The sequence below is a fragment of the Apium graveolens genome, chromosome 11 (assembly GCF_009905375.1).
Source record: "Apium graveolens cultivar Ventura chromosome 11, ASM990537v1, whole genome shotgun sequence".
Lineage (NCBI taxonomy): Eukaryota > Viridiplantae > Streptophyta > Magnoliopsida > Apiales > Apiaceae > Apium > Apium graveolens.
Genome location: NC_133657.1, coordinates 41,593,223 through 41,665,311, shown reverse-complemented (window position 1 = coordinate 41,665,311; position 72,089 = coordinate 41,593,223). Strand labels below are relative to the sequence as shown.

The window sequence follows — 72,089 nt, the reverse complement described above, 5'->3', positions numbered from 1 at the left end:
TAAATCAATTTTTTGATTTTTTTTATTATAGTTGACCAAATTTGGGTACTTGTTGTGTGATCATTTTCGGATGTTTCTATGATTATGAATAGCTTCCTTTTAATCTGTAGAATCAATTTATATATTTATTTTGATTGTTTAATCATTTAATAATAGAAGTCGTGTTTTGAAATTTTAATCAATTTTGTTTTTGATTTTACGAATTATGGATGAAACTATAGTTTATTTGGATGGCAAGGGCGAATTTTAACTATTTTTATCTTCGTTTCCATATATTAAGTGTTAGTTTTTGTTAAGGAATGGTTATGATCGGAATTTCACCGGATAATGGACCTTGGCCATCGGATTTAATGGCAGATTGGCCGGAAAGGAAGATTTCGGCTTCGTTGTGGTCTGCTGGGTTGGTAATCGACCTGGGGAATTGTTTTTGCATGGACTAGAATCAAAAACTGGTTGATTTGGAGTGTGTTCCAGAATCGGAGCTTCACCGGAGTTATTCCGGTCACTGGTTTCTGGGGAAGATTCCGGCGGTTCTTGGCCGACCCGGTTTCCTTCCCCAACCCGAAACCTGACCCGGTTTGAACCCAACAGAAACCCGGGTTCGATCCGCCTAAACCCTATTCCCTTGTCAAAATCTTGTTTTTGGAATTTTTCTGTTTTAAAATTTATTCAAAATGCTTTTTCTTATTTTCAAATATCATTTCTTTTAATTTTAAAAATCATTTACTTATTAATTTAAATTCTAAAAATTATTTACTTAATTATTTTAAATTCCAAAAAATTATTTTCTTTTATTATTTTCAAAAATCTGAAAATTTTATTCATTTAAATTGATTAATTATTTTGATAATTAATCAGTTTATTTAGATAATTTGTATTTATTGTATTTTAATTACAAAAATTATGGAAAAATCATTTTTAATTCTGATTTTCCTAAATAATGATTTAAAAATTATTTTGAGCTTTTAAAAATTATATTTTAGTATTTATAAATCAATCAATGTTATTATTAATTGATTTATTCCCATTTAATTCTTATCGTATTGGTAATAAATAAACCGTTCGTCCGTTTAATACGAAACGAATGCGTATAGACTCAGAAAAATATTCCGCTTTCATTAAAAATACTTTTGAGACCCAAATCCTTTTGTTTCAAAAGGTCTCTTATTTTACGAATTATTCTAAGTCGATTATTGATCGATAAATCATATTTTTGACCCGATCTCAATTTTAAATATACCGAGTCGAACCTTTCGATGAACCGAGTCATGTATGATATGAATTATGTGATATGTGGGTTACGTGTTTATGTGCTATGTGAATTATGTGCATATGTGGGTCAATTTTCCTGTGTTTAGCTGATATAATTATGTGCAGGCTATCATATGGGTAGACAATAGGGTTTTGACGCGCAGTTCATCGAGTAATTATCGTTTAGACGATTAAAGTGATATCTTTTAATTATAGATGTGGATCATTCGAGACAATCAGAACCAGACGTTGGATAAAGAGTGTGATAAAATGGTATTGGATGTCTGGCTTCTAGCAATCGCAGGAGCAGTATATCAGTAAAGTGTTGAAAAGAAGGACGGTAATATTTTGAGACAGAATGCCAGAATAGATGTGTTATTGCGAGTGTGAGTAACAGCTAAATCCCAAAGGCAAGTATCCCTATCATCACTTATTGTTCAAGTGATATTTATTTTGAAGCTTATTATGCAAGTATTGCTTTCCATATTCTCAGTTCGGAATAAACAAATGTTTTACATATCGCTGAATTAAATAATTATGTTTATGCAAATACTCATCTGCTATTCTATGTTCAGAATAGTCAAGTGATTTTACTTATCCAATTATCGGATTTATAAATATTTTGGATTTTGAGAAAAGTGATTTGGTTGCGAATATTCCTACCCAAGAATTGGGGGAATAAAATTATTTCGGGTGTCGATTATTATGACCCCATTTCAATAAAAGGTTTTAAGATTGGATCATAATTGCATAAGTGACCGGGATGGACGGTCCAGCAGAGGGCTATTTCTAAGTGCCATATGGAATATTATGACACAATTTTTGCCACTGGCAGGTATATTGCCTTTTGTTTGAGTACTCGTGTTTTTTGGGGTCACATTTCTACGAATCATGACCTTGTGCTATCACACGGGCTGATCAGCATGTGATAGTACGTCCGTCGGAGGATGATCCCAATCTAAATTATCATATCATTTTTTATATTCATAGAATAAATGATTTATTAACTGTTTTGTTTTGGATTAACGGTGAAATGCAGTTTTGATTCAGATTCTGATTTATGCTGATACTTACGTTGTTGTGAAATATCAAAGGTGGTATTAGTATAGATGATTGATGTTGACTTCAGTATGGGATGTTGTGAGCATCAAAGTTCGTATTAATATCTAATTTGATATGACAACAAAATAAATATTGATATCAAGAGTTCGATTTTGAGTAAAGTTTATGATTCAATCCATAATCATTGTTTCTTGTTATTGTGGTTTACGATATTTCCATAAACACTATTTTACGAGTTTTATTCTCGTCAAGATTCAAAGTATTGCTGAAGCATTTCGCTCAAAAGTATCAAAATGGTTTTGAATACCATTAAGGAATCAATTATGGGATTCCTCAACTAAAATTTTATGATTCAGCAATTATGATTTTTAAATGTTCTGCGCTGATGCTGATGTCGCTTTTATATCAAAATGACCCTATAATCGCTATAATGATCTTGCTGAGCATTTCTTTTGCTCATACTTGCCTGTTTTTAAATTTAACCTCTAGTGAGGACTAGCTTGCTGTTTAGCCGCGTAATTCGAGGAAGCAAAGAAGAAGCTTTTGGAAGATGGTTGGTCCAGGGTTTGCGGACTAGTGTAAGTTTTATTGTATAAAGTTGTTTATATTATATTATATTATAATTGTATATTTTATTTGGGCCTAGTATACTTCATTTCGAAGTTATACTAGTGGGTTTAGTTTTGAGTTGGAATTTATTGAAAAGAGTTTTAAACGAAAGTGAAAAATTATTTATGGAATTTGGATATCTTGTTGCTAAAACTGTAACCTTGAAAGATCTTGGATTAGTTTGGGGTCATAAATGATAAATATCTTCCGCTGGCATTTGTTTATTGATTAAACAGGTTAATTTGGATTGAGGTTTCATAGTGACGACCAAATCCTCTAACCCCGGATTTGGGGGCGTTACAGAATTCAATTGACACCAAGTGGGTATTCGGAAACAAGATGGATGGAAATGGCATAGTTATAAGGAACAAAGCTAGATTGGTTGCTAAGGGCTATCGTCAACAAGAGGGAATTGATTTTGATGAAACCTTTGCTCCTGTTGCAAGATTAGAAGCCATCAGAATTTTTCTAGCCTATGCAGCCCATGCCAATTTCAAGGTCTATCAAATGGATGTCAAAAGTGCCTTTCTGAATGGGGATTTAGAGGAGGAAGTCTATGTAAGTCAGCCTCCTGGTTTTGAAGATCCAAATCTACGTGATTATGTATATTATCTTCTGAAAGCACTTTATGGATTGAAGCAAGCACCTAGAGCCTGGTATGACACTTTGTCAAAGTTTCTTTTAGAGAATCACTTTATTAGAGGTACTGTAGACAAAACTTTATTCTTTAGAAATATTAATTGCTCTAATATACTTGTTCAAATTTATGTAGATGGTATTATTTTTGGCTCTACAGATGAAAAAATTTGCAAAAAGTTTGCCAAATTGATGCAAAGTAAGTATGAAATGAGCATGATAGGAGAACTGTAACACCCCTAGATCCGGGGTCGGGGATCCGGGTCGTCACGGTCTTTCTTTCCACAATATCACTTCACTTAATTAATAAATAACCTTATGTTGTGACCCCACACTAACACACACCACAACCCGTTATAGTCTCAGAGATGAAATTTAAATAAGTACAAGTCTTTGAATCCATAATTTAAAAGTTATTACAACCCAAAATGATTACTTGATAAATTTACAGTTAATTGCCATTATCTGCCACAAGTTATAATTATACATAATTGATTCTCAAAAGTAGATGGTCTGATCTACAATAGATCTACCTCTGCAGCTATAGCAGCTACAACATCAACGGAAAGACGCAGGACGCTTCCCACGCGCTTGCGCTGGGTCTGCTGGAGTCTGGCCATCTTTCCTAACTGTTGTTGTGTGATGAAGAAATAAAGCAAGGGTGAGCAGCAAGCCCACCAAAATAATATGTATAATGATTTACAATATATGAGCCTACTCATAATACTCATGAAAGTCTTGGTCAAAAGAAATGAACCAAGTTTGATATCTTAATGCGATGAAGTCGCAAAATATTCAGTATATATACATATATACTTTTCAAAATATTGGAAGTCCTCTTCCATGCATAATATACACAAAGTCCCAGTGTATAACTGTATAAAAAAAATATCGTTGCAAGGTGATCTCATATATCTAACCTTGTCTCAACGTTTTTCTGAAAATCTTTGTCATTCATAAGACAATTATTAATTAGATATAAGGTTAAAAGATGAAGTTACAAGATACCCCAATATACTTATATCTTTCCCAAATACTACTTGAACTACCACCGTTCAAGTTATAAATTAGCTTCAAAAGTTCATCACATAGATGAGACTATAAGACAAGATTTGAATAGATTAAATCTTTAAAATATTATCAAAATAAAATGAAGTTACGAGATACTTCATTTGATGTAAACATCATTTTGAAAACTTGACCCTGCCAACACTCAACAATCGCCCAACCGTAGCCTTTCCATTGAAGTGCTCTGGGTAGTGTTGCAAAAATTATCCAATTGGATGATGAACTCATTACGGGAGTTTGTCGCGCCAGGAAGACCACTTACGATGATCAGTCGTAGTAGTACAACCCCACCATTTTCTACATGTAGAGGAGAACCTGTCGGATTTACTTGTCAACCGAACACTGAACTCCTAAGGAATGGACCGCCTTAGCGGAACTTCCAGGCCATTTGGGCCAATATAATAAGGCTGGGCCGGCGCTACTCGGCCACTTACGCCACTCCTAGTTCAGATGAAATCCATGACTCTAAAACGTAAAGCTTGTCCCCACTTTCCCCAAGTAGAAACTTGTTGATACGGCTCCACCAAGAAGTCGTATCTATTTGGAAAGGAGAACTCACCGATATTTCCCAGGCGATGCCTGTTAATGGATTAACTTGTTCCAAGAATTTTACTTCCCGAGTGTTGGGTAAGTAATCAATTCATTTATCAAAACAGCAACCTTGTTGCGAATATAAAACACACCACAGAGCCGGATCCCTCAGGTTTTGAGCGAGTATTTAAATCCCCTTCGAAAGGAGGATCTTAAAAAAATGAGTTTTGGGATCCGCTCTAACTTTTAAAAAAACCATTTTGAAGACTCGCAAAACATTTTTAAGAATGTTTGGAGTGAAGCTGATTTAATGAAGTAAATCAGTCCCCAGAATATTTAGAAAATGTCTGAATATTATTATTTAAATAATATTCCCATAAAAAATAATCTTTATAAAATAATTGAAGTAGAAGTATTAAAACTTATACTTGAAATGAATAGCAAATAATCAAAGATATACTTATACGAAAGTAATATCTTTATTTGAATAATCAAAAATAAGTTTGATTATCGACACCTTATTCTTTAATAAAATAAAGAATATATCTCAGCAAATAATCGGAGTCATAGATCCTCAAATGAATATTCAAATAATATTCAATAAATAAAATAAGCTGAGTCATAATACCTCGAATAATATTCGTAATAACATTCAATAATAAAATAAAGTTAAAGTTATCGAATAAACCTTATTCGATTAATAGTTTTAAAAACTATATCCATATATATATATATATATAAATATATATATATATATATATATATATATATATACTCGGGAACATCGACTCCCGGTTTAGAAATATGTTCACCTTTTATCCCCTATACTAAGGGTATACGCAACTACTTGCTTATTTCTAGCATAGGTATTATGCAACTATAAGCATTGAAATCAACAGATAGATAACCAGATTACGAAACAGACATGCATATATACCATATTAGCATGCTCCAATATATCGCAAAATTTGCTAATAACAATCATGCAATATCACAAGATAATGCATATACATATATTTACATCACAACAACAGTATAACGGGTAGAAAACTTGCCTGAGCGACTGGGGTTACGAATGGCTCGGGACGAGTCTGGTAACCTATAAACAACAAGTAAGTTGGAATTAAACCAAAGTCACTTGTAAATCTATACTTTAACTAACTTAGACTCTAACGCTTGTTTTGCGCTCACTGATTCGCTTAAGCCACTCGGGTACCCTCGGCTCCACCATTTTTAATAATTTAACCTTTACGAGTTTTAAAGCGATTCCTTCGCGAGTGTCTTACCAACTGCCTAACACACTTACCATAAATGTTTCATACATTAATTAACCCTTTTTGGTCTTTAATCTATGTTTCAAAGTAAGGCGAGGGGAAAAGTTTCGTTCGCGAAACGCCGTTACTTGAAACGGTCGTTTCTCCTAAACCGTGCATCGGAATCGAACGAACTACATATCAAAACGAAGCTTGTAACATGAGCTATCTAAACATGGCAGTGGTCATAAACTAGCAGGGGGTTCTCGGGTCCTAATGTTATGCACAAAAACAGTCTAAAGAAAATCGGACGTTACGACGGCTATGTTTACGCGTTTTCCCAATTTTAAACCATTCAATACCAACCACAAATCAACCCCAAATCAATCATACAACCAATATCCCTCCAAACCACATCATAACAGCCCCAACAAATCCACATTAACCATTTATACTTACTCCTCACATGAACTAAAAGCTTTACTTAGGTTCTTTAACTAATTACCAAGATTTACAACTCCAACAATGCAACAAAACCAACTAATCTCTACAAACTCAACCAAACTTCAACCATTCAAGCATCATGCTTCACATATGCTATATCAAACACATTCAATCCTAATTACTCAAAACTAAAGCTAGGGTTTGTAGTTTATACCTTCCTTGGAGAGTGGAGAATCAAGAGAATGGCTTGGAATCACCTTTAAAGCCCTTATCCAAGCTTAATCTAAACAAAACTTCAAGAACACAAATTTTAGTTCTTGAAAACACTATTCACCATCTTCTTTCATGATTTATATAAAAAGATTGGCTTGGAATTAGAAGCTTAAACTTATAGGAAGTATGTAACTATCCATGGGGAAGCTTAGATAATTACCTTGCTAAATAGTAAGTGGAGGAGCTTGGACTTTCATTTTTTAAGAAATGCACCCGAGAGCATGAAGAAGAAGAAGAGAGATTTTTGTGTTTTGTTTGGTGAAATGAAATGATTTGCTTGGTTGGTTGATTTTTGTTGTTTGCTTTAGTGAATTACCTAGTTGCCCTTGGTTTTGTGTGGTTAAAAAGTCACCACACCTCCTTCCTTCCCATGTCATGCTTGTGTCACCTTGCACATGTCATAATGCTCCCACTTGTCCACACCTTGTGGTTTGATGATGTCACAATCCCTGGCTTCTTGTACAAGCTTGTCTCTTGGTCACTTATTTGTTTTACGGTTCGCTTATCTTTCGTTCTCGTTTATCGTTTGAGGGATCATACCCGGGATCTTATTACTTAGGTTCCCTTAACCTTTCTCAATATATTATATTCCTTTTATGATCCTCTCTTATAATCCTTTAATTTAAATCCTTTTTATCCTGTTACCTTATACTCAATTCTCTCCGTATCTAGTGGATTTCCGGGAAAAATCAAAGTGTTCGGAATTGGATTCTGACGATCTTTACATACACTTATATACCACATAGAGTACTAATAATATCCCATAAGATCAATAACAGAACCCCTACATAGCGTGGCATGAAAAGTTTTCTCGTTCAGCAAAAACACTATTCATAAGGGTTTCAAAATTTTCCAAAAATTGGGGTTATTACAGTCTCCCCTCCTTAAAAGGATTCCGTCCCGGAATCAGATAGAAATGAATAGGGATACTTTCTTAGTATTGCACTTTCTAACTCTCAAGTCAATTTTCCCACATTGTGGTTCTACCATCAAACTCATACTAGTTTGATAACCCTTCTCCTAAGCACTTGTTCTTTTTCACTCTATAACCCTTCCTGGTTGCTCCATATAGGTTACGTCGGGTTGCATATTTATGCGCTCATATGCCCCTATTTATCTGGCATCTGAATTACACTTCCTTAACATTGATACGTGAAACACGTTACGACCTGCTACATGTTCGGGGTTAGGGCTAGCTCATATGCTAACTTCCCAAACGTCTTAATATATCCAAGGGTCCAACAAATTGTAGACTTAGCTTTCCTTTCTTTCTGAACCTCATCAATCCTTTCCAAGGGATACCTATAACATTACTAGGTCCCCTATTTCATACTCTTTATTCTTTCGTGTCAAATCAACATACTTATCATGACCATCTTGGGCTACTACCAGCCGTCCTCTGATTAGATCTATCATATCCTTGGTCCTTTGGACTACTGCGGGTCCGAGCATCTTGCGCTCTACAACTTCATCCTAACATAAGGGAGATCGACATTGTCTTCCCTCAATGATCTCATAAGGCGACATCTCGATAATGACATATGATCTATTGTCGTAAGATAACTCAATCTGAATTAAGTGATCATTCCAAATTCTTTCAAGTCTATTGCACAGACTCTCATTATTGCTTTTAACATTAGAGCTTCTGCTTCTCAATACCCATTTTTTTCCAGTTCGTAATCGCTACTACCTTCCGTTCCTAATATTATACTGGTTATACTTTTGCTCGTTAGCGTTCTATAACCTTTTAATAACCACGTCAACCTTAGTATCACGAATGTGTTCCCATTCCGCATACTACCACCACTTTATTACTCCTTTTTCAGTTGCTTCTATTTTCCAAAATTTGATCAATCAAATAGAAGTAAAGGAATTTGTTGAGAGATCACTAAGATCATGAACACTTGTTATATCGCATAGTTAGTACAGAAGGTGGCCAGCCTTTAGTACTTGACAAGCAATTAAACAATAGCTGGTATCCTACTAGGCTTCTATCACACAGATAGATAGTCATTCGGCAATACCTCCCCTTTCTGGAAGGGTTGTTCTTCTCAGCTTACATGAAATGAAAAGAAGAGAAAAGAACGAACTGAAGAGAATTGTATATATGAAAAAAATATACTGCCACAAAATATCTGGCTTGGAATCTACCTCTGAACTATAGAGGTTTGTCATAGGAGAACAAAACATATATGTATTTATATCAACATCAAGTATTATAGCATCGTATTTCATGTGCCTAAATATTTTCGCTATCCCGTCCATCATTCTATGGACCCATGCCCTTCCTCGAGCTTATACACCATTACCTTTGAAACTCCCTTGACATCGAAAATCGAATCTGGGATCTCATTCTATACATCATCGTTACTAGAATTCTATGCTTGCACCGCAACCTTCCTCGTATAATAATACGACTCTCTATTGATAAGAAAGAATAATTATTCACTAGGTAGATACTCTACTTAATTAGTCTATCAATGATAACTTATTCACTACCACGACCCGATTAGTGGTACTCAATCTCAACACCCATTCCAATACAACTCTCACGGTTGTAATCAGCTCAATACTCGCAGAATCATTGCTGCCTTACTATGGTCCACCACTGACCTACTGTCATCATTCATTTTCCATGAAGTCTTAATAGCTAACCATACGGAGTCTATACATGTTGTATCAAATTCTCCTAAGGAGTTAACATAACCACCAATCACAATTCATGAAGAACACTCCAAACTCTGACTTACTTTCATGACATGAAGCAGATAAAATTGCAGAAGAGTTTCAATCAAAGCAACGATAGCAGGTTAATACCATTTTTAATCATATGCCTTAAATAGAAGACTTAACTCAAAGGTTCGTCTAGTCCTTTTGGAAACATGGTCCTGGCTTATCCCAAGATAGGACCTCCTAAGATAGATAGCCCGTTCATGGCGATTACACGAATTAAACCTTTGCCAACTACTATTACGGTTGGGTATTGCACAGTCATCAGAAGGAATGTCAATCTTCCAAACCATAATACAATCTGCATAGCTTTAACCATCATCATTGTATTCCTTTGGCACAAGCGCCTATAATTATCCTCTTACCTTTAAAGTGTCGGCCACCTCTTTGGCCTTTCCTGATAGTAAAATTTCCTTACAGTCAATGTCATTTTAACCACCTCCAAATAAATTTTTTCCACCTTATTTCAATCACAGCTTACGTGAAGATGTTTTCCTTAAAATCTGATGAGTAAAAAAAAATCACCATTTTTCCATAAGTTATTGCCTCAGTCTTTAGAGGTTAATCACTGTCATGACTGACTCTCAATCATAATTAGAACATCTTTTATCTTAAGTCCTAATTGCCCTGAACAATTTCGACCATTATTGGTTCGATCCATACCTTCTCGTGGTTTAACACGTGCCTCACTTGGCATCATTATAATTACGTCATATTTCCTTTATCAACATTTCCATTCTTGAGAATTTTGAATATTACCTTTCTCATTGCAAAACCTCTAAGGTTATCCTTGAATCGTTCCTCCTGTATTCCCTAGATATAGGGCATATCAAAATACCATTCACTATTACTAGAACCATTGTCTATATACTTCTGAAAAATTTCTCCACTGATCCTTAAAGGTCATCATTACCTTAATATTTTCCAATTCATACTGTCAAAACTCATACTATCCCTATTAAGGGTGAAATGCCAACCTGTATGCATTCCCCTAGGATTCATTTTAAGTTACCAATGTTCTATCCTTAATTCCACCTTTAAAAGGTACCTGCATCCTTCCATGGATAAATCAAGTCATATATCCTTGATAGATTATCTTATTCATCATTCCCACCTCGATAGTCTATACCTAACTTCATAATAGCATCATTATTCAAATTGAGGTCAATCCATATGGCCTCCAAAAGATAACAATGGTCATCTGCTTTTCTTTCCTGATTTGGTAATGATAACATGGATGTTCTGGAAGATATTGGTCATGTTCAACGTGAACTTCTTCTTAATAATTCCTTATTTACTTTTGTTGTTTATCTCAACAGTCATCTCAATGTTGGGATATCTTTCATATCTGGCGTCTCCCTTTCTGGGTATCATGCCACCGGTCTTACACTTTACCTTCTTGAAGGTCACTTCCTTCATCCAATTTTCTTAATTTCTTACTTTCTTGTCTCCTCAGTCTATCCGCGTCTCATTATTTATCCTTGGAATTATCTCAAGGTTTCCTCGAATCTTCCCAACTTACAGGGGATAAAATATATGTATCTCTTATACCTTCAACCATCAATTTAACTCATGGTGAATCACTCTCATCCGGACGATTACATACTTTTCTATTTCTATTTCTACGAGTCTTTAGGGTTTCCTCATACCCAACTCCCTTATCATTCCTCAACTCTCTTGCCTTTATATTCCTTTCTCTTATCGTTATTTCATGAACCAACACAACATAAGCATTGATTTCAAACATCCCGTCATTCTGGATTCGTGTCTTCAGAACGAATCTTGATAACTTTTACAACTTAGATTCATAATTCATCATACTCGTCTGCCTTTGTTCTGGCTCTTAAGCTTTTACACTATCTCCATAACCTTGGGAAGTACTTTCCTGAAAACAATTGACTGAACTTAAATCAGTTTATTATAATCTCTTGCTCCATGTCTTCCTTGGCCTTTCACCAGCGGGTGGTCTCTCTCTTAGGAGGGTAAGTGACAAAACAGTCTTTTGTGGTTCGTCAATCATTTAGAGTCTCAAATGATTCATCTATTTCCTTTAGCCAGGCTCTTGCCTCGACTGGGTCAGCTTGTTCCTTGGAACTCTGAGAGCTTAGCGACTTAAAGGTCATGAAAGAATTTCCCACCGCACTGTCTCCTCAGGGTGGTGGTTGGGGATAATAGTCTAAGTTCTTTTTAGACAGGTCCATGAATTGCCGTATAGGAGTACCGTCTCGGGTCTCCTTTCCTTACTCGACTTTCTATTTCCTTAGTATGAAATGTTTCATCCTACTCCCCATAATTGGGGTCATCTTTTAATTTAAAATCCTCATTTTCCACTCCATTATGTCATGGGTTCCTTCTATCTTGATGGCGACCTCCCTGACTATCACGTTCAGGGTTTGCTCTAAATCTTATTCCTCAAACTAGCTTTCATCTAAGATCTCATCCTTACGCTCTTGAACTTTCGGAACCCAAATTCTATAGGAATACCTCATTATTCCCTTATCATCTTTCTCGATATTAACCTCTTATCTATTTATTGGCTCTCTGCCTTCATTCATAACTTTTTCTGGCACAATATGATCTTTTCCAATAATTTGGGCTGTATTGCTATCTCAAACAGCTTTTCGGTACCGGCTCCGGTTACCTTCACTACTATTTCCATTTTCTCAAAATCTCTTATAAACTCTCCAAGAGACATTATCATCTTGAGTCTCTCCTTTTTACTAAGGGCATCAGCCACCATATTGGCTTACCCCGAATGATAAAGAATCTGCCAATCATAATTCTTGATTAGCTCTAACCGCCTCCTCTGGCGTATGTTGAGCTCTTTCTACGTAAGAATGTACTAGAGCACTTATGGCTTAGGTAATTCTCGCACTTCTCTCTATACAAGTAGTGCCTCCAATCTTTAGGGTAAAACTATTGCCACGAGCCTAAGCTCATGGGCGGTGATATCAAATTTCATATTACCTTAATTGTCTTGACGCAGACGCGATTATCTTGCTGTGCTAAGAAGCACCCTAATTCCTTATGCGAAGCGTCACTTACAAATCACAAAATCTCCTTTTTCCATCCGGCAATGCCAGCATAGGGGCCATCACCAACCTCTGCTTCAGTTCTTGAAAGCTGTTCTCGCATTTCTCTGTCCATTCGAACTTCTCAATCTTACGAGTAAGCCGCGTTAAAGGGGCTACTATCTTTACAACTTGAATGAACCTCCGGTAGTGACCGGCCAATCCTACCTCTGGTAGTCGACCAAACCATGGTCATCAATTCATCAGTGGTCCTTTATCCAATCCTGTCAGGATCCTCCATGGGGTCCTTCTCAACAACTATCCCTACTAGGACAACATCCTCAATATCAACATCATCCGGTCCTGCATTAGGACACTCTATCAGATCCACAATCTGATCTCCAATAACTAATAAAACATCATCGCGTTGATGTTCCTCAACTTCAGGGTTCGGAGTCCCGCTACCATATACTATAACGAACTACGCTCCTATCACGATATTTATAAGGGTTCCCATAAGGGTTTTAACCGTCAGTACAACGTTAGGTAGCCCGACTATGAACTTGGCAAGAGTTCTTATTATCTTAGTGAATCTTATTATCTTAACGTCCCATCATCTCTGAGGTTTATAACGCTTAGCTCTGATACCATTTCTGTAACACCCCTAGATCCGGGGTCGGGGATCCGGGTCGTCACGGTCTTTCTTTCCACAATATCACTTCACTTAATTAATAAATAACCTTATGCTGTGACCCCACACTAACACACACCACAACCCGTTATAGTCTTAGAGATGAAATTTAAATAAGTACAAGTCTTTGAATCCACAATTTAAAAGTTATTACAACCCAAAATGATTACTTGATAAATTTACAGTTAATTGCCATTATCTGCCACAAGTTATAATTATACATAATTGATTCTCAAAAGTAGATGGTCTGATCTACAATAGATCTACCTCTGCAGCTATAGCAGCTACAACATCAACGGGAAGACGCAGGACGCTTCCCACGCGCTTGCGCTGGGTCTGCTGGAGTCTGGCCATCTTTCCTAACTGTTGTTGTGTGATGAAGAAATAAAGCAAGGGTGAGCAGCAAGCCCACCAAAATAATATGTATAATGATTTACAATATATGAGCCTACTCATAATACTCATGAAAGTCTTGGTCAAAAGAAATGAACCAAGTTTGATATCTTAATGCGATGAAGTCGCAAAATATTCAGTATATATACATATATACTTTTCAAAATATTGGAAGTCCTCTTCCATGCATAATATACACAAAGTCCCAGTGTATAACTGTATAAAAAAAATATCGTTGCAAGGTGATCTCATATATCTAACCTTGTCTCAACGTTTTTCTGAAAATCTTTGTCATTCATAAGACAATTATTAATTAGATATAAGGTTAAAAGATGAAGTTACAAGATACCCCAATATACTTATATCTTTCCCAAATACTACTTGAACTACCACCGTTCAAGTTATAAATTAGCTTCAAAAGTTCATCACATAGATGAGACTATAAGACAAGATTTGAATAGATTAAATCTTTAAAATATTATCAAAATAAAATGAAGTTACGAGATACTTCATTTGATGTAAACATCATTTTGAAAACTTGACCCTGCCAACACTCAACAATCGCCCAACCGTAGCCTTTCCATTGAAGTGCTCTGGGTAGTGTTGCAAAAATTATCCAATTGGATGATGAACTCATTACGGGAGTTTGCCGCGCCAGGAAGACCACTTACGATGATCAGTCGTAGTAGTACAACCCCACCATTTTCTACATGTAGAGGAGAACCTGTCGGATTTACTTGTCAACCGAACACTGAACTCCTAAGGAATGGACCGCCTTAGCGGAACTTCCAGGCCATTTGGGCCAATATAATAAGGCTGGGCCGGCGCTACTCGGCCACTTACGCCACTCCTAGTTCAGATGAAATCCATGACTCTGAAACGTAAAGCTTGTCCCCACTTTCCCCAAGTAGAAACTTGTTGATACGGCTCCACCAAGAAGTCGTATCTATTTGGAAAGGAGAACTCACCGATATTTCTCAGGCGATGCCTGTTAATGGATTAACTTGTTCCAAGAATTTTACTTCCCGAGTGTTGGGTAAGTAATCAATTCATTTATCAAAACAGCAACCTTGTTGCGAATATAAAACACACCACAGAGCCGGATCCCTCAGGTTTTGAGCGAGTATTTAAATCCCCTTCGAAAGGAGGATCTTAAAAAAATGAGTTTTGGGATCCGCTCTAACTTTTAAAAAAACCATTTTGAAGACTCGCAAAACATTTTTAAGAATGTTTGGAGTGAAGCTGATTTAATGAAGTAAATCAGTCCCCAGAATATTTAGAAAATGTCTGAATATTATTATTTAAATAATATTCCCATAAAAAATAATCTTTATAAAATAATTGAAGTAGAAGTATTAAAACTTATACTTGAAATGAATAGCAAATAATCAAAGATATACTTATACGAAAGTAATATCTTTATTTGAATAATCAAAAATAAGTTTGATTATCGACACCTTATTCTTTAATAAAATAAAGAATATATCTCAGCAAATAATCGGAGTCATAGATCCTCAAATGAATATTCAAATAATATTCAATAAATAAAATAAGCTGAGTCATAATACCTCGAATAATATTCGTAATAACATTCAATAATAAAATAAAGTTAAAGTTATCGAATAAACCTTATTCGATTAATAGTTTTAAAAACTATATCCATATATATATATAAATAAATAAATATATATATATATATATATATATATATATACTCGGGAACATCGACTCCCGGTTTAGAAATATGTTCACCTTTTATCCCCTATACTAAGGGTATACGCAACTACTTGGTTATTTCTAGCATAGGTATTATGCAACTATAAGCATTGAAATCAACAGATAGATAACCAGATTACGAAACAGACATGCATATATACCATATTAGCATGCTCCAATATATCGCAAAATTTGCTAATAACAATCATGCAATATCACAAGATAATGCATATACATATATTTACATCACAACAACAGTATAACGGGTAGAAAACTTGCCTGAGCGACTGGGGTTACGAATGGCTCGGGACGAGTCTGGTAACCTATAAACAACAAGTAAGTTGGAATTAAACCAAAGTCACTTGTAAATCTATACTTTAACTAACTTAGACTCTAACGCTTGTTTTGCGCTCACTGATTCGCTTAAGCCACTCGGGTACCCTCGGCTCCACCATTTTTAATAATTTAACCTTTACGAGTTTTAAAGCGATTCCTTCGCGAGTGTCTTACCAACTGCCTAACACACTTACCATAAATGTTTCATACATTAATTAACCCTTTTTGGTCTTTAATCTATGTTTCAAAGTAAGGCGAGGGGAAAAGTTTCGTTCGCGAAACGCCGTTACTTGAAACGGTCGTTTCTCCTAAACCGTGCATCGGAATCGAACGAACTACATATCAAAACGAAGCTCGTAACATGAGCTATCTAAACATGGCAGTGGTCATAAACTAGCAGGGGGTTCTCGGGTCCTAATGTTATGCACAAAAACAGTCTAAAGAAAATCGGACGTTACGACGGCTATGTTTACGCGTTTTCCCAATTTTAAACCATTCAATACCAACCACAAATCAACCCCAAATCAATCATACAACCAATATCCCTCCAAACCACATCATAACAGCCCCAACAAATCCACATTAACCATTTATACTTACTCCTCACATGAACTAAAAGCTTTACTTAGGTTCTTTAACTAATTACCAAGATTTACAACTCCAACAATGCAACAAAACCAACTAATCTCTACAAACTCAACCAAACTTCAACCATTCAAGCATCATGCTTCACATATGCTATATCAAACACATTCAATCCTAATTACTCAAAACTAAAGCTAGGCTTTGTAGTTTATACCTTCCTTGGAGAGTGGAGAATCAAGAGAATGGCTTGGAATCACCTTTAAAGCCCTTATCCAAGCTTAATCTAAACAAAACTTCAAGAACACAAATTTTAGTTCTTGAAAACACTATTCACCATCTTCTTTCATGATTTATAGAAAAAGATTGGCTTGGAATTAGAAGCTTAAACTTATAGGAAGTATGTAACTATCCATGGGGAAGCTTAGATAATTACCTTGCTAAATAGTAAGTGGAGGAGCTTGGACTTTCATTTTTTAAGAAATGCACCCGAGAGCATGAAGAAGAAGAAGAGAGATTTTTGTGTTTTGTTTGGTGAAATAAAATGATTTGCTTGGTTGGTTGATTTTTGTTGTTTGCTTTAGTGAATTACCTAGTTGCCCTTGGTTTTGTGTGGTTAAAAAGTCACCACACCTCCTTCCTTCCCATGTCATGCTTGTGTCACCTTGCACATGTCATAATGCTCCCACTTGTCCACACCTTGTGGTTTGATGATGTCACAATCCCTGGCTTCTTGTACAAGCTTGTCTCTTGGTCACTTATTTGTTTTACGGTTCGCTTATCTTTCGTTCTCGTTTATCGTTTGAGGGATCATACTCGGGATCTTATTACTTAGGTTCCCTTAACCTTTCTCAATATATTATATTCCTTTTATGATCCTCTCTTATAATCCTTTAATTTAAATCCTTTTTATCCTGTTACCTTATACTCAATTCTCTCCGTATCTAGTGGATTTCCGGGAAAAATCAAAGTGTTCGGAATTGGATTCTGACGATCTTTACATACACTTATATACCACATAGAGTACTAATAATATCCCATAAGATCAATAACAGAACCCCTACATAGCGTGGCATGAAAAGTTTTCTCGTTCAGCAAAAACACTATTCATAAGGGTTTCAAAATTTTCCAAAAATTGGGGTTATTACAAGAACTAACTTACTTTCTTGATTTACAAGTTAAACAAGTTAGTGATGGAATATTCATTAGTCAAACTAAATACATTTATGATCTTTTGAAGAAGTTTGAACTTATGGATTGCACATCTGCAAAAACTCTCATGGCCACTGCAACTAAACTTGAATTAAACACTACTGAAAAGTCTGTGGATATTTAAAGTTATAGAGGCATGGTTGGCTCACTTCTATACTTAACAGCTAGTAGGCCAGATATAATGTTTGCTACATGTTTTTGTGCTAGATTTCAAGCTGATCCTAGAGAGTCTCACTTAATTGCTATTAAGAGAATTTTCAGATATCTCAAAGGTACACAAATTTGGCATTTGGTACCCTAGAGATTCTGGTTTTGATATAACTAGTTATTTTGATGCAGATTATGCAGGTTGTAGAATTGATAGAAAAATTACAACAGGAACGTGTCAATTTTTAGGAAACAAACTAGTGTCCTGGTTCAGTAAAAAGCAAAATTCAGTTTCTACTTCTATAGCAGAAGCTGAATATATTGTTGCTGGCAGTTGCTGTGCACAGAATTTGTGGATGAAAAACCAATTGCTAGACTATGGTCTGCAAGTGGAAAGAATTCCTATTTTCTGTGATAACACAATTACAATTGCCATTACTGAGAATCCAGTACAGCATTCAAGAACAAAGCACATAGACATCAAGTACCATTTCATTAGGGAACATGTAATGAATGGTACTGTAGAACTTCACTTTGTTTTAAGTGAAAAACAACTTGTAGACATATTTACCAAACCACTGGATGAATCAACCTTTTCAGGGTTAGTAAGTGAGTTAGGTATGCTTAATTATTCTTGAGTTATTTCAGATATTTTGCAAGTTGTGATGCAGCCAGAAATTTAATTGATTTTTCTACTTTGGATGAAATTTTGGCTAAGTCAAAATTTGTATCCCGACGGATGATCATTATCCCTCGAGTCTGATCATCTGTAGGAATAGAATATTTAAAAATCAATTATTTTTCTGGGTTATTTTAATAACCCGACAGATAAAATGACTTATCCTCATCCGTCGAGTTGTCCAAATCATAGCCGTTAATTCTCTGACCATCATTCATCGAGTTTACTTACAGTCTGTAAGTATATTTCGACGGATGATTGATAGAATTTTGACAGTTTATTTTAATTTAAACGGCTATTTTGGGCTCGTTTGATTGGTTCTTTATTACTTTTGTCAGTTTATTTTTGAGAAAGTATAAAAGCAAAATTCATTTTCATTACTTTTCTTTTATCATTCTCAATTCATGTGCTCTAACTTCTTTCGTCCTCAAAAGCAATTACTCTCTCTCTCTCTCTGTAACTTTTAATCTCTAATAATGGCACCAGTCGTCAAAATCATGTCTCAAACTGGATTTATTTATGAGAAGAATAACTTCACAGCTCTAGTGAACAAGGAGATTCAACAGTCTGGTAACTGTCACAAGATGATGGATTTTGTAAAAGGCTGTAAACTCAACTATGCTATGCTGGAGTCTCCCACTATCTACTCTGAGGTTGTAGAAGAGATATGGACAACTGCAGTGTACAACTCAACTGACAAGACCATCACTTTCACACTTAAAGGTAAGCAATTCTGTGTTAATAGTGATATTGTTAAGGCATGTTTCAGAATTCCTGATAATACATGTAATATCCGGGAAAATTATATGAATATTAGATGTTAAATGAATAAATATTATGTGTTTTATAAATTTAAAGTGATCATTGCCATGATATTAGATGTTATAGCTGTTATATGTGTTTTCGTGCGGGCCAGAAAATTTTCGATTGATTAATATGTGTTAAAATTGTAATTTTATGAATCGATCTACAATTTGGACTCGTATCTAAATACGTCTTTATCAAGGTACCTGTTTTATCTCGATGTATGTGCATTTGATTGTATTTTGCGTGTTTTTGGAATTTTTTGTTAATTTAGGAATCGTCTATGTGTTTCAAAAATAAACGGACCGGGACCCCACCGGGACGTCAAACTCTACAAAATATGTGTTTTTATTTTTATAAAATTATTCGTATTTCAAATATCCTTTATTTTTGCATTTTTTCATTTTTGCATTATTCGCAATTTTTGGGAAATTTTAGTATGAATTTTATAATTTACTGATTTTAAAATTATTCCCTGAAATTATTATTTTGAGGCTTAATTATTTTAATTAAATGATAAAAACACCCTTAATAAATTCTAGGGGGTATAATTTTCTGTAAATATAAATAGCTGCATAATTTTATTTTATTCATTTTTTTATTAAAAATTCAGAGAATTAAAAGAAAAATCAAGAATGAACTTTGGGGGTGAGATTCTTGAGCAAAGCTTCGATTCATGATTGTGACTGATTCCGGAAACCAAATTGAGAGTTCTAGTAACCGAATTGATCCTTGTTTCAAGACCTTTCTAGTGGTACCAATTTCACAAATCGAGGTGAAGTAGTGAGTAAAATCAATTTTCATGTTCTTGATGTTGAAATCGAATTTGGATTTTGAGTAATTGTTGATTTGTTTTGATGTTTATATATAGCTCTAATTTGATCTTTAGAATCGACTTATATGTTTAATTGGACTGTTAGATTCCCGGAATGAATAACCCGAATTTCGTTTTTATAGAATTTTTGAATTGAATTTTTAGAATGATTCTTGGATTGGAGATTGTGTTTGATGATGTGGATAGATTACAAATGTTTAGAGGTTTAATTTGAGCCATAGATCATCGAGTTTTGCATAGGAATGAATGAAATCGAACTTTGGCCGGACTTGGAGCTCGGTTCAGCGGCGTCCATGGTGTTGTGTGATAAGTGGATTTTATATCCACTTAATGCTTCATTACAAGCTTAAATTGGTGTTTTGGACTCAAGTTATTGGTATTTTGATGTGTTTTTGTGTTATTGCATTTCAGTTATCAGTTATATGAAGAAATGAGCTTTTAAAGGAAATATGATAAAAAGTGATCATACTTGGAAGCCAAGACCATTGTCAAGTTGTAGAGAATCTCAATAGCTTCGCGTGGGAAGTTGAATCGCCTAATTCTGACGAGTAGAACTCAAGTTATGGCCAAAACAAGATTCATTAGAAATTTTTCCAGACAGTAGCTGAGCGCCCGCTCAGCTGCAGAGCTGAGCGGCCGCCCAGGAGCTGAGCGCCCGCTCAGGAGAGCTAAGCGGCCGCTCAGGGCGCGGCTGGTCGCTGATTTCGCTGAAAAAGCCTTTTTTGAGTGGAATTTAACGATTTTAAGGGTCCAGTTCCACTAGGGGCGTATATACTTAAAAAAAAAGGGTTTTCATCATCCGGGAAGATTGGGATACCAAGGAAAAGACCTAGAAGCATAGAACAACTCCGAAAAAGAAGATCTTGTTTTCAACTTGTGATTCTTTGAATTAGTTATAACTTTGGATGCTCGTTTTCGTTCTTGTTGAACCTAGATCTCGTTTATTCGTACTTTAATCATTATTCAGTTTATTAAGACCTTGTTTTATACCATGCTTTCATTGGAACCCATGGTGATGATGATTTTGATTATGAACTAATCGTTATCGTGGGATTCTAGAGGATTTACTTATGGATTTCAATAAATTAATTGTTCCGATATCTTGGTGTGTGGTGATTGATTGATATCCTAGTATTGGTTGTGCTTATTCGTCTAATGTGCGTAGTTAACATATAAGATAGCGTGTTAATCTCTATTGAAGCGATAGTGAATATAGAGGTTTAGAACTTGCCATGCTAGCATAGGTTCATGTATTTGTTATGCATGATTCGTAGGTAATTCTAACCGTTTTACTTGCCCTATGTAATCAAGATAGATAACTTATGCTTAAACCATTATGTTGTCAAATTCTATAGACATATAGGGTCTCAATATAATTGGTGCATATTCAGCTTCTATCTCTTTTATGGATGTCTGGTAGAATGGTACTCGTGCAATGAAAGTTGGTGTTCATCAGTTTCATGTTATCTGATTAGTGTCATCACCATCACGTGTTATGGTTAAGAATAATAAGGCTATTGAATGAAGTAGTAATGAAGTTAGAATCCCATGTTTGTCATATATAGTAATTCAACCTCAATTTTCTTAGTTAATGTTATTTAGTATAATCTCTTAGTTTAGTAAAAACCCAATTTGTTATTTGTTTTAGCATTGAGCGATAACCATACATTGTTGCATAGGTGCATAATTGAACTTAACCTAAACCAGTCTCTGTGGGAACGAATCTGATTTATATCTTATAGTACTTATGAACGCGTATACTTGCGTGAATATTAGCGCGTGTTTTCTCCCTAACAAGTTTTTGGCGCCGCTGTCGGGGACTCGGTGTTAATTTTTAGTTTATGTGCTTGTCATCAGTGGTCATTAAAGTTCACTGACTCGGATTCTTTTACTTTCACGGTTTATTTGTTTGTGTTTCAGGTACTCATTACAATGGGAGATCCAGCAGCACGAACGAAAGCCTTAATGGATTTTTCTCAACCCAAGATCAATGACATTCAATCTAGCATTGTCCGGCCAGCTATCATAGCTAATACCTTTGATATCAAGCCTGGCATAATTTAATGGGTTCAGAATTTAATCCAGTTTGGGGATTCTTCAACGGAAGATCCCAATATGCACATTAGGGATTTCATTGAGATCTGCGACACCTTCAAGTTTAACGGTGTTTCTGAAGATGCTGTGAAGCTGAGACTGTTCCCATTCTCTCTGAGGGAAAAGGCTAAGAGCTGGTTACACTCTCTACCAGCTAGTTCAATTACTACTTGGGAAGATCTTGCTCAGAAGTTTCTTACTAAATTCTTCCCTATGGTGAAGACAGCTGCAATCAGGAATGCTCTTACTCAATTTGCGCAGCAATCAGGAGAATCTTTATATGAAGCTTGGGAGTGCTACAAGGAGATGCTTAGGAAGTGTCCTCATCATGGAATTCCTGATTGGATGATCATCACTTGTTTTTACAATGGGTTGGGAGCACAGTCCAGACCCATACTCGATACAGCAACAGGCGGAGCATTATGGGCAAAGACCTATAAGGAAGCTTATGATCTAATTGAACTGATGGCTACTAATGAATATCAGTATCCAACCCAGAGATGTCCACAGGGCAAGGTAGCAGGAGTTCTTGAAGTGGATACAGCTACGGCTATCACTGCTCAACTAAAGACGTTGTCTATGAAGATCGATTATCTGGCTAACTATGGTGTTAAGCAGATAATTAGTGTTTGTGAGCTATGTGCAGGTCCGCATGTGACGGAGCAATGTGCTATATCTATTGACTCAGCTCAGTTTGTGAGTAACTTTTAGAGATCGCAGCAACTAGTTCCAGACACTTATCATCCTGACAACTGGAATTATCCTAACTTCAGCTAGAGCAATAATCAGAATGTGATGCAACAGCCGTTCCAGCAGTGTGGAAATAAGCTATTCAACCCTCCTGGTTTTCAACAAGAAATTACACCAAAACAACAAACTCATGGTGCATATCTATCTTCGAATGAAAAATCTGAATTGGAGGAGTTGCGGCTTATGTGCAAAAACCAGGCTCTTATATGCCAAAAGCCAGGTTGTTTCTATCCAGAATCTAGAGAACCAAATAGGGCAAATTGCTAACGCCTTATTGAATCGACCACCAGGAACGCTTCCTAGTGATACAGAAACAAATCCAGGTAAGAGGGAAGTTGAAGAACAGGTGAACGCCATCACCTTAAGGTCTGGAAAGGTCGCAAGCCCCTAAGTTCAGCAAGACGAAGAGCCTGAAAAATTTCAAGTTTCAGAAAATGCAGTTGTGGCTGAAAAAGAAGTGCAGAAGGAAGAAGAGGTGGAACCATGGAAGATTACTGTGGAACACACTCCTCCTGAGGGTAATACAGGGGAGAAACAGATCTATCCTTCACCTTCTTTTCCTAAGAGGTTGCAGAAGAAAAAGCTGGATAAGCAGTTTGAGAAGTTTTTGGAGGTGTTCAAGAAACTTCATATCAACATACCTTTTGTTGAAGCTCTTGAACAGATACCTAGCTATGTGAGGTTTATGAAAGGTATTCTATCTCGGAAAGTGAAGCTCAATGACTTAGAGACCGTTGCTCTAACGGAGGAATGCAGTGCTGTGCTGCAACAAAAGTTACCTCCGAAGCATAAAGATCCTGGAAGCTTCACTATTCCTTGTACTATCGGAAACTTATTGTTCGACAAGTGTTTATGTGATTTAGGAGCTAGCATCAATTTGATGCCCTTATCTATCTTCAAGAAGCTTGGTCTGCCTGATCCGAAACCAACATACATGTCATTGCAACTAGCTGACCGTTCCATCGCTTATCCACGAGGTATAGTGGAGGATGTCTTGGTCAAGGTGGATAAACTCTTCTTCCTTACTGACTTTGTAATTCTTGATTTTGAGGAAGATAGGAAGATTCCCATTATCTTGGGAAGACCATTCTTGGCTACAGGTCGAACTATGATCGATGTGCAAAAAGGAGAGCTTTTGATGAAGGTTTATGATCAGAAGATCACTTTTAATGTGTTCAAGGAAATAAAGTTACCCACAGCTAAAGAGGAGTGCTTTAAAGTAGAGCAACTGCAGGTTTTGAATGCACCTCCGTGGAAGAGGAAGTTAGATATGCCATTGGATTCTCTTGGGTTAGCAGAGCTGAATATTTCTCAGGAGCGTTTTAAACCATTTATTCAAGAAGCTCCCACACTTGAGCTCAACCCTCTACCAGATCACTTGAGTTATGCATTCTTAGGTGCACCCCCTGATAAGGGGTTGAGATATATTTTTGATGATATAGAGAGTGGCCGAACGGATTCTCTCATGCCTATAGAGGGTTCTTTTCATTTGCCATAGGTAGTTGATAGGACTGGTATTGGTGATGAGCAGTACAGAGGAGTAATTAGGCGTATGGAGGCCATGCACGATATTCATCGTCGTTTTGCTGCAGATTTGGCACACGCTTTCGGTACTGTTGTTCTAGACACTGGTGGCAAGGTTAATTGGCCACCTGATCCTTCACCCGACGAGGGTGACTCTCCTGCTAACTAGGTATGCCTGAAATCCTTATAATTACCTTCAATGAGGACATTGAAAATTTTAAATTTGGGGGTGATAATGTAAGGATTAGTAGTGTGTGTGTCCATATAGATTCATATAGATTCATATTGCATGTTTAGTTGTAGTTCATTCATATTTTTGCATGATTGTTCATTTAGGACATATTTGTTTATTTTTATGTGATTTCATATAGTTGTATTTGCATGCATATTTAGCATGATCCCTTAATATGAACTATGATATTTGATAAGTTGATGTTGATTTCAGTGTGGTGATGACGAATAGAGGGATGTTTAAGCCTTAATGAATTGATTTGCATGCCAGAAACAACTATTTTCACAAATTCTAATAAGGTTGCTTTTGATCTAGATCATGATCATACTTGTTTATTGTTGAGATTTATTTGCTTGGTTATATTTAGAATTTGTGATATTCTCGTAATGACGTAAAAATACTGATTTTTTTTATCTGGAGAAAAACTTAGATTTCATTGCTAGTTATTGTAAGGCTAGGCGTCAAATGGCTAGTAGCCGGCTCATATTTTTATGAGTAGTCTAGGGTTGAATGAGATGGAGCGAAACGCACTCATTCAGAAATTGTTGAAAAAAGGAAAAAAAAGAAAAAAAAGAAAAAAAAAAAGTATGTGTTTATGCATAATTGATCAAGAGTGAGTTCTTCAATACTCGAGTTATTAAGTTCTAAGGGACTTTGTGCCAAGTGACCTAAGGGTTTTATAGTCTGGGATCCGCTAACCTAATGCTCGCTACATGGGTATTATTGAGTCTTTTGGGACCTCATTCATTGCACGGTCAAATAAGCATCTTTGATATGTGTTCAATAATAGTGTGAATCCTTGTATAACTCTAGTAGAAAGGAGGTGTTGTGAGTCATAATACGTTTATTATCTATTATGTTTATAAACTTTTGATTGTTTCGATGATAGATAAGTTATGGTTATTGATCTAGTATCGAAAGTATATCTGTTAAGCATCCACACACGCACGTTTCTGGTTTGTGAGTTGGTTTGTGGGATTTATTCGAGCTCTGTTTAAAGTCATTGCATTCTTAGAGGCATTGGCTTATTCATTTGCTTATGGTTATTCTGAGGGGATCGATTGCATTATCATTTAGTTGCATTCACGTAGTTGCATTCATGCATTAGGTTTGTTTTGTAGTTTTGAGTCTGTTTATGCTTGAGGACAAACATCGATTCAAGTTTGGGGGTGTGATAAGTGGATTTTATATCCACTTGGAATGCTTCATTACAAGCTTAAATTGGTGTTTTGGACTCAAGTTATTGGTATTTTGATGTGTTTTTGTGTTATTGCATTTCAGGTATCAGCTATATGAAGAAATGAGCTTTTAAAAGAAATATGATAAAACGTGATCATATTTGGAAGCCAAGGCCATTGTCAAGTTGTAGAGAATCTCAATAGCTTCGCGTGGGTAGTTGAATCGCCTAATTCTGACGAGTAGAACTCAAGTTATGGCCAAAACAAGATTCATCAGAAATTTTTCCAGACAATAGCTGAGTGCCCGCTCAGCAGAGCTGAGTGCCCGCTCAGCAGAGCTGAGCGGCCGCTCAGGGCATGGCTGGTCGCTGATTTCGCTGAAAAAGCCTCTTTTGAGTGGAATTTGACGATTTTGAGGGTCCAGGTCCACTAGGGGCGTATATATACTTAAAAAAAAGGTTTTCATCATCTGGGAAGATTGGGATACCAAGGAGACTAGAAGCACAGAACAACTCCGAAAAAGAAGATCTTGTTTTCAACTTGTGATTCTTTGAATTAGTTATAACTTTGGATGCTCCTTTTCATTCTTGTTAAACCTAGATCTCATTTATTCGTACTTTAATCATTATTCAGTTTATTAAGACCTTGTTTTATACCATGCTTTCATTGGAACCAATGGTGACAATGAGTTTGATTATGAACTAATCGTTATCGTGGGATTTTAGCGGATTTACTTATGGATTTCAATAAATAAATTGTTCTGATATCTTGGTGTGTGGTGATTGATTGATATCCTAGTATTGGTTGTGCTTATTCGTCTTATGTGCGTAGCTAACATATAAGATAGCGTGTTAATCTCTATTGAAGCGACAATGAATATAGAGGTTTAGAACCTGCCATGCTAGCATAGGTTCATGTATTTGTTATGCATGATTCGTAGGTAATTCTAACCGTTTTACTTGCCCTATGTAATCAAGATAGATAATTTATGTTTAAACCGTTATGTTGTCAAATTCTATAGATATAAAGGGTCTCAATATAATTGGTGCCTATTCAGCTTCTATCTCTTTTGTGAATGTCTAGTAGAATGGTACTCGTGCAACGAAAGTTGGCGTTTATCAGTTTCATATTATCTGATTAGTGTCATCACCATCACGTGCTAAGGTTAAGAATAATAAGGCTATTGAATGAAGTAGTAATGAAGTTAGAATCCCATGTTTGTCATATATAGTAATTCAACCTTAATTTTCTTAGTTAATGTTATTTAGTATAATCTCTTAGTTTAGTAAAAACTCAATTTGTTATTTGTCTTAACATTGAGCGATAACCATACATTGTTGCATTGGTGCATAATTGAACTTAACCTAAACCATTCTTTGTGGGAACGAATCTGATTTATATCTTATACTACTTGCGAACGCGTATACTTGCGTGAATATTAGCGCATGTTTTCACCCTAACAAGTTTTTGGCGCCGCTGCCGGGGACTCGGTGTTAATTTTTAGTATATGTGCTTGTCATCAGTGGTCGTTAAAGTTCACTGACTCGGATTCTTTTATTTTCACGGTTTATTTGTTTGTGTTTCAGGTACTCATTACAATGGGAGATCCAGCAGCACGAACGAAAGCCTTGATGGATTTTTCTCAACCCAAGATCAATGATATTTAATCTAGCATTGTTCGTCCAGCTATCACAGCTAATACCTTTGAGATCAAGCCTGACATAATTCAATGGGTGCAGAATTCAATCCAGTTTGGGGATTCTTCAACGGAAGATCCCAATATGCACATTGGGGATTTCATTGAGATCTGCGACACCTTCAAGTTCAACGATGTTTCTGAAGATGCTGTGAAGCTGAGACTATTCCCATTCTCTCTGAGGGAAAAGGCTAAGAGCTGGTTACACTCTCTACCAGATGGTTCGATTACTACTTAGGAAGATCTTGCTCAGAAGTTTCTTACTAAATTCTTCCCTATGGCGAAGACAGCTGCAATCAGGAATGCTCTTACTCAATTTATGCAGCAATCAGGAGAATATTTATATGAAGCTTGGGAGCGCTACAAGGAGATGCTTAGGAAGTGTCCTCATCATGGAATGCCTGATTGGATGATCATCACTTGTTTTTACAATGGGTTGGGAGCACAGTCTAGACCCATGCTCGATGCAGCAGCAGGCGGAGCATTATGGGCAAAGACCTATAAGGAAGCTTATGATCTAATTGAACTGATGGATGCTAATGAATATCAGTATCCAACCCAGAGATGTCCACAGGGCAAGGTAGCAGGAGTTCTTGAAGTGGATACAGCTACGGCTATCACTGCTCAACTAAAGGCGTTGTCTATGAAGATCGATTATCTGGCTAACTATGGTGTTAAGCAGATAATTAGTGTTTATGAGCTATGTGCAGGTTCGCATGACGGGGTAATGTGCTATATCTATTGACTCAGCTCAGTTTGTGAGCAACTTTCAGAGATCGCAGCAACCAGTTCCAGACACTTATCATCCTGACAACTGGAATTATCCTAACTTCAGCTGGAGCAACAATCAGAATGTGATGCAACAACCATTCCAGCAGTTTGGAAATAAGCTATTCAACCCTCCTGGTTTTCAGCAACAAACTACACCAAAACAACAAACTCATGGTGCATATCTATCTTCGAATGAAAAATCTGAATTGGAGGAGTTGCGGCTTATGTGCAAAAACCAGGCTCTTATATGCCAAAGCCATGTTGTTTCTATCCAGAATCTGGAGAACCAAATAGGGCAAATTGCTAACGCCTTATTGAATCGACCACCAGGAACGCTTCCTAGTGATACAAAAACAAATCCAAGAAAGAGGCAAGTTGAAGAACAGGTGAACGCCATCACCTTAAGGTCTGGAAAGGTCGCAAGCCCCCAAGTTCAGCAAGACGAAGAGCCTGAAAAATTTCAAGTTTCAGAAAATGCAGTTGTGGTTGAAGAAGAAGTGCAGAAGGAAGAAGAGGTGGAACCAAGGAAGACTACTGTGGAACACACTCCTCCTGAGGGTAATACAGGGGAGAAACATATCTATCCTCCACCTCCTTTTCCTAAGAGGTTGCAGAAGAAAAAGCTGAATAAGCAGTTTGAGAAGTTTTTGGAGGTGTTCAAGAAACTTCATATCAACATACCTTTTGCTGAAGCTCTTGAACAGATACCTAGCTATGTGAGGTTTATGAAAGGTATTCTATCTCGGAAAGTGAAGCTCAATGACTTAGAGACTGTTTCTCTAACGGAGAAATGCAGTGTTGTGCTGCAACAAAAGTTGCCTCCAAAGCTTAAAGATCCTGGAAGCTTCACTATTCCTTGCACTATCGGAAACTTGTCGTTCGACAAGTGTTTATGTGATTTAGGAGCTAGCATCAATCTGATTCCCTTATCTATCTTCAAGAAGCTTGGTCTGCCTGATCCGAAACCAACATACATGTCATTGCAACTAGCTGACCGTTCCATCGCTTATCCACGAGGTATAGTTGAGGATGTCTTGGTCAAGGTGGATAAACTCTTCTTCCCTGCTGACTTTGTAATTCTTGATTTTGAGGAAGATAAGAAGATTCCCATTATCTTGGGAAGACCATTCTTGGCTACAGGTCGAACTATGATCGATGTGCAAAAAGGAGAGCTTTCGATGAAGGTTTACGATCAAAAGATCACTTTTAATGTGTTCAAGGAAATAAAGTTACCCACAGCTAAAGAGGAGTGATTTAAAGTAGAGCAACTGCAGGTTTTGAATGCACCTCCGTGGAAGAGGAAGTTAGATATGCCATTGGATTCTCTTGGGTTAGCAGAGCTGAATATTTCTCAGGAGTGTTTTAAACCATTTATTCAAGAAGCTCCCACACTTGAGCTCAACCCTCTACCAGATCACTTGAGTTATGCATTCTTATGTGCACCCCCTAAAAAGGGGTTGAGATATATTTTTAATGATATAGTGAGTGGCCGAACGGATCCTCTCATGCCTATAGAGGGTTCTTTTCCTGTGCCACAGGCAGTTGATAGGACTGGTGTTGGTGATGAGCAGTACAGGCGAGTAATTAGGCGTATGAAGGCCATGCACGACATTCATCATCATTTTGCTACAGATTTGACACACGCTTTCGGTACTGTTGTTTAAGACACTGGTGGCAAGGTTGATTGGCCACCTGATCCTTCACCCGACGAGGGTGACTCTCCTGCTAACTAGGTATGCCTGAAATCCTTATAATTACCTTCAATGAGGACATTGAAAATTTTAATTTTGGGGTTGATAATGTAAGGATTAGTAGTGTGTGTGTCCATATAGATTCATATAGATTCATATTGCATGTTTAGTTGTAGTTCATTCATATTTTTGCATGATTGTTCATTTAGGACATATTTGTTTGTGTTAGATATATTTGATAATGTCATGACTAATATGATTTATGTTTAGTTTTCAGATCTTACTTAAACAGGACAAATCAGTACTTAACTGAAATCAGCACTTATACTGAAGTCAGAACTTAAGTTATCAGTACTTAAGGTTCAGGAGATTTTTATCAGAAGATAATATCAGGACTTAAAGGAAACGTTCAGATAAGGAAGGCGGATGATTGAAAGTAAAAGAAGATCAAGACAAACGTAAGAAGAGATATGCATGAAGAAGGAATTCTATGAAGAATAGAATACTTGGAAAAAAAGATATCTGATTGATATATTTTAGGAAGCAGAATTATATTCCATATCAATTAGCAATTATCTTGTAACTATGTAGTATATAAACACAGACATAGGGTTTACACTATAAGTGTTATCGTTATCGAGAATATTATTCATTGTAACCCTAGCAGCTCTCGTGATATTTGTTCATCACTGAGAGAGGACAGTTCCATAATGTAACAGAATTTATTGCTTTGAATAAAGTCTGTTTTCTGTTACTTGTGTTATTAGAATTAGATTTGATTGTGATATACACTGTATTCACCCCCTCTACAGTGTGTGTGACCTAACAAGTGGTATCAGAGCCTATCTGTTAACACACAAATAGTTTAAGATCCAAAAACAATCATGTCTGAAGTAGAAACTCCAACCAAACCCACCAAAACTGAAGAACCACCAAAGACACAAATCCATAGTCGATATGAGACTATTAGAGTTCCCATATTGAAACCGTCTGAATATCCCATATGGAAGGTGAGGATGACTATGTTTCTGGAAGCTACAGATCCAGAATATCTTGACAGAATTAAGGAAGGACCTCACAATCCAACAAAGCTCGTTGTTGCAGTTGCAGGTGAAGCAGTAAAGTCTGTACAAAAGGAGAAGAGTGATTACACTGCTGAAGATATCGCTTCAATTGTTAAGGATGCGAAGGTACGACACTTACTGCATAGTGTCATTGATAATGTAATGTCAAACAGGGTAATTAACTGCAAGACTGCAAAGGAGATATGGGATGCCTTGGAAACAAGATGTCAGGGAACTGATTCGATCAAGAAGAACAGGAAGACAATACTCACTCAAGAGTATGAACACTTTGACTCAAAGCCAAATGAGTCATTGACTAATTTATATGACAGATTTGTCAAGCTCTTGAATGATTTGTCACTGGTTGATAAGGAGTATGATCTTGAAGATTCAAACCTTAAATTCCTGTTAGCTCTTCCTGAAAGCTGGGATTTGAAGGCAACAACTATAAGAGACAACTATAATCTTGATGAAACGACTCTTGACGATATTTATGGGATGCTCAAGACTCATGAACTCGAGATGGAACAAAAAAGCAAGAGGAAAGGAGGAAAGTCAAGGACAGTTGCTCTTAAGGCTGAAGAAGAATCTTCCAAGACAGCTACCTCAAGGAAAGGCAAGGGTAAAGCTCTATTCACAAAGTCTGATACTGAGTCATCAAATTCTGATAGTGATGATGACTCATAAACTGAAAGCTTGCCTGAGACGGATGCTGATGAAGAGATGATGAAGCTGTGTGCTCTTATGGTGAAAGGAATCACGAAGATTGCATACAGGAAGTTCAGGAAGGGAAAGAAGTTTTCCAGGAGAGGTGCAAGTTCTGATAAGAAGAATTTCAGAAAAATTGAAGGCAAAGGAGGAAAGTCTGACAGAGGAGATTATACAAATGCCAAATGCTACAACTGTGGTGAAAAAGGCCACATATCTCCTGATTGCAAGAAAGTGAAGAGTGACAAAGGCAAGGCTCCTGTCACAAAGAAGAAAAACTGGACAGACACCTCAGTTTCTGAAAGTGATGAGAACTATGCCTTGATGGCAAATGCTGATATGGAAAATGCTGAAAGCAGTACTGAAGCTGTTGAGTTAAAGGTACCTCAAACTACTTATGCCTTTCATACTGATGATATTAATGAGTTGAGAAGATATCTTAAAACAATGTTCATTAGCTATAGAGACCAAACTTTAACATGTGAAAGATTAACTTCTGAAAATCTTGCTTGTAAAAAGAGGAATGATTATTTAGAAAAAGAGTTAGTCATGTTCCATCAAACTCAGAAAGATAGAGATGATGCTTTCTATATTAGGGATGAAGTACTTAAAATGAATGAATCTCTAAAAGTTGAGTTAGAAAAAGGAAAGAGAGATTATCAGGACTTGGACTAACTCTGGCAGAACAACTCAGAATTTGTTAAGTAGTGAAAACTGGAAAGAGAGCTTAGGTTATGGAGATGATAAGAATGATAAAGGAACTGTAGATATTAAGCCTATAGTTGTTAAACAAAAGCCAAAGTTAAAACCTGTTAAGTTTGTAGCTGTAAAGTCTGATACTGAGAAATTAGAAGTTAAAAAGGAATTAACTTCTGACAAACTAAAACAGGAAAAGACAACTGAAGTAAATGTATGCTTAATGACAAAGAAGCAGCTTAAGCATAAGCTGAAAGATGTTAAGAATGCAAACAAGGTAAAATCACCTAGGAAAAATAGGAATGGAAAGGAAGGTGTGAATAAAAGCAATGATTATAAGCCTATTCCTGATGCTCCTAGAAAAACATGTCATAACTGTGGAAGTTCTAACCATCTGGCTTCTTTTTGCAGGAAGAATAAGAAAATAAACTCCTTACCTTCAAAGTCAGGAGTTAAGAGTCAGTCTGATAGATATAAGCCACAAAATCCTTGTTTTCATTGTGGTAGTTTATGGCATTCCATTTATACTTGTAAGGAATATCATAGTCTGTACTTTGATTATTATTAAATAAAACCTTCTTTAAAGAAAGTTAGCATTGTTCCTTCTAGTGTAAGTTCTGATTCAAAGTCTGATAGTGTAAATTCTGATAAGAAAAATGTTAACATAACCTCTGTTGCGAAATCCACTGCAAATGTTAACAAACTTAATAAGGCCAAAGGATCCAAGCAAGTCTGGGTCCTTAAAACTAATCATTAGTGGTCTTTGTGATTGCAGGACAACAGGAAAAACATCCTAGTTCTGGACAGTGGATGTTCAGGACATATGACTGGAAATAAAGCCCTGCTATCAGATTTTATGGAGAAGGTTGGCCCAAGTGTTTCTTATGGAGATGGCAACATTGGAAAAATATTGGGATATGGCAATATCAATCTTGGGAATGTCATCATTAAAGAAGTAGCTCTAGTCTCAGGACCTAAACATAATCTGCTGAGTGTTAGTCAAATCTGTGACAGAGGTTATCATGTGGATTTCTTTGAAGAACACAGTGAAGTTGTAAGTAAATCTACAGGCAAAGTTGTTCTGAAAGGATACAGGCGTGGTAACATTTATGAAGCCAAGCTTTCAACAAGTACTGATGGTTTTACAGTCTGTCTGATTAGTAGAGCATCAATTGAAGAAAGCTGGAACTGGAACAAGAAACTCTTTCATTTAAATTTCAACAATATAAATGAATTAGTCAAGAAAGATCTTGTGAGAGGACTTCCAAAGTCAGTATTTGCTCCTGATGGCCTTTGTGATTCTTGTCAGAAGGCTAAACAAAGGAAATCTTCATTCAAGAGCAAGACTGAATCATCAATTCTTGAGGCTTATCACCTACTACATGTTGATCTATTTGGTCCTGTAAATGTCATGTCTATTGCAAAGAAGAAATATGCTATGGTCATAGTGGATGAGTTCACCAGATACACATGGGTGTATTTCTTGCACACAAAAAGTGAAACTGCATCTATCTTGATTGATCATGTCAGGCAACTGGATAAATTGGTCAAAGATTCGGTGAAGATTATAAGAAGTGATAATGGCACTGAGTTCAAGAATTTGATAATGGAAGAGTTCTGCAAAAACCATGGAATCAAGCAGGAATTTTCTGCTCCTGGAACTCCACAGCAAAATGGAGTTGTTGAAAGAAAGAATAGAACTCTTATTGAAGCTGCACGAACTATGCTTGATGAAGCAGAGCTTCCAACCTATTTCTGGGTTGAAGCTGTGCAGACTGCTTGTTTTACTCAAAATGTAACACTCATTGACAAGCATGGAAAGACACCATATGAGATGGTGAAGAAAAAGAAGCCAAATCTGAAATATTTTCATGTATTTGGATGCAAGTGTTTTGTTCTTAAGACTCATCCTGAACAGCTATCGAAATTTGATCTAATAGCTGATGAAGGAATCTTTGTTGGATATCCACTTTCCACAAAAACCTTCAGAGTCTTTAACTTGAGAACAAGGGTGGTCAAGGAATCTATCAATATCTCCTTTGATGATAAGAAAATTACTGGACTTGAAGATTTCAATGATCATGATCAGCTGAGATTTGAAAATGAAGACTTAAATTCTGATACTGTAAATCCGGACAGTCTAAATCCTGATATTGCAAACTTTGATGGATTAAGCTCTGATGTTATTGAAAGTGTGATGACTACGCCAAAGGAAGATGCACCTGTGCAGGGGGGGCATACTAAAGATGCAACCACATCTCAAGAAGCATCAGAACATACAACTGGCTCTTCAAGTTCTGATTCATCAAGTTCTGATAAGCCAAGTTCTGATAAATCTGAAAATTTAAATACTGAAGGATCCAACTCAGAGAGCATAGTTTCAGGGGGGAGCATCAGAAGATGTTGATGAAGATGGCATGGATCATGGCGGAGCATCGAGTTCTAGAGAAAACCTTCCATCTGTAAGGAAGTGGACTAAATCACATACACCTGACTTAATAATTGGAAATCCTGATGCAGGTGTTAGAACTAGAACAGCTACTTCAAGTGAATGTCTTTACAATTCTTTTCTTTCTCAGACTGAACCAAAGAAAGTGGAAGAAGCTCTTCAAGATGCTGATTGGGTGCAAGCAATGCAGGAAGAGTTAAATGAATTTGAAAGAAACAAAGTCTGGACCCTAGTGCCAAGACCAAAGAACAGATCTGTTGTTGGTACAAAGTGGGTATTCAGAAACAAAACTGATAGTGATGACATAATTACAAGGAATAAAGCAAGGTTGGTTGCAAAAGGATATTCTCAACAAGAGGGAATTGATTATGATGAAACATTTGCACCAGTTGCTAGATTGGAAGCCATAAGGATATTTTTGGCTTATGCTACTCACAAAAAGTTTACTGTCTTTCAAATGGATGTGAAAAGTGCTTTTCTCAATGGAGAATTGGAGGAGGAAGTATATGTTGAACAACCTCCAGGATTTGTCGATCCCAAATATCCAAATCATGTCTACAGGCTTGATAAAGCACTTTATGGCCTTAAGCAAGCTCCTAGAGCATGGTATGAGACTTTAGCTCAGTTTCTTCTAGAAAGTGGATTTAACAGAGGAACTATAGAAAAAACACTGTTCTACCTCAACCATGGAAAGGACTTACTTCTAGTTCACATTTATGTTGATGATATCATCTTTGGTTCTACAAATGACAGACTTTGCCAAAAGTTTGCCAAACTGATGCAGTCAAGATATCAAATGAGTATGATGGGAGAACTTAGCTATTTTCTGGGCCTTCAAGTCAAGCAGAATGAAGAAGGCACTTTTATTTGTCAAACCAAGGAGACCAGAAACTTGCTGAAGAAATTTGGAATGCAAAATTGTTCAAGTGCATCCACTCCCATGGCCACTACAACAAAACTGGATAAGGATACTGGTAAATCCGTAGATATTACTGATTACAGAGGTATGATTGGCTCTCTACTCTATCTAACTGCTAGTAGACCTGATATCATGTATGCTACCTGTCTTTGTGCAAGATTTCAAGCAGATCCAAGAGAACCTCACTTAACAGTTGTGAAAAGAATATTCAAGTATCTTAAGGGAATAGCTGATTTGGGATTGTGGTATCCCAGAGAATCAGATTTTAAACCAATAGGTTACTCAGATGCAGATTTTGTAGGTTGCAAAATTGACAGGAAGAGCACAAGTGGAAGCTGCCAATTTCTTGGAGGTAGATTGGTTTCTTGGTTTAGCAAGAAACAAAAGTCAATTTCCACATCAACTGCAGAAGCAGAATACATTGCTGCAGGAAGCTGTTGTGCACAGATTCTTTGGATGAAGAATCAGTTACTGGATTATGGGTTAACATATTTTAAAATCTCTATTTACTGTGATAATCAAAGTGCTATTGTTATGACAGGTAATCCAGTTCAACACTCAATGACAAAGCATATCAGCATTAGGTACCACTTCATAAGGGAACATGTGGATGAAGGTACAGTGGAATTGCACTTTGTTCCAACAGATCAACAACTAGCAGATATCTTCACAAAACCACTGTATGAAGCTACTTTTACAAGATTGGTAAATGAACTTGGAATGGTTTCAGGTTCTTTCTCTAAATCTGCTTAGTTTTGTTCTGATACATCAGACTTTATGATCAGTATTTACAGATATTACTCTCTTTGTGTATTTTGTGCCTAATTGAAAAATGCTTAAGTACTGATTGTTGTCTGATGTGAATTTCTAAACTCTGATAGTGAAATGACTGTTTCTGTGACTATTCAATCCTATGAGGATAACTGTGCTAGATGCTGACCTAGTAGTCTTTAACATACTAGAGATCCCATGTTAGAAGTAATTATTTATATGGAAATCTATTGACACAAGCAAATTCTGATATTGAGCTTAGTCACATTTACTTTATCTATCTTATTACTAAGTCCAAAACTAGAATAATGCTTCTCATCTATTAAGTTCTGATGTTAGTAAAACTGCTGAATGTACCAAGTGCTGATAAACCTCACTTATCAAAAGAAAAAGGAAAAGAAAAGGGAATAAAAATCAGGTACTCCTTTGAGATCTAGAGTAAAAATGTGGAAGGGACGACCCAAGTGCATTGCTAGTATTAAGTAATATGCATTAGAAAAGCAAATAATTATTTTTCTTGGTGACTTTTCACACTCTATGATTACTGGAGAAATACTCTGATAATAGCATAAATTCTGATAAGCAGACGTGACTCACTTACACTGAGAAGCCACTGTAAAATGGAATTTCAAAAGATGCATAAAATAAGCACAAAACAGTTGAGGTGGACTCATGCATGAACTCATTCAATAGTAGGCTTCAGAATAATGATAGATTTTAAGTAAAGTTCTTAGTTATGCCTTATTTCTAAGATGTCCTAAAGTGAATCAGACTTTACTCTTTGTCTGATATTTCGCTTAATGCACACACTTACACTCCATATGAATGATAACAATTACTGTGGCGATCAATGTTGTTTTAGATGAACAGTTTATGTGTCAGATTGCATAAATTCTGAGGACAGGTTCTGATGGAAGTTCTGATGATTAAGTTCTGAAGAACCAAAATCAAAATTTGTGTGAAGAATTACAGAAATAGGCAATCAACTTTTCAAGTTACGAAATCATGTTCTGATGACTGTTAGGTTCTGATATAAGTCTAAGTGCTGATATTAAATTCTGATTCTTTACTTGACTTATTTGTGGTTAAAATCTGAAACAGTCTTATTTTAAATCAGACTATGTTTGAGTGGAATATTAACAGTTAATACAATTAGGGTTAGTGGTACACGTCCATACACAGTAATTTTTACTTGTTTCTTGTGCGCATTAAACCCTGCTTTACACTTCTAATGGCTGTTGTTATTCTCCTCAGTCTAGGGAGACGAGGTAGAATTAATTCTACCTGTCAGCATTAAATTTTTCTTGCGTCTCCTGGCATTCCATTGCCTATATAAACCAACACTTCACTCCAGTCAATACATCTCTCATTTTCTCTCAAACTCTCAAGCTCTCACTCTCATCTATTTCTCTCTCATCACAATCATGATGAACTACAACTTAGCTCTAAACTATGATACTTTCTCTCTCACTATGAGCTGTCCAGAGTGGCAGTAGGAATGGCATGTTACTGCTATTCCTGATAATGTTTGGGACTCTGTTCCCCAAGAGGTTCTGACAGACCTCTTTTTCTTTTATATGGATTACCATCGCCATGTTGAGCGATTGGAAGAAGCACGGCTGGAAGCTCTTCGACAGCAGGAGCGAATCATTCGTCTCGCTGTTCTGTTTGTAGAGAGTAGGAAGAAGAAATAGGCTTTGTAGCTTAGGACACTCTTGTAATCTTGTGCTGTAATTTCAATTTCATGAATGTATTCTCTTAATATATTAATGGAATTTTTATAATTTTGCAAGATGTTGTCTCTGAGTTGTTTGAAATTCTGATACATTTTTAAATCTTGATTTATCCATATTCTGATGACCATTTTATTACTGATACAAATCAAGTTCTGATTCTGACGTGGCAGTACCTGATTCCTTGATTTATTTTTTTTGGTCATTCTCTCAACTAATGTATTTTTACAGAATATTGGTTTCATAGTATAAATGATTTAATAAGTGGGAACAGTTTAAATTTTAAATTAAAACTGAATTACCTTGATTAATGGGATTGCTTGGTAAGTGGAACGGTTTTTCCTTGAAAAACTGCATGTGATAAGTAATGATTACTGTTTTCCCGTGCCCATTAATTATTCTTCACTGCTGCATGTCTGACGGGTGTCCAACGGTTACTTTTTCTACCGTGTATAAGTAAACGAGAGAGAAGATTGTAAAATCTTTTATTTACTTTCGCACTTTATCTTTCTTTACTTCTATTCTCTCTCATCTCCTGATGTTGTTTTTTATACGGACATTTTATCAAACACCTTATAGGCAACTTTAATTCTCAATTTTCTCATGGCACCTATGGATTTGATCATAGATGGAGCCAAGTTCATTCCCAACAACTATGCTACAATCTTAAATCATGATGAAGCTCCATCTGAGTTGCACTTTGTGCAAGATCTTCTAGCACACAGTGAAATTGGGTATGCATTGACCCAGCCTCAAGTCATTTCCAGCCAACAAGTTCTGACGTTTTGGCGGACTGGGCATTTTGACAATGGTGGTGCTACTGGTACTCCAAGTATTATTTTCGAAGTAAATGAGGTTGAACATGTGGTAACTCCTGGAGCAGTTCACAAAGCTCTACATTTACTAGAAGGTTGCATTTTCTCAACAGTGGAGGAACCAGTGTTACAGCAGCTCATGGCAAATTTGGGGTATGAGAAGAGTTTGGCCAAGCTTGGATAGTTGAAACGAGCACAAATCAGAAAGGAATGGAGCTTTTTCTTCGACTGCATCAGTAAAGCATTTGGCAATAAGTGTTCCAACTTTGATGCCATTCCAATCATGAGTTAGCACATCGGGTATGCTATTTTTCACCAAACTCATTTTAATTTTGCAAGTGCTGTGCTAGGCTTTATTGGGGATAGGATGACAGAGGATAGAAATGTAGTTTACTTTGCTAGATTCTATCATCTTATATATACCTTTTGCTGTGCTAATGAACCCCAACCAGCCAGTTCTTTATTTCCACCTTTTAAACTTGCAAAACGTGCTTTTAATGACTTGGTAAATGCTGACCTCAAGAAAACGGTGGTTAGACCCTTACAGATACCTCAGTCTGTAAAACAGATCTTGGTAAATGCTGATGCTCTAACCTAAAGATTTGTTTACCCTGATGTACAACCCACCACCACCACCCAGACAACTCAACAACCATCAGAACATACCACACATACACCTCAATCTACTCAACCTTATGTCAGAACATATCTCAAAACTTCACAGCTACCTCAACCTTCATCATCAGCACATACTGTGAATCCTTCATCTTCCAAGCCCAAGAGGACAAAGACTGTACCTCAGACAACACAGAAGAGAATGAAGTTTGTTCTAAGAGATGAGTCAGATAGTGAGGAACAGGTTCCTGTATCAGAACCTGTTATAAGAGAAGCTGAGAAGGTCTCTTTTCAGAAGGATACTGGAATTGGGGGATCTAAGCTTCTCAAAAGGCTTAGAAGAATGACTTATGTTGAAACTCCCAAGGAATCTACACCTTCAAAGAAAAGAAAGAAATAGAGAGCTCATAGGCCAGCTTCAGATGATGAGGAAGCAGCAGCTAAGGAAGGAGATGAGGAATCTCTGATCTCAAAAGAGCCAGAATTTGCTGAAGCTACTGCATCTCCATCTTCATTGTCACCAACTCATGAAGCTCCTGCCACAGATAAAGCATCTACACCACCTGTGTCTCCTGTATATGAACCAGTATCTACTGAAGACCCAGGCACAAGTGCTGAAATTGATATTCACAATCTAGTTGTGCCTGAGGTTCTCTATTTAGAAGCTCCAATAGCAATAAATCCATCAACAACACCACTTACTGATGCTAATGAAACTCCATAATTGTCTGCAACACCTTCTCTGCATCTAGATATTGATGATCAGAATATAGGTGAGCATCAGACTATGGATGTTGATCAGAACTTGAAAGAAGATCGGCACTTAGAGGATGATGTTGAAGTCTCAATTGCTTCTCATACTGTTCTTTTAACAGAAGATGCTGATTCTGTCAGTTCTGATATTGCAAATGCTGATGATACTGGTGATGATGCTATAAATGCAGATGCTGATTAACCTGGTCCTTCAGGACATGCACCTCCACAAACTATTTCTAAATCTGAACTAGTCAAGAAGTTTGTTCGAGGAGAAGCACCAATACCTTGGAGTGAAACTCCTAGAGGACAGGAGTTGACTAAGGAATAGAACACAGTTACCTTTGTTCCATCTGAAAAAATTCTTGCTGAGCAATTGGCGAAAGCTGATGAGATGCTAATTAATGATGATTTCAAGACACAGCTTCGAGCCACTGCATTAAGTACTAGACATCTGCAAGGTCTACATTCAACAACTCATGCAGAGTTACATAAAATTCATGAAGAATTGCTCAAGCAAGAAACGATTAAGAAAATTGACAAGAAAACTTTCTTTCAACCTACCTTTGACAGAGTTGCTTACATTGAGAAGACCCAAGAGAAGCAACAGTCTCAGATTGATGATATTTTGAAAAATCAAGCTTCTCAGCAATCTCAACTCGATGAAATCCAATCCTCAGTGGAATTGCTTGTCTCTCTTCTCTTACCTGCTGATGCCAAAAAGGGGGAGAAGGTAATTAAGTCCAAATGCAAAACTGTTAAGAAACTGAAGGGGAAGAATGATGAAAAAGATGACCAGGGAAACTCTGGAATGGGTGGAGGTCATGGTCAAGGTAGTGGTTTCTCATCAAGAAGAGCTGAAGCTACAGGCCATAGAACAAGTTCTAATACTGGAAAAAGAATTACTTCTGATACTAGTAAAAGGATAAGTTTTGATGAACTTTTGGATCTTGATGAAGAAATATCAAGACAGTTATTTCTTAAGGAAAATCCAGGAATGGACTTTGAGAGTCTGATGGAAGAAGAAGCTAGACTTAAGTCAGAAAAAGTCAATTCTAAATCTGAAGCTTCTATTGGTAAAAAGAAACTTCCTAAGGCCAAAAGCATTGTGATAAAAGAAAGGACAAATCCTGAAGCAAGCAAGGTCAAATCACAATTTCAGATAGATCCAAGGTCCAAGGGCAAAGAAAAAGTTGGTGAACCTATAAAGGTTTATGTGCCTCCTGTGGATGAAGAAATTACTGTTGAAGATGCTGTTCTTACTCTGACTTCTAGGAAGATTTCTAAGACAACCTCTGACATGGCTCAAGTTGTTCAGAGTCAAGATATAGTTAGTTTTGATATTATAAAGAAGCAAGTAACCTCTGACATAGCTCAAGTTGACTTGATATCAGAAGATAAGGAAAAGGAAATCTCTGACATTGCTCATGTTAAACCCTCAAAGTTACTCCTACCAGGATTCACCAAAGCCAAACAGACTCAACCTTTAAAGACTGCATCAAGTGGTTTTGAAGCAAGAGTGGTTACTGGAAAGGAAGCAAGAGATAAATCTGGATTGGGTAGTGCTGATGAAAGAAGAGTAGAGAACACAACCAATGATCCAACTTCCTTAAGTGAACCAGGTCTTGGAGCAACTCCTGAAAGATTGAATCAACTAGAATCTGTACAGATGGTTTACCATACCTACTTGAAAGAACACATCTTGTTGTACTTCATGACAGATGGTAGGGTTTATCATATAAGGGAAAATGCTATTTCACTGAAGTATTTTGAAGAATTGGAACATGTATTATTTTTACTTCAAATGAATGACAGAATAACAGAAAGTGTTGCAAACTATTTGAATAATCAAATTCAGAGATAGAAAAGGCTTTATTCTGTAAAGTCTGACAGCACATATCTTCCAAGGTACAGAGATCATAAGGGTGATATTGTTGAGATGAAGCCTAACTCTGCTAAAATTATAACTACCTTTCTGGGTTATAAGGCTGTAGAATTCAATCTTGAGTCTGACAAGGCGTATTTGATCAGACTGGATCAGGACATAAGGAAAGCTAGAATTAATGATCTCAGGGCTGCTATCTTTCAAACTGGTGAAGATTCTGTAGAACTTAAAGATGCTAAAAGGAGGATGATTGATGAACTCAGATATGCTGAGAGATGTTTGTTAAAGAAATATCTCAGAACAACTCCTGACATCAGAGAGATCAGAAAGTGAAGCCAAGTCAAGATCTACAACTGCTCAAATTCTGATATGAATACAGACTGAAGTTGTTATCAGTAGTTAAAGTTGGTAAAGCTTTAAGGACTGTAAATTATAGTTATCTAGTCAAATTCTCATGCATTTGTACTTACTGTTTTTGACATCATCAAATATCTGTTAAACTTGTATATTATACTAATTTACAAGTTGGGGGAGATTGTTAGCTATATTTGATAATGTCATGACTAATATAATTTATGTTTAGTTTTTAGATTTTACTTAAACAAGACAAATCAGTACTTAACTGAAATCAGCACTTATACTGAAGTCAGAACTTAAGTTATCAGTACTTAAGGTTCAGGAGATTTTTATCAGAAGATAATATCAGGACTTAAAGGAAACATTCAGATAAGGAAGGCGGTTGATTGAAAGGAAAAGAAGATCAAGACAAACGTAAGAAGAGATATGCATGAAGAAGGAATTCTATGAAGAATAGAATACTTGGAAGAAAAGATATATGATTGATATATTTTAGGAAGCAGAATTATATTCCATATCAATTAGCAAATATCTTGTAACTGTGTAGTATATAAACACAGACATAGAGTTTACACTATAAGTGTTATCGTTATCGAGAATATTATTCATTGTAACCCTAGCAGCTCTCGTGATATTTGTTCATCACTGAGAGAGGACGATTCCATACTGTAACAGAATTTATTGCTTTGAATAAAGTCTGTTTTCTATTACTTGTGTTATTAGAATTCGATTTGATTGTGCTATACACTGTATTCACCCCCTCTACAGTGTGTGTGACCTAACAGTTTGTTTTTATGTGATTTCATATAGTTGCATTTGCATGCATATTTAGCATGATCCCTTAAGATGAACTATGATATTTGATAAGTTGATGTTGATTTCAGTGTGGTGATGACGAATAGAGGGATGTTTAAGTCTTAATGAATTGATTTACATGCCAGAAACAAATATTTTCACAAAGTCTTATAGGGTTGCTTTTGATCTAGATCATGATCATACTTGTTTATTGTTGAGATTTATTCACTTGGTTATATTTAGAATTTGTGATATTCTCGTAATGACGTAAAAACACTGATTTTTTTATCTGGAGAAAAACTTGGATTTCATTGCTAGTTGTTGTAAGGCAAGGCGTCAAATGGCTAGTAGCCGGCTCATATTTTTATGAGTAGTCTAGGGTTGAATGAGATAGAACGAAACACACTCATTCAGAAATTGTTGAAAAAAAGAAAAAAAAAGAAAAAAAAGAAAGAAAAAAAAGAAAGAAAAAAAAGAAAGAAAAAAAAAGTATGTGTTTATGCATAATTGATCAAGAGTGAGCTCTTTAATACTCGAGTTATTAAGTTCTAGGGGACTTTGTGCCTAGTGACCTAAGGGTTTTATAGTCTGGGATCCGCCAACCTAACGCTCGCTACATGGGTATTATTGCATAAGTCTTTTGGGACCTCATTCATTGCACGGTCAAATAAGCATCTTTGTTATGTGTTCAATAATAGTGTGAATCCTTGTATAACTCTAGTAGAAAGGAGATGTTGTGAGTCATAATGCGTTTATTGTCTATTCTGTTTATAAACTTTTGATTGTTTCGATGATAGATAAGTTATGGTGTGGCGCCCTCTAAACCCGGGTCAGAAGTTTGGGGTCCACAACACATACACAATATATAAACATGTATAGAAAATATTATTTGCAATGACCCTGCTTCACATAACCACGGATCGCAACAGGTTAAAGTATGAAAACAAGCCACAACCTGAACTTATTATTACAACGTATCAAATCCCAACTAATTTAATTTACAACTGGTAATAGAATCATTCTTACAATCTGACTATCTCTCTACTACATGAAGCTCCTGCTAGCTCGATCCCAACTCAAACTGGAACCTTAGCCCGCACTTTGGACTGAGGAACTTCTCTATCATCCATATCTTTTTTAACTGTAAAATATATAAAAAGTTTCGCAAGAGTGAGCTAACTAGCTCAGCAAGTCTTAATAGGGATAACTGAGGATAAGTAATAATCAAATGAAATGATTCAGAGGAATCGAGTTTCTTTTTAACTAATCATTAGAATTGGATATTCATTTTAAGTTTTAAAAACCAAGGTTAGGCTGCTGATCAGTCACGCACTAACCCCGAGCAAGCACACAGCACTGCTCTAATTACTGGATCCAAGGCACACATTGGCCTAGCTTGACCATTGGTATGGTCTGACCACGAATCTGGTCCACATATATAAAACTATCCAATCCTAAAGCAGTTCAATATGATAAACAATATAATTCGATAAAACAAGATCATAATCAATGATGAAACTCATGGATATCTCAAGGGTATATCAGGGTATGTGTAAGAAATGATTTTTAGTTTGTAAAATGATCAGATATTAAACGAATACTGATTTTTCAAGGTATAGTTCTTTGATGTTATAAAGAATGGTTGGAGTATTAAAGTTTCCGTGTTTTCAACAATTTTCTTCCAGTGTTTGGTAGTTAAACATTTGGGGAGTAGTATCATATCTGTGTGGTTTGGTGTCTGAGGATCAACAAAGGATGATTTACAAAGAGTAAGGCTTATGGCTCAAAATCAAGAAAAAATCAGGGTACAAGGTTAAACAGTTTAAAGCACTTGTATTATAAAACAGGAGTTATGTTTAATAATAGCCACATGTTATGAAACAGTTCGAAAACATTGGTAATATATCTTGAAGAATAGTTCGGAAATACTTGCCTTACAGGCTTTACAACTATTACTGATCAATTTTGAGCCGACTCTGCCGCTCAGGCTTTAACATCCAACCACTAGATCCCATTGGATTCGACTTCGACACTCGGGTTTTTCCGTTGAAACTCTACTGAGCTCGTCGACTGATTGCTAGGTTATCTTTAGTTCATCATCCACTTTCAGTGTTCCCGACTATAACCTACAGGGTCGAAATACCCTATGTTAGACGTCTAAGTATGCTTGACATATCCTCGATACTAATTCTTACCCAATGATATTCAAACCTGACTTGTAATTATGAATACTATAACAACACACGCAACAAATAGGGTTCACAATCTCGAAGATTGGTTCGGTGTTCGTTTTTCGGAAAATACATATACTTTTTATTTTATGGAATCAGGGTTATTGATTTGGCAAAATATTGCTTCACATCGTACAATCAAATTTCTTATAAAATACATACATATATATATAGTTTCTCGACGTCCCGATATTCATCGGATACGTAGTTCGATTTCCCGGAAATCGGACAACGTTCCCTTTGTTTATCGGACTACCCGTCGACACATCATCGACGTCAATTCATCACAACAATCCATAACCACAATAACCAATATCCCTAACTTCCCAGTCACCAATTCAATAATATTATTAATTATTATTCGCATTTTATATTTATTTATTTTATAAAAATTAGGACTCAGAATCGCGTCATCACAGTCCACCGTCGGCTCGTCGAGGCTCATCGCCGACGGCGATAAAATTTACGGGTACCCGATGGATTCCGGGTTTCCAACGTAAATTCTACCGATTAAATTAATAATAATACCTATATTATTTTATTATTTATTTCATAAAAGCCATCAATTCGATCCTGCAGATCATAAAAATTCAACTCAGCATAGTAATAAACCGAGAATTCAACATATTCTTTCCAACAGCAAGATTACAGAGACACAACTGCACACGCCCACGCCGACGCGCGGCACTCGCAACTGCTTACACACACACAGTCACATTCGCACATGTATACACACACAAAAACGCACCTACACTTAAGCACATATAGATACACAGGATATACATACATACAAAATAGAGTGACAGGAACGATAACGGCCGGAAAAAAAAACGGCGATGTTGGCCGGGAAGCCAGAATTCGGAGATATGAATCACCACGAACAGGGAAGGGAAAGGAGAAAAACGATTGAAAGGAAGAAAGCAGAGGTTAACATGGAGTTTAAGTGAATAATCGAGGGGAAAGAGACTGAGACGAGGATGATTGATTTTGCTGCCAGGGAAGAGATAGGGGAGGAAGTAAAATAAAATGAATAAGTAAAGTAAAAAAAATGATATGTAGAAACTTGCCACGTATCTGCAGTTTAACAATATCCCAACACGTGTCCTTTTATGGCTTATAAGCCCGAATTTTAATCCAAAATTCGATTTTAGTGAACCGAGTCGTATTTAAATCAGATTCAGAAAATCACAGAAACAATCTTAAAATTTTCTAAAAATCCCAAAACTAACGAAATAAAATTTTCATAATTTTTAAAGCATTTTTGAAACGCAACTCGTACCCGCAATTCATAATTAACGAACCGAGTTGCCCTTAAAACAAACTCAGAAAATCGTGAAAATAGTCTTAAAATGTTAGAAATATCCCGAAGTTTATAAAAACATAAAATTTGTAATTTTAAAATAATTTCTGAAACGTAATTTATACACGCTTTTAACAAATAAACGAATCAACGCGCGGGTAAAATAAATCCCGAAAATTTCCAAAATAATTTTAAAATTCTCGAAATATTCCAAACTTAAATAAATATGAGTTTCATAATTTTTGAAGAATTCTGGAATTAAATGCCAATTTTACAAGTAAATGTAATCAGAAAATCATGCAGGGTTAAATAATTGATGAAATATTGATTTCTAAATTTTGTAAAATCCCAAAAATAATTATTATAATTATAAAATCATAAAAACAATTTTAGAGATACTTCAAGTATTTATACAAATAAATTTGCATTAAATCCATATTAAAAGTGAAACAATTTAATACAATTCCTTAATTAATCACGCGAACAACCCGGTATATCATGAATCACACCTAGATAATAATCAAACAACACATAGTGGTCAAAACCAATACACATATTTTAGTTAATAATTTCCATAATAATCACATATTTAAATAATTCAAAAATACGCGGGTCGTTATATATGGTTATTGATCTAGTATCGAGAGTATATCTGTTAAGCATCCACACATGCACGTTTCTGGTTTGTGAGTTGGTTTGTGGGATTTATTCGAGCTCTGTTTAAAGTCATTGCATTCTTAGAGGCATTGGCTTATTCATTTGGTTATGGTTATTCTGAGGGGATCGATTGTATTATCATTTAGTTGCATTCACGTGGTTGCATTCATGCATTAGGTTTGTTTTGTAGTTTTGAGTCTATTTATGCTTGAGGACAAGCATCGATTCAAGTTTGGGGGTGTGATAAATTGATTTTATATCCACTTGGAATGCTTCATTACAAGCTTAAATTGGTGTTTTGGACTCAAGTTATTGGTATTTTGATGGGTTTTTGTGTTATTGCATCTCAAGTATCAGTTATATGAAGAAATGAGCTTTTAAAGGAAATATGATAAAAAGTGATCATATTTGGAAGCCAAGGCCATTGTCATTGTAGAGAATCTCAATAGCTTTGCGTGGGCAGTTGAATCGCTTAATTCTGACGAGTAGAACTCAAGTTATGGCCAAAACAAGATTCATCAGAAATTTTTCCAGACAGTAGCTGAGCGTCCGCTCAGCAGAGCTGAGCGCCCGCTCAGCAGAGCTGAGCGGCCGCTCAGGGCACGGCTGGTCGCTGATTTCGCTGAAAAGCCTTTTTTTAGTGGAATTTGATGATTTTAAGGGTCCAGGTCCACTAGGGGCGTATATATACTTAAAAAAAATGGGTTTTCATCATCCGGGAAGATTGGGATACCAAGGAGAAGACCTAGAAGCACAGCACAACTCCGAAAAAGAAGATCTTGTTTTCAACTTGTGATTCTTTGAATTAGTTATAACTTTGGATGCTCGTTTTTGTTCTTGTTGAACCTAGATCTCGTTTATTCGTACTTTAATCATTATTCAGTTTATTAAGACCTTGTTTTATACCATGCTTTCATTGGAACCCATGGTTACGATGAGTTTGATTATGAACTAATCGTTATCGTGGGATTCTAGCGGATTTACTTATGGATTTCAATAAATAAATTATTCCGATATCTTGGTGTATGGTGATTGATTGATATCCTAGTATTGGTTGTGCTTATTCGTCTTATGTGTGTAGCTAACATATAAGATAGTGTGTTAATCTCTATTGAAGCGACAGTGAATATAGAGGTTTAGAACTTGTCATGCTAGCATAGGTTCATGTATTTGTTATGCATGATTCGTAGGTAATTCTAACCGTTTTACTTTCCCTATGTTATCAAGATAGATAACTTATGCTTAAACCGTTATGTTGTCAAATTTTATAGACATATAGGGTCTCAATATAATTGGTGCCTATTCAGCTTCTATCTCTTTTGTGGATGTCTAGTAGAATGGTACTCGTGCAACAAAAGTTGGCATTTATCAGTTTCGTGTTATCTGATTAGTGTCATCACCATCACGTGCTAAGGTTAAGAACAATAAGGCTATTGAATGAAGTAGTAATGAAGTTAGAATCCCATGTTTATCATATATAGTAATTCAACCTCAATATTCTTAGTTAATGTTATTTAGTATAATCTCTTAGTTTAGTAAATACCCAATTTGTTATTTATCTTAGCATTGAGCGATAATCATAAATTGTTGCATAGGTGCATAAATTGAACTTAACCTAAACCAGTCTATGTGGGAACGAATCTGATTTATATCTTATACTACTTGCGAACGCGTATACTTGCGTGAATATTAGCTCGTGTTTTCGCCCTAACATTGTGGCCGGAAATCAACAATCCTTGGATCGGTTTGCTTCCTGTTTGTTCAGTCTGAGTTGTTGGGTTTGTTTTGTATTGATTCGAGGGAAGAATCGAAGAGAACGAGTGTTAAAAAGGGGGGGTTGCAGGCGTCAGAACCCGACCGGAGTTCGGGCTCGCCGGCCGAAATCTGGAAAACCCAGATTTCCGGCGGCATGTTCTTGAACTCCGGTGACCTGACCCGGTTCGTTCAGGGTTGACCCATTAACCCGATTTAACAGACCCGCTTTTGATCTTTAAACCACCAAGTTAATTTCCAGAAATCTGTTTTTGACAATTTCTCTTTACTTTTAATTCAAAATTCAATATTTTATTTTTTTAAAATCATTCATTTATTTTTCAAAAATCATTTATTTATTATTTTAAATTCTGAAAATCATTTACTTAATTATTTTAATTTCCAAAAATTTATTTTCTTTTATTATTTTTAAAATTCAATTTGATTTAATTTTTTATAATTCATTTTAGTTAATTATTTATGGGTTTAATTAATTGATTAAACATTTAATCAATTAATTATATTTATAAATAGTTAAAAAAATGTAAATTATTCATAATTAAATTCAAATAATTTCTAAAAAATACTTTTAAACTTTTTTAAAAAAATATATATTTTGGTATTTAAAAATCAATTAATATTATAATTAATTAATTTAATTCTATTTAAATCTTATTTTATTCATAACGAATGAACCGTTCGTCCGTTTATTACGAAACGAACGCGTATAGACTCAGAAAAACATTACGCTTCCAATAAAAATACTTTCGAGTCCTAATTTCTTTTGTATTACAAAGTCATTTGATTTGTTAGTCTTTTTGAGTCGGTATTTGATCGGTAAACCCTGTTATTGACCTGATTTCAATTCTTAACATATTGAAACATATCTATTGACTATCTGATTTATGTGTCACATGAAATATGTGATTACGTGTTATATGAATACCATGATTATGTGCTATGTGATATGCATGCTATCTGTCTATAGTTTTAGAATGCCATGATTAGTTATAAACGATGGGGTAGACATCAAGACGTATCGTTACGTCAATTGAGTTTGATTCTGTCAATTAAGATAGTCCTTTTATTTATAGAATCGAGTAGCAAGGAGTGTAGTCGAGTATTAGACGGAGTCAGTGGCCAGCAGTTGCCAGCCAAGATTATAGTGAAAGGTTATCAAGCATACCAGGCAAGTATCCCTACCCTCACTTATTATTCAAGTGATGTTTATTATAAATCATATTGCACAAGTACCTACATCTTCATTAACCATTCAAGTGATATTGACTCTAAATTCTATTATATCAGTTTCTATACTATTCATAATCAGAATAGTTAACATTTTACATTTCGCTATAAATTACTCTATACAGTTAAACTTTGAATTGAGATTAGCGAATAACTAATTGTTCTAGTTATTTCACCATCGGTTGTTGAGATAACTCTAGACCATGAGAAATGGAGAGTTATGTTGTTGAGGATGTCCTTTGGTTTGACTCTTTTGATTAAAAATTGTTTTATGGATTAGATGGTTGTGTAAGAGGCCATGGCGGTTGTCCAGTGTGAGCTATGTATTATACAAGATTTAATACCTTGCTAGGCCGATATGTGCCGTGGGTACCCCTTTGTTTAGTTGGATATGCTTTAGCGTACCGGTGTTGCTCCGCGGCTGATCACCGGCGGCAACACACCGTCGTTCGAGGATCCTAATCCAAAATAAAAAGATATATAAAAATGCTGTTTATTATCAAAACTTATATCAGTTTTTGATACTGTTCAGATATTGTGGTTTGGTTTTGTTCATCAGATAGATTATTGTTGTTGTTTTAAATCATAAGCTATATACTGCTTGCTGAGCATTTATTTCACTCATACTTGTTTATTATTCTGATTTTTTTCAGCTAGGCTAGAGTAGGCCTGAGTTTCAGGTTTGACCAGAAGTCGAGTGCTTGTAAATAGTGTGGTGGGTTTTCCAGGTAGGCAGTTTGGGACGCTTGAATAGTCTAGAGGTTTGTAATAAAATTTGAATAATTTGTAAAACTAATTAGACTTATGGTTTATAATAACAGTTGGTTTGTATTAGTGCATGTTCCATACTATAACCTGTGATCGATCCAGTTACATGCAAGGGGTCATATTTATTATATTATTCCGTTATTTCTATTTTAGTTTTGTTTATTGGCTAGTGACCCCCAAATCTAGACCCCGGGTCTGGAGGGCGTCACAGGTTGGTATCAGAGCTACAGGTTATGATCACTGAAACAGGCCTAGGATTGTCATAAGTGATTTATAGGAAGATCACATAAGATAAGCGCGTGTAGTTTACCTCTTATAGGGTTAAATTTAGGTTTTGGGCTGGGTTATAGTTAAATTGTTCAGGTTCCCTGTTTTATGTTTAGATCTTGGATTTTATGCCATTGCGTTGTTATTTTGTTGATTTCTGAGATGGTAAGAAGTGATGAAAGAGGTTAGAAGGTTGTGTTATAACCCTATCCACCATTTGTTGGTTTATTTGAAATGTTGAGCAAGAGTTTGAAAGGTTTGGATAATTCTTCATAAATTTTCTTTGTGTTATTATTCTTGAGATAATAAGCAGGATTATGTGATAATCAGGTCACATGTGTTAACATGGTAGCAAGTTTATGATATTTTAAAAAGGGATAATGCTTGAGAATTTCGATATGCTAAAGGATTGCTACATATTTGACACAATGCTTGACAGATTATTATATATGTTTCTTGTTTCTTAACAGAATAATGGCACCAAAGATGAGGAGTAATTCAGGAGAGGATCGTACCGAGAACCGTACAGATCCAGCGATTGTCTATATGTTGGGACTGATGCAGTAACAGATGTTGCATCTTACGCAGCAGCAACAACAGCAACAATAACAACAGCAGCAGCACGCAGCAGCACCACCTACAGTGACTTTTAAGCAGTTCCAAGCTGTGAAGCCACCTGAGTTCAAGGGAAGTGCTGACCCCGTGGAATCCAATGCATGGATCAAAGAGATCGAGAAGGCTTTTGACCCAGTCGGAGTAGGAGCTGAACAAAAAGCCCAAGTTTGCAAGCTACTTTCTGAAGGGCGAGGCAAAATATTGGTGGGAATCCACGCGAGCATTGGAAGGAGGTGAGGTTGTAACTTGGGAGAGGTTTACAGAGCTGTTCCTGGAGAAGTATTTCCCGAGGTACATGAAGAATCAAATGGAGCTCAAGTTCTTAAACCTGACACAGGGTGATCTTACTGTCGCTGAATATGAGGCTAAGTTTACTGAGTTAGCAAGGTTTGTGCCAGACCAGGTTAATACAGATGAGAAGAATGTAAGAAGGTTCGAACAGGGATTAAAGTTTTGGATTCAGAACAGAGTGGTCATGTTTGAGTTGACTTCATATGTGGCAGTGGTTCAGAAAGCGATGGTGATTGAAAGTAGAAGCGACACGTCTCAGAGGGAAAAGGATGGAAATAAAAGGAAAATAGAAACCTTAGGAGGAGGACAACAGCAAGGAAATTTCCAAGGCTGTTTCAACAAAAGGCCAGAGTTTCAAGGTAATAGAAATGTGGGATTCAGGAGACCACAATCAGGAAATGGGGGACAAGGAAGCCGTTTTCAGAATTCAGATTAGCAAAGTTCCAATCGTCCACCAGTGGCAGAATGTAAGTTTTATGGTAGAAGACACTTTGGGATTTGTAAGGCTAATATGTTATGTTATAAGTGCAATCAGAAGGGGCACTATGCTAATGAGTGTCGAAGTCAGACTACAGCCCAGAAATCAGGGACAGTGTGTTTCAAATATGGAAAGGTGGGGCATATTGCCAGTGACTGCCAGATAACAGGACCAGCAGCTAATGTCGCAAGGATTGAAGGACCACTAGCAAAGAACCATCCAAAGGCCAGGACGTTCAACATGACAATGAAGGATGTTGTTCAGAGTTCATATGTGGTTGCATGTACGCTTCCAGTCAACTCCGTAGATGCTAAAGTTTTAATTGATTCTGGAGCTACAAGATCATTTATTTCTCAAAGTTTTGTCGATAAACTGCATTGTGAAGTTGAATTGTTAGAACAAGTGTTAATGATAGAACTAGCTAATAAGAATCAAGTTCTCGTCAACTGACTGTGCCCGAGGTGTGATATCGAGATAGGGGGACATCATTTTTATGCCAACCTAATACCTTTTAAGTTGGGAGAATTTGATGTAATCTTAGGAATGGATTGGTTGTCAGAGAATAATGCTCAGATTGATTGTAAGAATAGGAAAGTGAGACTTCAGACATTGGATAGTAAAAAGAAGGTGATATTTCGAGGGAGTAAGCAAGAAAAGAAGTTCTTAACCATAGCTCATGCGAAGAAGTTATTGCATCAGAATTGCGAGGCGTATTTGGCCCATATGGTAGACACCACCAAGGAAGTTCCAGCACCAGAAACAATTCCAGTTGTCAATGAGTTTCCAGATGTTTTTCCAGATGATCTTTCAGGGTTACCTCCAGATAGAGAAATTGAGTTTGCAATTGATTTAGCACCCGGAACGGAACCATTATCTAAAGTTCCGTATCGAATAGCACCAGTGGAGATGAAGAAATAGGCAATTCAGCTGCAAGATCTTTTGGAGAAAGGAGTTATAAGACCCAGCATATCTCTGTGGGGCACACTAGTGTTATTTGTCAAGAAGAAAGATGGAAGCATGCGATTGTGTATTGACTATCGAGAATTGAATAAGCTGACCATTAAGAACAAGTACCTGTTGCCAAGGATTGATGATTTGTTTGACCAACTGAAAGGCGCTGTATGGTTTTCTAAGATTGATCTAAGATCTGGATATCATCAACTGAAGATCAAGCCAGAAGATATTCCGAAGACCGCATTCAGAACTAGATATAGGCATTATGAGTTTCTAGTGATGGCATTTGGATTAACCAACGCACCAGCAGCTTTCATGGATCTAATGAATCGAGTATTCAAGAACTATCTGGATAAGTTCGTGATTATGTTTATAGACGATATTTTAATTTATTCCAAGACGGAAGAAGAGCATGCAGAGTATTTAAGAATAGTTTTAGAGAGACTACGACAGGAGAAATTGTACGCAAAATTTTCCAAGTGTGAATTTTGGTTAAAAGAAGTACGATTTCTTGGGCACGTGATTAGCAATAAAGGAGTGGAAGTGGATCCGTCAAAGATCGAAGCTATGATCAACTGGGAGAGACCAAAAACACCAACAGAAGTAAGAAGTTTCATGGGATTGGCAGGTTACTACAGGAGATTCATGCAAGATTTTGCGAAGATGGCCACACCGTTGACAAAGCTCACCAGGAAAAACCAGAAATTTGAATGGAACGAGAAGTACAAGGAGAGTTTCTAAGAATTAAAGAACAGATTGGTATATTCACCAGTGCTAGTCCTACCAAATAATCAAGGAAACTTTATGATCTATAGTGACGCGTCGTATAAAGGATTAGGATGTGTTTTGATGCAGCATGACAAAGTGATAGCCTATGCTTCAAGACAACTGAAACCACATGAAGAGAAATATCCAACACATGATCTTGAATTGGTAGCTATAGTATTTGCATTAAAGATTTGGAGGCATTATCTTTATGGAGAAAAGTGCGAGATCTACACGGACCACAAGAGTTTGAAATATATCTTCACCCAGAAGGAATTGAACATGAGGCAGAGAAGATGGCTCGAATTGATCAAGGACTACGATTGTACTATCAACTATCATCCAGGAAAAGCAAATATGGTGGCAAACGCTCTGAGCAGAAAAGAAAGGTTAAACATGATCATTTCATCTAAGGAATTGATCAAGGAATTTGAGAAGCTTGAGATAGAGGTCAGTATTTCAAGTATGTCTACAGATATATTGTGTGCAATATCTATTCAACCAGAACTATTAGAGAAGATAAGAAGATGTCAGGAAGAAGTAATGAGCCATGAGCAAGAAGAGTTGATAGGAGAAGAGAAAGGGAGTCAAAAGGATGATAAAGGAATATTAAGATTTTCTTCCAGAATATGGATACCCAATGTAGCCGAGCTGAAAGACAAAATTCTTCGAGACGCTCATAACTCCAGATATTCAATTCTTCCCGGAAGTACGAAGATGTACAGAGACTTAAGAGAAAACTTTTGGTGGCCAAGTTTGAAGAAAGAGATTGCTGAATGGGTGAGTAAATGTTACACTTGCTAGTGAGTCAAAGCGGAACATCAAAGACCTAGTGGACTAATACAGCCATTGGACATTCCAGAATGGAAGTGGGAACACATTGCGATGGATTTCGTAGTTGGATTACCAAGGACCAAGGTAAATCATGACGCTATTTGGGTTATTATTGACAGATTGACCAAGTTAGCACATTTTCTTCCTATCAACGAAAGATTCTCATTGGATAAATTGGTTCAGCTATACCTGAAGGAAATTGTAATTCGACATGGAGTTCTAGTATCCATAGTTTCAGACAGAGATCCTCGATTTAATTCAAGATTTTAGAGAAGTTTTCAAGATTGTCTCGGAACGAAGCTGAATATGAGTACCGCGTATCATCCACAAACAGACGGTCAAAGTGAAAGGACAATTCAGACTATTGAAGACATGCTAAGGGTATGTGCCCTAGATTTTGAAGGAAGTTGGGATGAACATTTGCCATTAGTTGAATTCTCCTACAACAACAGCTACCACGCCAATATTGGAATGCCGCCTTATGAAGCCTTGTACGGGAGAAGATACAAATCTCCAATATGTTGGGAAGAAGTTGGTGAGAGAAAGATTTTGGGTCTAGAATTGATCCAGCAGATGAAAGAGAAAATAGAACTCATTCGGAAACGATTAGTGGCAGCTCAAGATCGTCAACGCAAATATGCTGATCCTACCAAAAAAGATATGGAATTTGAAGTTGGTGAAGCAGTGTTGTTGAAGGTTTCACCTTGGAAAGGTTTATCCAGATTTGGAAAGAAAGGAAAGCTGAGTCCGCGTTATGTTGGCCCTTTTAAGATTTTGAGACGTGTGGGAAAGGTTGCTTACGAATTAGCATTACCACCTCACATGCAGCAAATCCACAACATGTTCCACGTGTCAATGTTAAAGAGTTATTTGCCTGATTCGAAACATGTGATAGAATACGAGCCAATTGGGATTAAGCCAGATTTATCTTTTGTAGAGCGTCCAGTGCAGATTTTAGATAAGAAAGAAAGAGTGCTTAGGAACAAGTCTGTGTCTTTAGTGCGAGTCTTGTTGAGGAATCCCAAGGTTGAAGAGTCGGCCTGGGAGTTGGAAAGCGAAATATGAACTAAGTATCCTCACTTGTTTTCCTAGGCTGATTCTGAGGACAGAATCCTGTTAAGGGGGAAGGATGTAATATCCGGGAAAATTATATGAATATTAGATGTTAAATGAATAAATATTATGTGTTTTATAAATTTAAAGTAATTATTGTCATGATATTCGATGCTATAGTTGTTATGTGTGTTTTCGTGCGGGCAAGAAAATTTTTCGATTGATTAATATGTGTTAAAACTGTTATTTTATGAATCGATCTGCAATTTGGAATCGTATCTAAATACGTCTTTATCAAGGTACCTGTTTTATCTCGATGTATGTGCATTTAATTGTATTTTGCGTGTTTTTGGAATTTTCTGTTAATTTAAGAATCGTCTATGTGTTTCAAAAATAAACGGGCCGGTACCCCACCGGGACGTCAAACCCTACAAAATAGGTGTTTTTACTTTTATAAAATTATTCGTATTTCAAATATCCTTTATTTTTGCATTATTCGCAATTTTGGGAAATTTTAGTACGAATTTTATAATTTACTGATTTTAAAATTATTCCCCAAAATTATTATTTTGGGGCTTAATTATTTTAATTAAAGGATAAAAATACCCTTAATTAATTCTAGGGGGTATAATTTTATGTAAATATAAATAGCTGCATAATTTTATTTTATTCATTTTTTTATTAAAAATTCAAAGAATTAAAAGAAAAATCAAGAATGAACTTTGGGGGTGAGATTCTTGAGCAAAGCTTCAATTCATGATTGTGACTGATTCCGGAAACCAAATTGAGAGTTCTAGTAACCGAATTGATCCTTGTTTCAAGACCTTTCTAGTGGTACCAATTTCACAAATCGAGGTGAAGTAGTGAGTAAAATAAATTTTCATGTTCTTGATGTTGAAATCGAATTTGGATTTTGAGTAATTGTTGATTAGTTTTGATGTTATATATAGCTTTAATTTGATCTTTAGAATCGATTTATATGTTTAATTTGACTGTTAGATTCCCGAAATGAATAACCCGAATTTCGTTTTTATAGAATTTTTGAATTGAATTTTTAGAATGATTCTTGGATTGGTGATTGTGTTTGATGATGTGGATAGATTGCAAATGTTTAGAGGTTTAATTTGAGCCATAAATCATCGAATTTGGTATAAGAATGAACGAAATCGAACTTTGGCCGGACTTGGAGCTCGGTTCGCCGGCGTCCATGATGTTGTGGCCGGAAATCAATGATCATTGGATCGGTTTGCTTCCTATTTGTTCAGTCTGAGTTGCTGGGTTTGTTTTGCATTGATTCGAGGGACGAATCGAAGAGAACGGGTGTTAAAAAGGGGCGGTAACTGGCGTCGGAACCCGACCGGAGTTCGGGCTCGCCGGCCAGAATCTGGAAAACCCAGATTTCCGGTGGCATGTTCTTGAACTCCGGTGACCCGACACGGTTCTTTCATGGTTGACCCGTTAACCCGATTTAACTGACCCGCTTTTGATCTTAAAACCACCAAGTTACTTTCCAGAAATCTGTTTTTGACAATTTCTCTTTACTTTTAATTCAAAATTCAATTTTTATTTTTTTAAAAATCATTCTTTTATTTTTCAAAAATCATTTATTTATTATTTTAAATTCTGAAAATCATTTACTTAATTATTTTAATTTCCAAAAATTTATTTTCTTTTATTATTTTTAAAATTCAATTTGATTTAATTATTTATAATTCGTTTTAGTTAATTATTTATGGATTTAATTAATTGATTAAACATTTATTCAATTAATTATATTTAAAAATAGTTAAATAAATGTAAATTATTCATAATTAAATTCAAATAATTTCTAAAAATCACTTTTAAACTTTAAAAAAAATTATATTATGGTATTTAAAATTCAATTAATATTATTATTAATTGATTTAATTCAATTTAAATCTTATTTTATTTATACAAATGAACCATCGTCTGTTTAATACGAAACGAACGCGTATAGACTCAGAAAAGTATTACGCTTCCAATAAAAATACTTTCAAGTCCTAATTTCTTTTGTATTACAATGTCATTTGATGTGTTAGTCTTTTGAGTCGGTATTTGATCGGTAAACCCTGTTATTGACCTGATTTCAATTCTGAACGTATTGAAACATATCTATTGACTATCTAATTTATGTGTCACATGAAATATGTGATTACGTGTTATATGAATACCATGATTAGGTGCTATATGATATGCATGCTATTTGTCTACAGTTTTAGAATGCCATGATTAGTTATAAACGACGGGTAGACGTCAAGACGTATCGTTACGTCAATTGAGTTTGATTCTGTCAATTAAGATAGTCCTTTTATTTATAGAATCAAGTAGCAAGGAGTGCAGTCGAGTATTAGACGGAGTCAGTGGCCAGCAGTTGTAAGCCAGGGTTATAGTGAAAGGTTATCAAGCATACAAAAAAATTATCCCTACCCTCACTTACTATTCAAGTGATGTTTATTATGAATCCTGTTGTACAAGTACCTACATCTTCATTTATCATTCAAGTGATATTGACTCTAAAATCTATTATATCAATTTCTATACTATTCTAAGTTCAGAATAGTTAACGTTTTATATTTCGCTATAAATTACTCTATACAGTTAAACTTTGAATTGAGATTAGCGAATAACTAATTGTTCTAGTTATTTCGCCATCGGTTGTTGAGATAACTCTGGACCATGAGAAATGGAGAGTTATGTTATTGAGGATGTCGTTTGGTTTGACTCCTTTGATTAAAAATTGTTTTTATGGATTGGATGGTTGCGTAAGAGGCCATGGCGGCGGTCCAGTGTGAGCTATGTATCATACAAGATATAATACCTTGCTAGGCCGATATGTGCCTTGGATACCCCTTTGTTTAGTTGTATATGCTTCGGCATACCGGTGTTGCTCCGCGGCTGATCACTGGCGGCAACACACCGTCGTTCGAGGATTCTAATCCAAAACAAAAAGATATATAAAAATGTTGTTTATTATCAAAACTTATATCAGTTTTTGATACTGTTCAGATATTGTGGTTTGGTTTTGTTCATCAGATATATTGTTGTTGTTGTTTTAAATCATAAGCTATATACTGCTTGCTGAGCATTTCTTTCGCTCATACTTGTTTATTATTCTGATTCTTTCAGCTAGGCCAGAGCAGGCCTGAGTTTCAGGTTTGACCAGAACTCGAGTGCTTGTAAATAGTGTAGTGGGTTTTCCAGGTAGGCAGTTTGGGACGCTTGAATAGTCTAGAGGTTTGTAATAAAATTTGAATAATTTGTAAAACTAATTATACTTATGGTTTGTATTAGTGCCTGTTCCATACTATAACCTGTGATCGATCCAGTTGCATGCAAAGGGTCATATTTATTATATTATTCCGCTGTTTCTTTTTTAGTTTTGTTTATTGGCTAGTGATCCCCAAATCTAGACCCCGGATTTGAAGGGCGTCACAATACAGTTACTACTTCACACACAGACACTGATATAGTTAACATGCTAAATTCCATGGGCTATGCACTCACTACCTCTAAATTATGTAAAATTAGAAGGTTGGGTCTTAGGAAAGAATGGAGTTATTTGTGTGATGTAGTTACTAAAGTATTTTCTGGTAAGATTAGCAACTTTGATTCTGTTAATATCTCCATGCTTGTCATGCTTTACATGCTAGTTACAGATAAGTATTTCAATTTCAGTGATTTAGTCTTGTTTGAGTTAGGGTATAAGTTAGGTGATCTCAATAAGAGGGGTAAGAGTGTGTATTATGCTAGATTTTTCATGATGCTTGCTAACCACCTCATTGAGGATATTGTAATTGAGAACCCAACCAACAAGCTGAATTGTTGGGTTCAAGAAAGAAGGATTATTGCAGATCTTAATAGAGCTGACCACCACAAAGAGGTGCCCCTCTTCTATTTTCCAATGATGGAGGCACCTCAGGTAAGTGAGGTAATTTCTTCTATCTCTACTCTTCCAACCTCACACATTTCTTTAACTTCTAGTGTAGCAATGACATCTGTGCAAATGACCAAACAGATGCCTACCCAAGCTACCAAAACAAAAGTTTCAAAAACAAAAACAAAGAAAGCCCCCTCAAAGTGAGGGACAGCGTGAAAATCAAAGAAGCCCTAAGAATAAGAATGGTGAGCAAAGTGTACCCAAGCCAAGCCACACCATAGTTTCCCAACAAACTGTGGTTGTTAATAAGGACAAAAGCTCAATTCTAGTTTCATCCTCCCAAAAGGATGTAACTATTGAAACAAGATCTCAACCAGGAGCACAGAACAAAAAGGGTAGGGACACTAGTTCACCACAAACTTATATAAGAAAGAAGAAATCTAAAACCCTTGGGGATGTACAGGGTACACACAGTGCAAACTGGAGCTAAAGACCCAGTCACTGCACCATCTCAAATTCAATTTGATGTGTCTCCAACAAATGTGGAGTCACAGCCAAAATCTGTATAAATTGAAACACCGTAAACGCCAAATTCTCCATACACTCATTGGATATTGATATGATTCATACATCTCAACCAAATTCTCCATCTTTAACTTTATTGGAGAAGCCAAAAATCCATGCAAGTGAGCATCATCTTTTAGATGATTTGTTGGCTCACTTGCCATTTCTTTCGAAGACTGTTGAGTCATCTATGCCAAAATTTTCATCAATCCGCACAGAGTCTACAATAGTCTCCACTCCACACTCATTCATTTCTACTCACTAGATGGATATTGCTCATCCGTCGAGTAGTGATTATATCCCGACGGATGTGCTTAACAGTAGTCATCCGTGGGATAGTCAAATTACTACCCCGATGGATATTTCTCATCCATCGGGAGTCTCTGCACAACTTCAAAGCTCAACTATAGTTATAAGTGCAGATGACTTAGTAATTGTACAATCACTTTTAGGATTGAGGGAAGGTAGTGATTTGAGTGAGAGTCTAGTTGCTCCCAGGAAAAAGGAGAGGAAAAGAGTGATCCAATGCAGTCCATTTCTTCAGGACTGGCAAAAGTAAGTGAGAAGAGTCCCACCTTAGATGGTGAAGGTGAGGGTGTGACGGTGAGGAGCCAAGGTGAGACCTTGATGCAAGAAAAGAGAGAAAATGAGAGAAATGCAGGTACAGGAAAGATAAGGGTGAATGTTATTGCAAGTGAGTCAATGAATGTCCAGGATGCAAACAGGGAGGGACTATCTCAGCAAAATCAAGTTGTTATAGATTCTACCTCCCTGGATGCTGAGACATTTACTCACCCTGTTCCAGCATATCAACTTCTAGCTGGACAGGGCAATGACAATGCAGAAAGAATGCTAAATCTGGTGCAAACCACACAGTCTATGCAAAGAGCTAAGGATGCTATCACAACTTTGCCCTCTACAGCTGGTGATATTGACTATGAGACTGGTGGTTCAGAAGATTTCTTTGATGGTGAGGGTGAAGAAAGTGAAGAAGAGCCATTAGACTTAAGGGGAGAAGCAGGCCCTAGTTCAAGATCAGGCATGCCATCATGGGCCTTCTACAAGAAATGTGATGAACATCACTTCAAGACCACACTCATCCAACTTATCAGTCAAACACAGTCTGCACTTCAATCAACCACTAATGCTAGCACCAAGAAGCTTCTGCAGGCGCATCTTGCTTCTCTCCAACTACAGCAAATTCAAGGCTATCAACAAAGTCAAAATGTCACTTCCATCAAAAATTAGGTTTGTCAAATCAAGAAGGACATTTCTGAGAGATTAGAAGATAGACTTCTAGAAACTACAATGCTAGACATTAAAAGACAACTAAGGAAGAACTCTGATCTTGCCACCAAGGTGGACTCCCTGGACAAGATGATGATTGGTATGGAAACCTCTCTTACAACAATTCATCTACACCAAGCACAACAAACAGACTTGCTTCAGAAGCTAGTGGCTGCACAAACTTCTTCCTCTACTCAACTTGCTGATAACAAAAAAGGGGAGAAACAAAGCTCAATTTTCCCAGTCAGTCAAGAGAGTTCAAGGAGTGAGGGGGAGAAAGTTCTCAATATTCAAGTAAGTAAAGCAATTGTGCCAATAATTGCTTTCACAAAGCCACCTGCTAAAGATAGCATTGATCTGATCAATGAAGCAGCAGCCAATTTGAGAGCAGCTGAGGAGAAGCAATTGAGTCTAATTAACTGGAAGAAAATTGATGAGAATATCCAGAAGAAATTTGGTCCAACACAGAAGCCAGACAAAATAGTCATTCATCACTCCCAAGTCAGGCAAATTTTTGTGAATGATATGAGCATGAACTATTTGGAAAGAGGCCAAACATCCTGCATAAAATCTCCAAAGGAAAATCTAATCATGAAGCCAAAGGTGAACTACTCAAAGTTTTCAGACAAGAACCCTTTGGACACAGTATATGAAACACCAAAGCCTGATGAGAAGAAGCTGTTGTCAAGATCTATAGCATTTTACAAAGATCCAGCAGATTCAGCACGGAAAAAAAATTGCCAAAGTTTTCAGAAATGGTAAAGAAATATGTGTGGTGGCTGGATACCCTCAATTTGTTGAAGCAAAAAGGGAAGAAAAAGGAAGATTAAAGCAAGAAAAGAAGCAAGTTGCTCTAGAGGCTAAAAAGCTCAAACAAAAGAAGGTGCAAGCTGCTATCTTGGCCAATCTTCAAGCTGTGAAAACCACAACAGAGAATCCTGAACAACCATCTGAAAATATTGAATCTAAATATCAGAAAATGCAAGATGCACCTCAACAGACAAAAAACCCAAGGTACAAAAACAAAATTAAGAAGAAATTGGACTTCAGTGATGAGATGGAAGACTACTTTCCTATTAAGTCTACTACTACAACTCAAACATCCATGCCCTCTGTGGCACATGAAGAATTCAAGGTGGATCCATTCAAGAATTTTCATGGTGAGCCTATCATTCCAAAGGATGAGCCAATAGACTGGGATAGTCTACCAATTCCTGAGTTAAATATTCCTCTATTCAAGAAGCCCAAGAAAACAAAGATAAGAGCAATCAAGAAGGTGAAGCCTTCAATTCTCAGATCCAAGTCCCTAACCAAAGCTCAACCCAAAGTCAATAAGGGAGATATAATGTACATCTGTGACATCTAGGAATTCTCTGACCTAAACCTCTATCTGGATGAACTGGAAGAAATTAGAGGAATTGATGCTTACAGAAATCTACCTGAAAGGCTGGTATTCAGGTATAAGGGAGGAGAAGAGATTACATGACCACTTCACAGGATTCTTCAAGAAAGCCAATCTGTGCTGATAAAAGTCTATTCATTCTTCAAGAAGAACTTTGTATTCAATGTAACTGCTAGAAGACTAGTTCTAAAGAAGATTGAAGAACTGAGGAGTGTTAGAGCTAAAGATGCACTCCCAAAAACTCTAACTATCCCTTACACAGGAAGTAGAGTGCATCTAAGGCCCTATTGGCCGATGGAAATCATGGATTATAAGGGAGTAAGGAGATTCTTCAGATTAGATGTAATGACCGGGAAATTTACGACTGTATTATATCATATTTATAATAAAGTATGTGTATTAATATGTCATTTATGTGTGATTATCTGTTGAACCCTAACTGTTACATGTTACGTGTATTCCGTGTCATTTCTGTATTTTTAAGGTATTTTCAGATGTTTTATTTTGCATTCATCGCTTTCATTTCAAACGTTTTACGACCCAAACAATGATTTTAAAGCCAGTATTTCAAATAAAATAATGGGCCTTATTTTTCATCAAACGGCTTTTACAATCGCAATATTCTGAACATCTAGATATTTTATAAATTTTCTCGTTTTACGAAAAATGACTTTTCCGGGCCCCATTGGGTGTTAAAAACCCCACAAAAATCACATTTTTATTTTTATAAAATTATAGGACTTTCATTTATATTATTTCTTTGCATTTTTGCATTATTCGCAATTTTTGGGAAATTTTGGCATATATATGGTATATATAAAATATTTATAAATTAAATTTTAATACCCAAAAATTATGAAAATTAGGGCCAAATATTTTTATTAAATGTATAATTAGCCCCTTAATTTTATTTAGGAGTATTAATTTTACTACTATAAATAGCCTAATTATTAATTAATTATAATTAATAAATCATTGAAATTCTGAAAATTACACAAATTTTCTGCAAACCGGGTCAAGAAGAACAAGGTCGGGTCAGGAATTAAAACGGTGATTTTGATCTGATTTCTATACCAAATCAATCAGTTCGAGTACTCAAATCACAGGTTTTGATCTGTTCTTTCTGTTTCTTCCATCAATTTCAAGTTTTGACTTGTTATTTTTGATTTTCGATTTTCTAGGGTTTATACCCGATTTGGTACTTTTTGATTCTGGGGTTATTTGTTGAAATTGATGATATGTATAGCTTTGTCTAATGATTTATGATCGATTCCTGTTAATCAATTTCACAAACGATTGCTTAAACTGATAATTCGATATCTAGGGTTTATGTGTTTTTTCCTTGAATCGTTTTTGATTTTAGGGATATCTGAGGTATATTTGGATATGAGGGTTTGATTATGGGTGTTATGAGCTTTAATTTGAGCTATAGAACGTAATTTTTGATGTACGATTTAAGCAAATCGGATTTTGGTCGGACTTTGAGTCGGTTTTGGCCGGAATCTTGTTTCCGGGATTATTGATGTGTTTTGTTCGTTGATTTGTGTTTAAAAGTAAGTTTAGAATTGATTCCCGGTAAAAAAATCACAAACGGTTCATAGTTTGGCCAGAAATTGACTTCGTCGGAAACTACAGAGGTTCACCGGAGTTCTTCGGGTTTTTGGCCGGAGAACATCACCTAGGGATGATTGAAGTCTGGAAACTTGGGGATTATGTTGTTGTGTTTGTATGGAATAAAAACCCTCTAAAAATTATGTCAAACCATCCCTGTAGTGGCTTGAATTGAAGTGGCCGGATAATTTTCCGGTGACCGGAAAGCCACCGGATTCTGGGTTCTTGGTGACCCATTTACCCGAATTCAAACCCGGATTAAAACCCGGTTTTGATCTGTTTTGTCAGAAACCAATTTCTGACAACTGTTTCTGAAATTTTGATTTTTATTTTATTTTTATTAATTTTATAAATCAGTTTTATTTATTTTATAAATCGATTAATTAATTATTTAATTAATTGATTTATATTATAAATAATTCTGAATTATTTTCTAAAAATCAGATTGAATTATTTTTTTAATTTGTTATTATTTATTTATTGGTTATTAATTATTTATTAATTATTAAAAAATGATTAATTATTTTGATAATTAATCAAATAATTTTCTGTAAATCATAATAAATTCATTTTAATTCCAAAAATTATAGAAAAATCATTTTTAATTCTGATTTTTCTTAAATAATTATTTAAAAATTATTTTTGGGTTTAAAAATTAGTAACAATTATTTATACTGAATAATAAATCGAATTAACAGTGTTTAATTGATAATAATTAAACCGTTAGTCCGATTCGAGTGGAACGAAAGCCTGTTGACTCAGAAAAATGAATTCTTTTCATTAAAAATAATATTAAAGTTTAATTTCTTTTAGAAATTAGTTGATTTTGTTACTTGTTTGATTATCAGTCGAAATGCGTGCCGAGACGAGTCCGAAAAATTCCGGAAAAATGGAAAACGAGTCAGATAACGATCAGTTGAGCGATCAGCGAGTCGATTTTGGTTCTAAAAATTATTTTAACTATTAAAATGAATATGTGCTTATGTGCCTATGTGTATTATGTGGTTAATTGAGTCTTATTTGCTAATAAATAATACATGAGTCAGTCATAAGCGCATGGGTAGATGTTAAGAACGGTGTGACGTCGATTCAAGATGCAATTGAAGTACGAAGTGACTTAACCAGTCTGTTTTGCTAACAGAAGCTAAGCCATTCAGGCAAGTTAAGTCGGTATTAGTCCAAGGTGATAGACGACAGTGATCAAATTGCAGTGAATCGCGCAGAAGGCAAGTTTTTCCCCTATTCTACTTTCAGAATAGTGATATTTATTCAAATGCTTATCACATTTGCACTCTTTTGATTCTTGTTCTTAATCACTGATACACACTTGCTATTCCTTTGTTCATATTTTATATCGATTCTTAATTTATCCATTTCTTTGGATTTCTAATTCATATCGTTGATGATGCATTGAGATTGATATGTTCTGGTGTTTAGAATATATCAAAGTATACCGATTGTTCCGGTTGCTAAGCAATGGACTGGATAATGATATTTTTGGGATTGAGTGTGTCTTAATCCTAAGGATCGGGATTTGACTGGTGCCTCGACATGGGCCGTAGTGCCTGGGTACCCGACTGGATCTATATAGTGAGATATAGATCTGCATTATATTCTGACTGATCAGCAGAATATAGATGCGAACTTGTGTCCAGTTTCATTCATTTGTACTCGCCAGTAATGGCCTTCTTTCTATTCTCTTGGGGGTTATATCTTTGCAGATATACCTGGGATTACGGATTCATTTAAAATGCTTTAACACTGTTTATATTTTGTGGACTGGTTGAGCAATTTTTGGCTCACCCTTTTTTGTTGTTATTCACCTTATTATTTTCAGTTAAGAAGGAATATGAAACCCATCAGGACTCGAGTGGTAAAGAAGCGGGTCAAGCCTCGGGATCCTCTCATACCCAAAGTGTTGATCCCAATCCAGGAAAAAAGCTTTGAGTTGCCCGAGCAGGTAGAGTGTTGATAGATAGTGTAGGTATTTGAATAAAAGTTGAACTTAGTTTAAAATGAAATAGACAATGGTTTATAATAAAGAGAGTTTGTGAGATTTTGAATGTTGGTTTATAATAAAAGTAGTTAGTGGTTCTTGTTTTCATACTTCAACCTAAAAAGATCCTGGTTAGTGTTAAAGGGGTTCGGTTTCATTTCTTTATTTATTGTTAATTAGGTTGTACAGGGTTGGTGAGTAGCTAGTAAACCCCAGACTTATACCCCGGGTCTGGAGGGCGTTACAGTTTGGCATCAGAGCTGTAGGTTTGGTCCCTGAAAACAAGAATATTAGGGTTAAGATAAGATAGGGAGATCACATAAGATAGGGATAGTCAAATTAGGAAGAATAGTGTTAGGATTTAGGTCAGATTAGAATAGGAAAGTATACATCTTAGGATTGTTTAGTGACATTTTCTTTTCTTTGGTATATTATCAGATGACATCTTCTGGTTATTCTGCATCTTCTGAGAGGACAGTCACCGGGCCAGCAGCACCAGTTATACCTCCAGTATCTGAGTATATGTTTCCTCCTTTACCACCTCCACCACCATTGCCACAGGAGCCGGTACCACCAGTACAGGGGATAGTTCATGACCCCATAGAGATGTTTGATCCCTTTGAGTTCTTTGAGCTGATGGTTCCTTTACCAGTTGAGCATCAGTTTTTACCGGGTATTGAGTAGGAGTTACCACCACCACCATTGTTACCTCCTATACCAGTGCATGCCCCAGAGCCGGACATAGTTCAGATGATTCCAGTCGAGGGGATGGGAGAGCATAATGTGGATCTACAGATAGGATTACCACAGCAGGGTGCAGGTATACCGAGGGTTCCTTCACAGGAGTCAGTAGGTCAGGTTGCTCAGTCGTATATGGTACCATACCATGAGTACAGGGTTATGAGGGATGATGTGGAGTATTGGCGGGCACAGTGTCGAGAGATCATGTATCTGTTTGACCAGAGAGACAGAGGACCGTTAGCGGCCCTACAGCCGGATTACTATATGAGATAGCGCTTGCAGTCAGTGTTGATGAGTGCCACTTGGGAGCTTGATAATTTGACCCATGAGGGACCACCTTCTTTCGCAGAGTTCTACAAGATATTCCGCTTGGCACAGACCTTGGTCCAGGAACTTAGAGAGGAGCTTAGGCGTATTCCGTCTGGGTTTTGAGACAGTGATTTCAGAGTACGGATGTATATAAAGGCAGCATAGTATAACCTAGTGAGTAGTGTGTATGCGTGTATTAGTAAATTAACCTGTAGTAGGATTTTGACCTGTAATGGTAGTATGACTTGTAGCCTTAGTGATTACCAGTAGCACGAGACCTTTTGTATCAAATATTTACACCTGAAGCTGGTGTCACATATATATAAGATGAACTTTTTCAATTTCTTTTATTTAAATTTCAGTCTTTACAGTTTTACAGCCTTTACTTTCACTTTATTGTTTTACAACTTTTCATATTATAATTCCTGTTGAAAAAAAAAAGAACAACCATTTTATTTAACTGTTTACATTTCCAGTTTTTACATTCAGCAACTGTTTTCTTTATATAAACCATGTTATTAATACTGGATAAATTGTTTTCCTTACATATTGTCAATTGTTTATTAAACTGTTAAAGAAATATCACATGTTTTATTATCAGAAGAAGATGGCACCAAAAAGAAAGACTAGGGCTGAGACCTCTAACAGCAATTCCGAAGGTCAGACTAATGAGACCATAAACCAAATGTTCCATCTGATGCAACAACAGATGGTAATGATGCAGCAGCAGATGCAGCATCAACAACAGCAGATACAACAACAAATGTTACAGCAGCCACCTCGTCCTGAGCCTCAACTACCACCAACAATACCTATTGTTACTTTTAAGAAGTTTCAGTCAGTTAAACCTCCAGAATTTGAAGGGTCTACTGATCCTATTAAAGCTACCACCTGGTTAAAAGAGATAGAGAAAGCGTTCGTACTAGTAAAGATAGGTGAGGACCAGAAGACTGATTTTGCTAGTTACTTGTTGAAAGGAGAGGCAAATTATTGGTGGGAATCTAAAAAGGCTTTAGAGGGTGAAGAAGTTATTGCTTGGGATAGGTTTAAAGAGTTGTTTTTAGAAAAGCATTTTCCTCGCTATGTGAAGAATCAAATGCAGATTAAGTTTGTAATAACCCCAAAATTTTGAACTTTTTTTGTAACCCTTATGAATAGTGTTTTTGCTGATATTGCTGAATAAGAAAACTTTTCATGCCACACTATGTAGGGGTTCTTTTATGGATATTCTGAGATTTTATTGGTACTCTATATGATATATAAGTGTATGTAAAGATCGTCAGAATCCAAATTCGAACACTATGATTTTTCCCGAAAATCCACCAAATACCGAAAGAATTGAGTATAAGGTAACAGGATAAAAAGGATTTAAACTAAAGGATTATAAGAGAGGATCATAAAAAGGAATTTAATGTATTGAGAAAGGTTAAGGGAACCTAAGTAATAACATCCCGGTTATGATCCCTCAAACGATAAACGAAAACGAAAGTTAAGCGAACCGTATAACAAATCAGCGGTCATTAGCCAAGTAATTAGAAGCTAATCAAAGAGGTTAGTGAGAATGATGTCATCAAACCAATAAGAAGAGGACAAGTGTGGGAGAGTGACATCATATGATGACATAAGCATGACCGAAGCAAAGGTGTTGTTGGTTGATTAAGAACCACACAAAAGTTACCATGGTAAAAAGTAATTAAAACAAATCAAAAGCAACCAACCAAGCCAAAATCAATTCATTTCACCAAAACACAAAGTTGACTTCTCTTTTCTTCATCAAAAGCTCTCGGCCTCTCTTGGTTTTCAAAGAAAGAAAATTCAAAATCCTAGTTCCAAGCTTTGTTAATTAGCAAGGTAATTATCTAAGACTCCTTATGCATAGATATAGCTATCCTATAAGTTTGAGCTTCTAATTCATTCACAATCTCTTCCTAAAAATCATGGAAGAAGATGGTGAATAGTGTTTTTCAAGAACTAAAAATTTTGTTCTTGAGTTTTTGTTTAGATTAAGCTTGGATAAGGACTTTTAAGGGTGATTCCAAGCTAATTACTTGATTCTCCACTCTCCAAGGAAGGTATAACCCCTCTAAACCCTAACTTTACTTGAGTATTAGGTTTAGTTTTGTTGTTATAGTTCATGAGAGGCTTGATTGTTGTGTATATAGAGGTTAGTTGGCTTTGTGATGTTTTGGAGTTGTAATTCTTGGAGTATTGATTAATGAACCTAAGTATAGTTTAAATTCATGTTTGAGAATAGTATAAATTGATAATTTTGAGTTTTTGGGACTTTTATGGTGAAGTATGGATGGATTTTGGTTGGGATGTTGATTTTGAATTGATTGTGGGTTGGTTTGGAGTAGAATAAAATTGGTAATCGCGTAAACATAGCCGTCGTAATGTCCGATTTACTTTAGACTGTTTTTGCTCTTAACATTAGGACCCGAGAACTCCCTGTTAGATTTTGACCATTTCCATGATTATATAGTTCATGTTACGAGCTTCGTTTTGATATGTGGTTCGTTTGAATCCGATGTACGGTTTAGGAGAAACGACTGTTTTAAGTAACGGCGTTTCGCGAACGAACCATTACCCCTCGCCTTACTTTGAAACATAGGTTAAAGACCTTAAAGGACTAATTGGAGTATGAATCATTTATGTAAAGTGTATTAGGCAGTTGGTAAGGCACTCGCGAAAGAATCGCTTTAAAACCCTTAATGGTTAATTTATTAAAAATGGTGGAGTCGAGGGTACTCGAGCGACTTAAGTGAACCGTTAAGCGCAAAAGCGAGTATTAGAGTCTAATTGGTTAAAGTATAGATTCATAAGCGACTTTGGTTTAATTCCAACTTATATGTAGTTTATAGGTTACCAGACTCGTCCCAAGCCATTTGTCACCCCAGTTGCTCAGGTAAGTTTTCTACCCGTATAACTGTTGTTGTGATGTATATGTGTATATGCATTATCTTGTGATAGATGCATGATTGTTATTAGAAAATTCTTGCGATATATTGGAGCATGTGATATGGTATATATGCAAGTCTGTTTCGTAATCTTGATATATATCTGTTGGTTCAAATGCTTATTAGTTGCATAATACCTATGCTAGAGATAAGCAGTAGTTGCGTAGACCCTGAGGATAGGGGACCCAAAGGTGAACTTTTTTCCTAAACCCGGAGTCGATGTTCCCGCGTATAATATATATATATATATATATATATATATATATTTATATATATACATATATATTGATATAGTTTTCAAAACTATTAATCGAATAAGGTTTATTCGATAACTTTATTTTATTTATTTAAT

At 36.1% G+C, this 72,089-nt stretch overlaps 2 non-coding genes across 2 annotated transcripts; both read right to left on the bottom strand.

Annotated features, from left to right (window-relative positions):
• Positions 1–22,585: 22,585 nt before the first annotated feature.
• On the bottom strand, positions 22,586–22,692 carry LOC141699275 (small nucleolar RNA R71). Its single transcript, XR_012565749.1, has one exon. It is a non-coding gene; the product is annotated as a small nucleolar RNA R71 (small nucleolar RNA).
• Positions 22,693–28,029: 5,337 nt separating this feature from the next.
• Positions 28,030–28,136, bottom strand: LOC141699216 (small nucleolar RNA R71). The gene has a single exon (XR_012565694.1). It is a non-coding gene; the product is annotated as a small nucleolar RNA R71 (small nucleolar RNA).
• Positions 28,137–72,089: the final 43,953 nt, after the last annotated feature.